The sequence below is a fragment of the Tasmannia lanceolata genome, unplaced genomic scaffold (assembly GCF_043159265.1).
Source record: "Tasmannia lanceolata isolate RefF3 unplaced genomic scaffold, GAP_Taslan_0.1 ptg000008l, whole genome shotgun sequence".
NCBI lineage: Eukaryota > Viridiplantae > Streptophyta > Magnoliopsida > Canellales > Winteraceae > Tasmannia > Tasmannia lanceolata.
This window is the reverse complement of record NW_027518685.1, coordinates 1,042,280-1,106,265: the sequence shown is the minus strand read 5'-3', so window position 1 is coordinate 1,106,265 and position 63,986 is coordinate 1,042,280. Positions and strand designations below refer to the sequence as shown.

The 63,986-nt window shown below is 41.3% G+C and overlaps 4 protein-coding genes across 7 annotated transcripts; 1 reads left to right on the top strand and 3 right to left on the bottom strand.

Annotated features, from left to right (window-relative positions):
* Window positions 1–12,051: 12,051 nt before the first annotated feature.
* Window positions 12,052–30,172, top strand: LOC143883855 (B3 domain-containing protein Os07g0563300-like). The gene is made up of 12 exons (XM_077387176.1): window positions 12,052–12,549; window positions 18,164–18,245; window positions 18,416–18,514; window positions 19,792–20,612; window positions 20,847–20,943; window positions 22,422–22,596; window positions 23,234–23,310; window positions 24,652–25,056; window positions 25,866–25,915; window positions 26,083–26,196; window positions 27,794–27,861; window positions 28,801–30,172. Exons 1-12 carry the CDS (start codon window positions 12,425–12,427, stop codon window positions 29,562–29,564), a joined length of 2,877 nt encoding a protein of 958 aa, XP_077243291.1. The 5' UTR covers window positions 12,052–12,424; the 3' UTR covers window positions 29,565–30,172.
* Window positions 30,173–31,758: 1,586 nt separating this feature from the next.
* On the bottom strand, window positions 31,759–40,505 carry LOC143883853 (vacuolar protein sorting-associated protein 28 homolog 2). Of its 3 annotated transcripts, none has more exons than XM_077387174.1 (3): window positions 40,307–40,505; window positions 34,502–34,582; window positions 31,759–32,621 (listed from the first exon to the last, which is right to left on the bottom strand). In XM_077387174.1, exon 3 carries the CDS (start codon window positions 32,553–32,555, stop codon window positions 31,926–31,928), a length of 630 nt encoding a protein of 209 aa, XP_077243289.1. In that variant the 5' UTR covers window positions 32,556–32,621; window positions 34,502–34,582; window positions 40,307–40,505; the 3' UTR covers window positions 31,759–31,925. The 3 variants fall into 3 exon arrangements, with proteins under 3 accessions (XP_077243289.1, XP_077243288.1, XP_077243290.1); XM_077387173.1 differs by lacking the exon at window positions 40,307–40,505 and adding an exon at window positions 35,867–36,022; XM_077387175.1 differs by lacking the exon at window positions 40,307–40,505 and adding an exon at window positions 35,526–35,798.
* Window positions 40,506–42,814: 2,309 nt separating this feature from the next.
* On the bottom strand, window positions 42,815–44,741 carry LOC143883852 (uncharacterized). Of its 2 annotated transcripts, none has more exons than XM_077387171.1 (2): window positions 43,940–44,741; window positions 42,815–43,438 (listed from the first exon to the last, which is right to left on the bottom strand). In XM_077387171.1, the coding sequence occupies exons 1-2, from the start codon at window positions 44,544–44,546 to the stop codon at window positions 43,044–43,046; spliced, it is 1,002 nt and encodes a 333-aa protein (XP_077243286.1). In that variant the 5' UTR covers window positions 44,547–44,741; the 3' UTR covers window positions 42,815–43,043. The 2 variants fall into 2 exon arrangements, with proteins under 2 accessions (XP_077243286.1, XP_077243287.1); XM_077387172.1 differs by having other exon boundaries at window positions 42,815–43,435; window positions 43,940–44,724.
* A 3,386-nt stretch (window positions 44,742–48,127) lies between these two features.
* On the bottom strand, window positions 48,128–60,319 carry LOC143883851 (ADP-ribosylation factor GTPase-activating protein AGD5-like). Its single transcript, XM_077387170.1, has 11 exons — window positions 60,080–60,319; window positions 58,711–58,769; window positions 58,045–58,135; window positions 52,822–52,876; window positions 52,222–52,312; window positions 51,866–52,076; window positions 51,355–51,592; window positions 50,952–51,121; window positions 49,975–50,238; window positions 49,830–49,888; window positions 48,128–48,498 (listed from the first exon to the last, which is right to left on the bottom strand). The coding sequence occupies exons 1-11, from the start codon at window positions 60,128–60,130 to the stop codon at window positions 48,339–48,341; spliced, it is 1,449 nt and encodes a 482-aa protein (XP_077243285.1). The 5' UTR covers window positions 60,131–60,319; the 3' UTR covers window positions 48,128–48,338.
* Window positions 60,320–63,986: the final 3,667 nt, after the last annotated feature.

Here is a 63,986-nt window from a genome sequence, read left to right as displayed (position 1 = left end):
CGGTTCAACAGGGAGGCCCTTCAGGTACCCAACCTGGATCCCTTCGCGGCAACGAATGCTCTTCTGGCCGGAGCCCGGTCCACCGACTTCCGAAGAGCAGTCGCCCGGCGAAATCCGCAGTCCTTGGCAGATCTGATGACCGGGGCGGAAGAGTACATCTCCGTCGAGGAGACTCTCGCTGCCCTGGATTCCGTCAGCAAGAGAAGACCAGAGGAGAAGAACTCCGCCAAGCAGCGTAGGGATGACAGACCCCAGAGGAAGGAGAGCAGCCCGTCCCGGAAGGAAAGGAGCTCCCCCCGGCCTCGAAAGGAGAGGAGCCCCCCGACGAGGGAGCGCTACACGCCCCTCACCGCATCTAGGGCTCAAATTTTGGCAGCCATCCGGAAAGAAGACTTCATCCGGTGGCCGAAGAAGCAGACGCCGGAGGCAGGCACCCAAGACATGTCCAGGTATTGCCGGTTCCATAAGAGCCACGGCCACGACACCAACGCCTGCATTCATCTCAAGGAGGAGATCGAGCAGCTGATAAGCAGAGGGTACCTCGGGAGGTACTTAAAAAATAACGACAACAGAAGGGAGCGCCAGGACAACCCGAGACCCAGAGACAGAAGTCCTCGAGACGCCCAACCCCTGGGCGACCGCATCCAGGCTCCTGCCCCGGCCGTTCTCCCTCCTCAGGTACCTCAACCCCAACTCCAACCTCATGGTGTTATTGGTACCATTTCAGGAGGGCCGACCGCGGGAGGGACCTCTTCATCGGCCCGCAGGACTTATGCCCGGTAGGTCAACGCCGTCCACGCCTGCAGCAAGAGGGCCGAGCCAGAAAATGAGATATCCTTTTCGGAGGCAGATCTTGACGGTCTGATCCTCCCGCACGATGATGCCCTGGTCATCACAATGCTAGTGGCGAACTGGGAAATGAAGAAGATCCTGGTCGACAACGGGAGCTCCGCCGACATCCTCTACTATCACGCCTTCGAACAGATGATGATCGGAGCTGACCGTCTGAAGCCGGCCAACTCAGATCTGTTCGGGTTCTCAGGAGAAGTTGTCAAGGTCGAAGGGCAGATTGAGCTTCCAGTTCTTATCGGGGAGCCGCCCTGCCAGTCCTTCGCAATGGTGACCTTCCTGGTGGTTAAGGCCAAGTCGGCCTATAACGCCATTCTAGGACGCCCCGGCCAGAACCTCCTCCGAGCGATTCCCTCCGCTTATCATCAGAAGATGAAGTTCATTACGCCAGGAGGCGTAGGTGAAGTCAGAGGGGATCAGCCCCAATCAAGACAATGCTATGCGGCAGCGTTGAGAGGGAAGAATGCGTCTGAGTCCCTCCCAATCGAGCTGTACGATCTGAGAGACGAAGCGCAGGTCACAGTCAACGAGCCCGTAGAGGACCTCATCTCCATTCAATTGAACATCGATGATGAACAGAGGGTTGTCCAGATCGGCTCTGCCCTGCCAGAGGCCGCGCAGCAAGATCTCGCTCAGTTCCTCAGGGCCAATGCAGATGTCTTTGCCTGGGCTCCTTCAGACATGCCCGGCATTGACCCGTCGATTAGCACCCACGAGCTCGGTGTCGATCAGACCTGCAAGCCCGTGAAGCAGAAGCGTAGACACTTTGCACCGGAGAGGCGGAGAGCCATCAGAGAAGAGGTGGAGAGGCTTTTGAAGGCCGATTTCATTCGTGAGATCCAGTATCCGGACTGGCTCGCGAATGTGGTAATGGTAAAAAAGTCCAACGGAAAGTGGAGGACCTGTATAGACTTCACAGACCTGAACAAGGCCTGCCCAAAGGACAGCTACCCACTCCCAAAAATAGACCAGCTCATTGACGCCACGGCAGGTCACGAGCTGCTCAGTTTCATGGATGCTTTCTCAGGATACAATCAAATCAGAATGTACGAGTCTGACATCCCGAAGACATCATTCGTTACCGACCAAGGGACTTATTGCTATCGGGTGATGCCTTTCGGACTGAAGAATGCAGGAGCCACTTACCAGTGTCTCGTCAACAAGCTGTTCAGAAATCAGATCGGTCGGAACATGGAGGTCTACGTTGACGATATGCTAGTGAAGAGCAGAAGTGCTTCCAACCACATCTCCGACCTCGAAGAAGCCTTCCAAGTCTTGAGGGAACACAACATGAAGCTTAATCCGACCAAATGTACGTTTGGCGTCGGAGCAGGCAAATTCCTGGGCTTCATGGTAAGCCAGAGAGGAATAGAGGCGAATCCGGAGAAGATCAAGGCGGTAATGGAGCTGACTCCTCCCAGCACCATCAGAGAAGTACAGCGGCTGACCGGGCTGGTGGCAGCTCTGGGGCGGTTTATTTCAAAATCCGCCGAGAGATGCCTCCCGTTCTTCAATGCGATCAAAGGTATAAAAACCGCGCCCTGGACTCCGGAATGTCAAGCAGCGTTCGAGGAGCTGAAGCAGTACTTGTCCTCCCCTCCCTTGTTGTCCACGCCGGAGCCAGGAGAAGAGCTGATTCTGTACCTCTCAGCGGGACCCTTGGCAGTTGCAGCAGTACTGATTAAAGAAGAGTCTAACCAGCAAAAGCCGATCTACTATGTGAGCAAGGTCCTCCACGATGCAGAGACCAGATATCAGCGAGTAGAAAAGCTCGTGTGCGCCCTTATCATGGCAGCCCGGAAGCTAAGGCCGTACTTCCAGGCGCACACAATCAAGGTCTTGACAGGGCAACCTCTCAGACAGATTCTCCACCGGCCAGACACTTCGGGCCGACTTGTCAAGTGGGCCGTGGAGCTCAGTGAGTTTGATATCAAGTATCTCCCCAGGCCGGCGATCAAAGCTCAGATTCTCGCTGACTTCATAGCCGAGTGCACAGTTCCGGACCCAGACCCCGGGCTGGTAGCAGTTCCATCTCCAGAGGCAGAGTCGGCTGTACCAGAGCCTCGAGTCGTTTTCAGAGCATCACCGCCCCCCGGAACTGAGTCTGTCATCGCGCACCCAGTTTCTGATGAAGAGCCGCTCTGGGAAGTATATGTGGACGGGTCATCGAACAAGACAGGGTGTGGTGCAGGACTAGTCCTCACTGGACCAGAGGACTTCGTCCTGAACTACGCCCTGAGGTTTGGTTTCCGTGCGTCCAACAATGAAGCAGAATATGAAGCGCTCATAGCCGGGATGAATCTCGCTGTGCAGACCCGTGCTCAGAGGTTGAGGGCGTACTGCGATTCACAGCTGGTCGTCTGTCAGATCCAGGGAGTATATGAAGCCCGTGAAGAGCGAATGATCAAGTACCTGGGAAGGGTTCGCAGTCTTGCCGTTCATTTCAAGAGCTTTGAGGTCGTCAGAATCCCCCGAGCAGAGAATGTAAAGGCAGATGTGCTATCAAAGCTTGCAGCCTCAGGTTATACCGCTCTCAGAGAAATTCGCATGGAGTTTCTGAAGAGGTCCAGTATCGACGCCCAGTCCGTCGTGGTGATGCAGATTGACGACGAGCCGTGCTGGATGGATGAGATAATCAGGTATCTACGCAGCGGAGAGCTCCCTGGAGAGAGAAAGGAGGCCCGTAAGGTCACGCAGAGGGCAGCGAGGTTTTCACTGGATGGCGAGACTCTATACAAGAGGTCGTATACCCTCCCGTATCTGAAGTGTCTTCGCCCCAGTGATGCCTTGTTAGCCCTGCAGGAAACCCATGAAGGAATCTGCGGAGAGCACCTCGGGGGCAAGGCCCTCGCCATTAAAATCCTCCTGAGAGGTCTGTACTGGCCTACATTGAGGAAGGACGCGCTGAGCCTTGTGAAAAAGTGCGAGAAGTGCCAGAAGTTCTCTCCGACGGTCCACCAGCCACCCGTTCCGATGGCCCCGATCATCAGTCCTCTTCCCTTCGCAGTATGGGGAATGGATATTCTGGGCCCCTTTCCGCCGGCCTCCGGAGGCCGCGAGTTCGTCGTTGTCGCTATTGATTATTTCACCAAGTGGGTAGAAGCAGAGCCTCTGGCCAAGATCACAGAGCAGAATGTACAGAACTTCTTCTGGAAATCAGTGGTGTGCAGGTTCGGAATCCCCCGGGTCCTCATAACGGACAATGGCAAGCAGTTCGACTCGAGGAACTTCCGAAAGTTTTGTTCTGACCTGCACATAGAGCAGAGATTCACATCTGTGGCACATCCTCAGACGAATGGGCAAACAGAGGTGACGAACAGGACCCTCTTGCAGGGGATAAAGAAGAGACTGGATGGCAAGGCCGGGCGTTGGGCAGACGAACTGTATCATGTGCTCTGGGCGTATCGGACTACTCCGCGTACGGCCACAGGCGAGTCGCCCTTCAATCTCTCCTTCGGAACAGAAGCAGTGATCCCGGTTGACATCGGCGTTCCCTCCCCAAGGATCGTCCATTTCAGTGAGCAGCTCAACGGGGACGGACTCCGTGCCAACCTTGACTTGCTTGAAGAAGTCCGTGAGGAATCTCAGATCAGGTCGGCGGCCTATAAGCAGAAAGTATCCAGATATCATGACGTCAAGATCCGACCAAGAGAATTCCGTGCAGGCCACCTAGTCCTGAGGAAAGCCTCCGTTTCCCAGCCAAGAAGCGTGGGCAAGCTCTCTCCGACCTGGGAAGGACCGTACCGAATCAAAGAAGTCATCCGCCCAGGAAGCTATCGGTTAGAGTCCCTCGACGAACAGATGCTACCACACGCCTGGAATTCTAGAAATCTCCGGATCTACTATCAGTAATTTTGTTTGCCTTCATAGGCTTGTAAAGAACTGCTGTAATTATACAAATTCCGGAATGAATAAAATAAGTTTCCCGAACAATTGTCCCTCTTTGAGTAACTTATTTAGACATCAGCGTATAGCAGCAGTGGTGCACTCCGGCTCATCCTAGTGGCTTGGAGATCAGTTCCAGCCAGGACGCCCGCAGTGGAAACCACCTTCAAATATTTCCTAAGTGTTTGAGTACCAAGCTTCCAGCTCGGTTCTCGCAGACTTAGGACGAGCAGCAGTGGTGCACTCCGGCTCATCCTAGTGGCTTGGAGATCAGTTCCAGCCAGGACGCCCGCAGTGGAAACCAACTTCAAATATTTACTAAGTGTTTGAGTACCAAGCTTCCAGCTCGGTTCTCGCAGACTTAGGACGAGCAGCAGTGGTGCACTCCGGCTCATCCTAGTGGCTTGGAGATCAGTTCCAGCCAGGACGCCCGCAGTGGAAACCACCTTCAAATATTTCCTAAGTGTTTGAGTACCAAGCTTCCAGCTCGGTTCTCGCAGACTTAGGACGAGCAGCAGTGGTGCACTCCGGCTCATCCTAGTGGCTTGGAGATCAGTTCCAGCCAGGACGCCCGCAGTGGAAACCACCTTCAAATATTTCCTAAGTGTTTGAGTACCAAGCTTCCAGCTCGGTTCTCGCAGACTTAGGACGAGCAGCAGTGGTGCACTCCGGCTCATCCTAGTGGCTTGGAGATCAGTTCCAGCCAGGACGCCCGCAGTGGAAACCACCTTCAAATATTTCCTAAGTGTTTGAGTACCAAGCTTCCAGCTCGGTTCTCGCAGACTTAGGACGAGCAGCAGTGGTGCATTCCGGCTCATCCTAGTGGCTTGGAGATCAGTTCCAGCCAGGACGCCCGCAGTGGAAACCACCTTCAAATATTTCCTAAGTGTTTGAGTACCAAGCTTCCAGCTCGGTTCTCGCAGACTTAGGACGAGCAGCAGTGGTGCACTCCGGCTCATCCTAGTGGCTTGGAGATCAGTTCCAGCCAGGACGCCCGCAGTGGAAACCAACTTCAAATATTTCCTAAGTGTTTGAGTACCAAGCTTCCAGCTCGGTTCTCGCAGACTTAGGACGAGCAGCAGTGGTGCACTCCGGCTCATCCTAGCGGCTTGGAGATCAGTTCCAGCCAGGACGCCCGCAGTGGAAACCACCTTCAAATATTTCCTAAGTGTTTGAGTACCAAGCTTCCAGCTCGGTTCTCGCAGACTTAGGACGAGCAGCAGTGGTGCACTCCGGCTCATCCTAGTGGCTTGGAGATCAGTTCCAGCCAGGACGCCCGCAGTGGAAACCACCTTCAAATATTTCCTAAGTGTTTGAGTACCAAGCTTCCAGCTCGGTTCTCGCAGACTTAGGACGAGCAGCAGTGGTGCATTCCGGCTCATCCTAGTGGCTTGGAGATCAGTTCCAGCCAGGACGCCCGCAGTGGAAACCACCTTCAAATATTTCCTAAGTGTTTGAGTACCAAGCTTCCAGTTCGGTTCTCGCAGACTTAGGATGAGCAGCAGTGGTGCACTCCGGCTCATCCTAGTGGCTTGGAGATCAGTTCCAGCCAGGACGCCCGCAGTGGAAACCACCTTCAAATATTTCCTAAGTGTTTGAGTACCAAGCTTCCAGCTCGGTTCTCGCAGACTTAGGACGAGCAGCAGTGGTGCACTCCGGCTCATCCTAGTGGCTTGGAGATCAGTTCCAGCCAGGACGCCCGCAGTGGAAACCACCTTCAAATATTTCCTAAGTGTTTGAGTACCAAGCTTCCAGCTCGGTTCTCGCAGACTTAGGACGAGCAGCAGTGGTGCACTCCGGCTCTTCCTAGTGGCTTGGAGATCAGTTCCAGCCAGGACGCCCGCAGTGGAAACCAACTTCAAATAATCCCAGCTCGGTTCTCGATGCAGCACAGAAATAATACGTACAAAAAATAAGAATGCTGTACAGACAGTTGAACAAAAATGTATTTGTATTCAGTATTCGTATTCGTATTACAAAATTGCTCTCTTCGCCGAGCTGGCTTACAAAGAATAGGCGTTACCAACTGTGCAAACAAAAAACGTATCATCAAAAAAGAAAGAAGGCTGCTGCTCAGGCCTCCTCGTCGGCCACCACCTCGGTGACGACCTCTGCGGGAGTGAGGGCTGCAAGCTCGCCACCCTCCACCGAGGAGACGGCGGCCACAGTCACCTCCGCATCTACCTCAATAGGCCGGGAGGAGTCCGGTTCGTCTTCCTCCTCATCTTCCTCATCCTCTGGAGGTGCATACGGGACGGTTAGCCCGTCCAAGGAGATGTCGGGGTGAATCTTCTTCACCTGCTCGGAGCAGAGAAGGAAACCCGCCCTGTAGGCCTGGAGGCCTAAGTCGAAGTGCTGGGCCTCCTTCCTCTCCTCAGTTTCCTTCACGGCCTTCTCCACGGCCGCCTTCTCCTTCCTTCCGGCCCTCTCAGCCGCACTTAGGAGATCCTGCACGGCCTGGTTTTTGACCCTCTGCAGTTCGTCCTGTAAGCTGTTGAGCTCGGCCTCTTTGATCTGGACGGCTTCATTGAGCTCGCCGTTCTCCTTCTGGAGCTGGGCCTTTTCGGACTCGATCCTTGTGATTGTCTCAGAGAAGAGATATCGCTTCTTGGCCATATCCCTTGAGTAGACCTGGAGTTGATAGAGGGCGGAGCTGATTGCCGCTTCGCAGGTCTCCGGCACCTCTTTTTCGACTGCTAGCCGGTCGCGTGCGAGGACGCCCTTGTACATCAACTCTGTGGCCACCCGGGTATCCCCCAGGCCGGTGTCCGTTTTCTGCACGGCCCAGTTCGGGCGGAAGACGTTGTCGCCTCCAACCGATGCAGTAGCCGGCATACCCAGTACTGCCCCGCCGTGCTTTGACCCTGTCGCCGCTCCGGACTTGGAGCTCTGACCCGTGGTGTCTGCCCGGCTCGATAGGGCAAGCTTATGCGTCGCCCGGCTGCTTTTAAGAGGCTTAGCCAGCGCGACCATCGGCGGGGTCGACTCCGGCACCTTCCTCTTCTTGCCCTTTGTTTGGGGCTGCTCCTGCGCTGGGGACGCGCCCGAGGACTGCTTGATTCTGTCCAAAAGGGACATCTGCTTCACCATTTCTGCAAAAGAGAACGGAGCGCAGTCAGAAACATGAAAGTTGAAAAACACTTCAGAAAAATAAATGTTATCCTATAGTATCTACGTACGTGCCGGCGTCGCACGACTGACCCCGAGTGCGACCAGCTCGGCCTCTTCTTCGAACTCTGAGCAGTGTACTGGACCTCGCTTGAGCTCTTCTTTGATCAGAGCGAAGGTCATATGGTCATAGTCCTCGAGAGCTGGTTTTTTACTAAGGCGGCGAGTGTCCGGCGTTCTCCATTGTAATGAGAACGGCCACTGCGAGCCCGGCGCGGTGTCCCTTACATAGAAGAACCTGTTCTTCCATGTGTGAATGGAAGAAGGTATCCCAGTGATCATTTTCATTTCAGGCCTCTGGCTAATGTAGATCCAGCCGCCGTCCTTATGCCTCTTCAGGTGCGCACACATCCTGAAGACGGGCACGGTGGGGTTCCTACGGAGCCGGACTTCAAGAAGGTACAAGAAGCCGATCAGTGTTCTCCAAGAGTTCGGGACGACCTGTGTAACTGCCAGCCCGTAGTAATTCAGTGCATCCGCAAAGAAGGGGTGGAAGGGGAGCCTAAGCCCGGCCCGAAAGGCCTCCTCATACACGCAGAGGTCTGCGCTATCGTTGCTGGCCCGATCCCCTTCGACAGCCGCCCTCAGAATGTACCGGCTAGGAATACAGTATTTGTCCCTGACGATCTGAAGCCTGTTCGGCCACAGATGGTTCACCTCGTATAGGGCCCCGATGTTATACTGCGGGTTGGCTTCCATCTGTGCCTCCGCTATCACCTCGACTGGCATGCGCGACGATTGAGGGACTGCCGCTTCGACGTCCTCATCATCGTCGCTGGTTTCTACCCGGTCCGGTCCGTCCCCACAGGCCGGGATTGTGTCTAAGTCCACACTCATTTCCTCACCGCTCTCCTCGTCTATTATGATCACTAGCTCTTCGCCCTCAACACCGGCCTCCTCTATAGGTGAGGCCGGAACCGCCCTCTCCGATGCCTCGGACCCCGATGCGGTACTGGTCGAGCCGGACTCCTTTGAACTGGAGTCCGTCTCCGAACTAGTGCTAGACATAAAAAGGAAAAAAAGAAAAGAAAGGCTAAAAGCTAAAAAAGATTACCGAACTGGAGTGTTGGACGAGGACCTCCGGGCTCACTGATCCGAAGCGGGCAGAAAACTTGAGCAGCCGAACAGAAGAGGAGGAGAGTAAAAGATGAAAAGTAAGAAATGAAGAGTAAACTTCTGTATTTATAGAGAAGCTGGGAAGAGCGGGAAAAATCCCGCCCATTTCCGCCAGCCGGAGTGCTCCACGTCGCCTTCCGCATTAAATGCGCCGCTCGCATTAAATGCGCCGCCTGCATTAAATACAAGGCACAGGTCCCAAAGCGCTAGACGACAAAAGACCTGTCCGGCTGTCCGGACAGGATATGGCGCATTCAAAAGACAAAGGACCTGTCCGGCTGTCCGGACAGCATAATAAGAGGATAAAGACCTGTCCGGCTGTCCGGACAGGATAATTCAAGAGACGAAAGACCTGTCCGGCTGTCCGGACAGGATATGGCGCGTTCGCTAGACGACAAAAGCGCTAGACGACAAAAGACCTGTCCGGCTGTCCGGACAGGATATGGCGCATTCAAAAGACAAAGGACCTGTCCGGCTGTCCGGACAGGATATGGCGCGTTCGCTAGACGACAAAAGCGCTAGACGACAAAAGACCTGTCCGGCTGTCCGGACAGGATATGGCGCGTTCGCTAGACGACAAAAGCGCTAGACGACAAAAGACCTGTCCGGCTGTCCGGACAGGATATGGCGCGTTCGCTAGACGACAAAAGCGCTAGACGACAAAAGACCTGTCCGGCTGTCCGGACAGGATATGGCGCATTCGAGAGACAAAAGACCTGTCCGGCTGTCCGGACAGGATATGGCGCGTTCGCTAGACGACAAAAGCGCTAGACGACAAAAGACCTGTCCGGCTGTCCGGACAGGATATGGCACGTTCGCTAGACGACAAAAGCGCTAGGCGACAAAAAGTTTCACCGGCAAAGGCCTGCCCGGCTGGCCGTTCACAGCCTTAGCCGAGCAGGACCACATGACTTCCTGAACCAAGGACGTCTAGGACCCCTGGCCGCCCAGGCCTCTGGTCAAAAATTCAGCCGTGCTGGATAGTCGAATGCCTTCTGCCCGGCCGTACTCCTTCAGGCCAAACGCCAAGGCCAGGCCAGGGCGCCAGGAGTCTCCTGTCCAGCCACTATTTCTCCTAGCTGGGTCTGAGCCCGGCCTCAGCTGCCTGGAGGTCTTAAGGCTGGCCCGACGCTGTCTTTACCTTCTCTTTGCTTCTTCTAGCCACTTTCATGGCTTGAAGAACCAGGGGGCAACTGATAGGGTCCGGACTCAGCACTGAGGGAATCCGGACTCAGCAATCCGGACTCAGCACTGAGGGAATCCGGACTCAGCAATCCGGACTCAGCACTGAGGGGTCCGAACTCAGCATCCAATTAGCTTCTGGCACGTGGCCCTCACAAGGACCGTTGGAAGGCCAACACCTGTCTCCACTAGGTGTGACACCTGGACCAATCAGGGACTTCCACCTGCCCTCCTTAGGTATGAAACCTGGTCCATACAGAGGCCACCACCTGGCTCAGAACTACCACCTGTCCTAGACAGGTGGCTCAGAATCACTATAAATAGCCTTCACTTGTGCTAAGGTGAGGTCCTGGAAAATCTGAGAACCAAAACTCTAAGCTTTTGCTCTGACATTGCTCTACACTCCTGCTCATACTGACTTGAGTGTCGAAGCGCCCGTCCGGAGTATCACTCCGGGTTGGTCCTCTGACCCTTTTCTTTCTTGTCTGTACTCTTGTGCAGTGCAGGACTCAACCAGCACCTCAGTCGTGGCTCGTTAGCTCGGACCACCCAGCCCTACCATAACCTGTTACCGATTTTAGGCCTAACAGTTACAAAGTTAAAAAATTCTGCATTTATTTCCGTACATCCAAATTCTTAAGTAGGCGAGTTCATGGCAATATAATGAGGCAAACCTAACATCAACATGGAGGTCCCTACCTAACTACCTTGAGTGTTCTCATTGGATGAATCCTAAAAAAGAAGTATAAAATAAATGAAAGGGAATATGATAAAGGTGGGTGTGTAATGTTACTTCCCCCTTTTGTTTTCATGACGTCTCACATTTATTTGCTTTACCTCTTGTTTTGTTTCTCTTCATTTTCCAAGGCAAGTATCTAGTCTCACGCGCGCTCTTTCCTTTTTTATGATAACAGGACCAATTTGGCACACTTCTTAATGGCTGAGCCTTTATAGAAGTCGACCTCCATCCCTAAACGAGTCTTTATAGATGAATGGCCTTCTCAATAGCATTTGGTCAGACTTATGGTTGCCATTTGGATCAACGGATGGGATAAAATAAACAAAACATCAGTGGGGCCCAATAAGTGTCTTTTAGGAATTAGGAAGGAGCATAAAAGTGACTCCAATTCAGTTGCCTTCCTATCACTCTCATAGCCTCACTTTTCAACAGATTTTGTCTTATTCATCTAATTCATCTGACGTGGCTGCTCTCAAACGCAACCATTAGCTGCGAAATGCCTTTTTGCATTATTCCCCAGCAAATCCCCTCTTTGAAATTAAAAAAAAAAGTATTAAAAGATGAGTTTTTATACTGCGTAAGCTCAGATAGTCCAGTATTTTTTAAGAAGTTCTATATGATCCACACCATAGGACGATCTAAACCGTTCATTTGATTGGTGACAATGGGTTATGCCCAAACAATCATTTCCATATGATGATCCTAGCCGTTCGATCTATAAAAATGCAAATAGGTTATGCCCCCAAAATAATTTCCATAGGATGATACCAACCCTCTGACCTATAGAGGTTTCCATTATATGAACGTCAACTGTACAATACGGTCTTAGAAAATATAAATTAGGCATTTTGGACATGAGGCCACATGGGATGAATTAAATGAATAAGACAAAATCTGTTGAAAAGTGAGCCTATGTGGCTGTTCTCTCATCCAACAGCCAGCCCCTAGGAAATCCCTATAAATTATGTTAAAAGATACGTGCCATGTGTGTATAAGATAGAGTGAAGTGAGACGCGCGAGTAACGGTAGGAAAAATTTCAATTGAGGAAAGTGCAACCTAATTAACTTCTAAGCATGTCTAAGTCTAACTATACTCCTCCTCAAACGAGAAAAGCGTCCAAAGGAAGCAAACCAAACCTAAAAAAGTCCAAAAGGGGGTGGTGTGGAATGCGTGGACGGAGCATTACATGCCATGCAGATTTGATATGAGAAATCGACAAAAGCAGGCAAGAAAGAAAGAGAGGAGAGACAGACCAAATTCATTCATTTCGCACTCACAACGACTAAAACAAAGGCATCAACCCACGTCCTGTTTTAAAGCCTCCTTTCTTTTATTTCTCCTCCAAAACCACCAAACCCGCCCCCCCTCTTTCATGATTACAAATCCCCGCACGTTCCCCTTTTCTCTTACCCTTTCTCTCTTTCGAGATCTATTCTAGGGTTTCTTTTTTTGTTTTGTTTTCTTCTTCTTCTTCGAGAAAGGGTATGTCTTCGTCTTCTTCTTCTAAGATCTGTTTCAATCCGGACTGCAAAGTGACGAAATCGGAGTGTTGGAGGAAGGGATGGAGGCTTCGGACTGGAGAGTTTGCTGAGCTCTGCGATCTCTGCGGGTATCAGATTTTTCTCTTACTTTTTCATTTTTTTTTAAAAAAATTTGTTTCGTGATCGTGATTTGTTTTGAATCTTTTTTTGTAGTTCGTGTAATTGGAAGTGTTTTGAGGTGTTGGGATCTGTTTCTGTGAAATTTGGCTGGTTGGAGCTATGCGTAGTGTTTTTTTTTTTTTTTATGTGTAATTTTCTTTAGTGATCATTATTTCTGTAGAATTATTTTTTTTTCGGTTTATTTGAAGTTCCAGGTGTTAGTTCCTGAGGTGTGCTTGTGGATTAGGAGTCCTGAATAGGCACTTAGTTATTTCATGGTTCTTTTTATTCTGTTGCTTTGTGATTGTTGAGCCCTAACTATATGCTAGAAGTTGATGTCGTTGTAGTCAGTATATGTGTTCTTAGCTTTTATGGATTTTAACCAATTTTCGTGCTCTTGTATGAGGGACTGGTTCTCCCAAACAAACCACTTTTCGTCTCTCTTTTTTTTGGGTTCTCCTTGCATTTACTTATCTATTGATATCAGAGCGGGTTCGATCTTGTTATGACAAAAAATATGCATATGAAATCAAAATGGAAGAAAGTAGAAAAATTAGAAGCATCTGTTAGGGACTAGATAGAGATGGTTTTCATGGTGGTGGAAGATGAAACCTGGGGCAGCAAAGAGGCTTTTCCACCGTAGGTTCGGATGGCAACGAGGCTCTATATCAATTTCTTCCGGCAGATCTGTCTAAACAAAGTTTACTTAGTTGCAAGTTTCCAAATATGGTGGATCAAGAGAACTGAGTGGATGGACTTACTGCGCCAAGTTTTTTTCCTGGCTCCATCAAAATTATAAAGAAATGAAGGTTCCTCTTATCTTTATTCCAAATGGAAGGAGAACCCCTCTGGTGGTTCCAATGGAATGCAAACCCTCATAAGGCCGATCGGTTCCAATTCTCAGTGCTGCAGAGCAGGCCCTGCTATCAAATACTGACGGGGCTCGGGTTTTCCACACTATAACCAATAAAGTTTAGCTTAAAGAACGCATAGGAGACTACCTAAGAGAAGGGTTATCCATCTCCGACCAGCTCAACATGACCTCGGCCCAGAAGTGCCTAATAGATGACTTAGAAATATTGCGCAAGTCAGGGATGCCATCTGGTGGAGAATTGAGAAATTAACAATGAGGGCTCTAGAAGAGCCCTTGAAGATTCGGCACATGTCCAAGGGTAGCTTGCCCTCTACCCAACGGTCATGTTAAGCAAGTCATCTTCTGCATCAAGAAAATGAAAGATGATCAGATACATGAACTGAGGCATAAAATGCACTGAGTATTTACTATAATTTTATTACGACTTCGAAAGTGGTCGATCATCGAGATCTTATCCAGTCTGGCTGTCCATTAGAAAGCACAAAGCCAAGGAGGAATTGGAACTCTCCATATCCTTTTATTCGGGTAGAGAGAAGCAGTCGGGGCCAAGTGATAGAGAGAAGGGTCTGAAAACTTCCCATCAGTTGGCCAAATCCAAATCCTTTTGTCTGCACCATTTCTTATGATAAAGATTTAGCCCAGCTTAAACATGAAGGCACATAACCAAACCAACCTTATTTTCAAAGAAGTCCATGCGGAACTGTGCTTTCCAAACCACCTCATTTTCAAATCTCCACAATTACTTTCCAAGTATTGCTTAATTCACACTTTTGAGATTCCTAAAACCAAGCCCCCCTCCCTTTGGGCTATAAACCTCAGCCCAGCTAACTAAGTGAACTTCTTGCAATCCTTTTTATTGTTCCACAAGAAATTCCTTTGAAGCTAATTGGGTCGATTGATCACACCATGCGGCATCGAAAGAGAGACATCTAGTACAGAAGAAGATCAGTGAGAATCAAACTTGTCAGTGTTAAACTGCATCCTAAAGAAATGAGACTTCTTCCACAAAGAAAGCTGCCTCTTCACTTTTTATATGGCCGGGCCCCAAATGTTTTCGCAAGGTCGATGGACACAAATCGAAAGATCAAGATAAGAGTTACGAATAGAATCCATCCTACAACCAAGCAATCTGTCAAACCCTATGTCACAAATATCTCCAATATTTTGAAAATATAGCGTTTTTTTCACAAGATTTTGATAAAACGACAAAATCCCGAACTAATCCCGTGATTTTAAAAATATAGCGATATTTTCGTCCTTATCATAAAATATCCCGATAATATCGCAATACTATCCCGATATTTTTACGATATTTTTATTTTATATTTTTTCTTAAATTTAATATTTTTATATATTTTTTAAATAATTTAATTTAACCGTTAATTTCCCAATATAAACCCGAAAAAATTAATAAAAATTAATATATCCCGAGATTTTTCCTTGTCGAGAAATTCCCGAGAACGACATTTGTGACATGGTCAAACCTAGCGTTTTCCTCCTCACTTAGGAGGACCCAATCAATACAGATTTAGAAAAGTTTCATACTTTGGCATGATATCTCTTCACAACAATGAAGAACAATCTCAAGATTTTTTGACTTCCTCCTCTTCCGCTCAGCTATAATAGGGTGTCGCCAACGTACTGTAATTAGTTGACTCCAACCTGGGGAGCCCACGCTAAAACCCTATATGTGGCCGCCCGTCCTAGCCTTGTTAATCATCCTACTAAGTAACTCAGCCATGATTTTGAAGACCATGGGAGACATGGGGTTCCTTTCCCGGAGGCACCGGTAGTCTTGAAGAAGCCACATGGAGAACCATTGACCAAAATTGCACACCAATTTGACGACACAAAATGAGGCATCCGGGAGCGGCAACGGTCACCAAACCCTACCACCTAAACTTAGCGTTAATAAATTTGAGTTTTTGCTCAATCTAACATCAATTGACCTATGAACATCGGTCTCTGCCCACCAACCAACTAATTTCACAATCATTTTTGGTTCTTCAAGCCAAGCAAGATCAAAGTAAAACGATGGAGGTCTCCATGATCTTGATCTTGGGTCCAAAAGAATGGACAAATGGTCTAAAATATGTTTGGACTCAACATTCTTTATAACACTAGGAAACTGAGAAATCCATCGAGGGCAGATTAGAAATATGTCAAGTTTACTTTTGCTTTTATTCCTTTCCCAAGTAAATCATGCACCCGATGAAGGAAAATCCACTAAGGCATTTCTGCCCACAAACTTGGAAAATGCAAACATGCATGAGAAATCCAAAAATTACCATTTCGTTCACCAATAAAGTGAGTACCGTTGAAGTCGCCTCTGACACACCAAGGAATCTGCCATCTCCATCAAATCTAATCTTGCTCTTCCCATAAGGAACTGTGAAGGGATGCAAGATTTGGCCCATAGACTGGCTAAAAGGCCCAATGCTAATTCCCACAAGCCTCCTAAGCCACACCAAATCCGAAACGACCAATGACCTTTTCAACCAGAACAAACTGCGCCTCATCTCTAGCTACTAAAGTCCCTTCTGCTGCCCCAATCGAATCAATCGAGGAACATCTGAAGGTCAACTTACAACCCAAGTCTCTCAGAACCGCATAAGGCCTGCCAGCTTCATTTCCTGAATGCTGAAGACTGAGGGTTTATGTTGAAATAACATATCCTTGACATGGACTTTTGTCTTGCGGTTACCCAAAACCTGGGCATTCTAGCTGAGAATCTTCATGGAATAACCGCAAGCTGAAGATCCCACCCTCACTTCCTCTACTGCTGGTCTGCTGCTTCTGGGTCTACCACACACCAATTGACAACTTGAGGAGGAGCCATCATAGTTAACATTGGAATGGACTTGCGCTAGTTTTCTCACTAATTTACTAGATTTAGTACCGTTGATTGTTCTGGGATTGAGATTCGGCTGTTTGTCCCAAAATTTTGCCATCAGGAGAATGTCCTTGGCCTTCCCTTCCAGGCCAACGAAGGAGAGGCCCAATACCTTACTAGCTTCAAGGATGTTATTCTCAACCAAGTCATGAATCTCGATGGGAGCTGAGTTCCATCTGGTGGATCTGTTCCATCTAAGGAGGCAAGGGTCAACACCAACAACCCTGCACCTGACCGGGCAACACTCGACCTCTCCTCTGTCCTTGACACTTTTTCCTGATTTAAAGTTTTGAACTAGTTGCAGAATGATCCTCACTCGAGGAAAAACAATGTCATGATCGGTGGATTCGTTTATCAGTTCAAAACTTGAGGCCCTTCTACCATAATCGGTGGCCTGCCTCTACTTCACTGTGACAAGAAGTTGAGATTGTTCTCTTGCTTTTGCTTCCTTGTCATCCAAAATCCTTCTTTATTGTAATACAAAAATGATCATGTGTACCTGTAGTTAAAGATTGCTTGTATTTGTACATGAAAACCCGAATCCCAAACTAAATGGATACAAGACCCACCACCCAAGGTGGCGAAGAACAAATAGAATTGCTACCCGAACATAGCTGTCGAGGTCTGACTCCCTTGATTCTCTTTCTCAGAGAAGTTACCTCCTATAGGCATAGGAAGAGAAGACTAGCTAGGAATTGAGAATCAAGAGGCACTACCACAAAAATAGTCAGGTAGCTGTGGCTGATGGGGGAGATGTGACAAAGGCAGGGGAGCCTATCAAACAAGGCAGCTGTGCACTTTTTTCATAGAAGCTGCTGCCGCAACCTCGGTGGGGCCTAAGACACCCTTGTCAAATAGCAAATAGGGCAATGAGAGGCTTACCAAGCAATGGGATGAAGGCGGGTTTGCTATCCATCCAAATATACCACCGAAGTGCAGCATCAAGGAGATAGTGCAACTTTCTTTGTTCTCATGGTAGAGTGAGGGGCAATATCCATCCATCAATAGAGCCGGTTTCTAATGAAGATTCACTCATGCAGCATGAAGGGCGGTAAAATGTGGCTTTGCTCATGAGTTAGCTGTCAAGCAGAATAACAAGCAACGAGCGACCTTACCATACTAACAAGGGGTGAGGGCTACTATTTGTTGGAGGCTGTTTCGTTGCATAGTTTGTTTATTTTAAGCTCAGTTAACATATTTCTAGGAGCTCCAATGAGATGGTGGGTGGCTTGCTAGGGAAGGAAATGGGACAAACTTTTTGTTTTGGATCTTTGATGGTGTGTTGTCCGTTCCCTACTCTCTTGCTTTTCTGTTTTGTTTCTCTATCATGGATCTTTTTATTCTTGTATCACTCTTATTGTTAATAATATAAAAAAGAAGAATAACAAGAAGAGGTGGAAGAAGAAGCTAGGGGATTAGTTGCTGTGGATTTACTGCATAAAGGAGGTTTTCCTCCTTTTTTTGCCTTTTTCTGCTGTTACTTATTCTTGGAAATAACTTTTATTTTCTTACGTTATGTATTGAAGCTTTAGAACTTCTAGATCAATGGCTTTTTTATATTTGGGAAAGGATCCTCATAAACTTCAGGAATTCAGGAGAATAACTAATTTATGCACTCATATTCTTGTATGTAAAATGTTATGATTTTATTAGGAAGACTCTTGGTATCTGAATTTTTTTTGAATTGCCAGTAGCTGGATTTTACTTTGGGCTTCTTTTTTGGCCAATATTCTTGTTCTATTCCAGGCAGCAGTTATGTTGTCAAGGTTGGGGTGTGTCTAATTGATCTCTGCATTTCTTTTGTATGTGACCATAGTTCTGCATATGAGGACGTGAGGTATTGTGAGAATTTTCACTCAAATGCACCTGGCTGGAGGAATTGTGAATCATGTGCCAAGGTGAGAAAATTTGAAATCAACTTTCAACAAATTTTTGTTTTTCTCAAGCTATTTGCGTTGTTGCATTAGCTCTTCATCTAATCAAAGTATTACTAGGGAATAGTGCCTCCTTACCTTTCAAAATTTAATTAAAAGCTTTGGAACTTCTGATGTGAAATCTCATTCTGCAGCGTGTGCACTGTGGATGTATTGTGTCAGTCCACACGTTTGTGCTTCTGGATGCTGGAGGAATTGAGTGCATGGCATGTGCTAGGAAAAGTTTTGTTATGGTAAGGATATTTTATGATGCACATTGACTGTCTTTTTCTTCCGTGTACATGCATAGAATGTGATTCTTATTCAACTGTTGCCTTTTTAGTGCTCGTAGTGTAAAACCAGACATCGCCGTCTGTAAAAAAAAATGTCCAACCTGAGAAAAATAATGTTTTTTTCTCAGGAAACTTACAAGTATGGCTTGATAATCTGTACTGTTAAACGAGCAGGCCTCACTGTGTATGGATCATGTCCTAAAACGTTCCTCATTATATGATCCTATCCATCTGATGCATGCGCTACTTCCCATTGAATGTGGATCGCCAGCTAAATTTTCCTAATTGTCCGTTTCTACGCCCCAGTTGGATGGTTGGGACTGTTTGATGGGCATGGCCCATCAATGGTAGGGCCAAGAAAATGCACAATCTATACTAGAAAATGATGAGGCTGGGTGGTTCCGTTTGATTGCCTGAGCAAAAAATGGCATTTTGCTTGGGCTTCATGTTTTATAATTCCCCATCTATTTATAGTGTATTGAGAAGATGAGTAGAGACGATATTCCAGAAGCTATTAACAAATCAATGTAGTTGATTGACGCACATTGGCATACTTATATAGTGTTTGAATTTTTAGTGTAGTCATAGTTAAGTAGGTAGCCTTATTTAAAAAAAAAACAGTTAACTGTCTCATATTTTATATTTGATAGACTTTTAATATAAAATATGACACAGTCTCATATCTTATATTTGATTTACCAAAATTTACACAATTTTACATTTCTTAATATTGCTATATAACTGGTATCGTTGAATATTACAAAATACAGTGCAGAAAATAGGTAGGAGAAGAAGAAATTTACAGCAAAATTTCCGTGTTTACTCCCCATTTTGAAACTCTCTCTCTCTCTCTCTCTCTCTCTCTCTCTCTCTCTCTCTCTCTCTCTCTCTCTCTCACACACACACACACACACACACACACACACACACACACATTATTGCCATATTTCTTGCACCATTTTAGTGTTTTTTTCTTCCCAAGCATGTAAAATCATGATGTTGGAGATCATTTTTCAAAGCTTTTCTTAAGAATTTGTTTGCTCTACACCCTTCAAGCAGTTACTCTTTTAGCATAAATTTTCTATTCTCATGGTACAATTTTTCATCTAAATCGTCATAAGCTTTTCCATCAAATCAATTTATTTCATTGGAAATCACCTTTTTTTTTTCTTGTCCCAGACTGATTGTTTTACAATGTTTTGTTCGTCACCATAATGCTGGCTGGTTGTTGTTTTCAGGCATCAAACCAAAAATGGCCATCTTCTTTATTCCTTCCAGTGCCTCTACCTGAGAGGCTGAAAGACATCTCTGTCAAAAGTTGGAGTCAGATTACTGGATCAAATCCGGTTCCTGGACAGTGGCGACAGTCCTCCAATTTATGGAATAGTTCTACTGCTCATTCTGAACTGTATCCACGGATGCCTTACGAAATTGACAAACCAATTAGCATTGACAGACTAATTTCTGGTGAACGCCCATCTGCCTCTTCCCAGGAGGGGAAGAGAAGTGAAGATCCAGCACCTTCTGGAAGCCTAAAGTTTGCTAATGGGAATATTGGTATTGATGCCATAACTACTTTAAGTACATTTCATAGAGAAGGGAATGGAGATGTCAAGCAAAATTCAGCCAACCTCACCGGTGAAAATGATTCTTCTGATATTAGAAAATCAGCGGCTGCTGAGCCTGGTTTGAACAACTCTGTCCCTGGTATTAACTTTGAGACACATTTGAGTCCGGGTTTACATATTTCACGGAAGCAATCTACTCCAAAGGATGATTCTTCATATCCACTCTTTGGCCCCGCCACATCCTTTACATCGCTGAATGAGACCAAAGATAAATTGAGGGTTTCTGGAGCTCTGGCAAAGCAACAAATGCCTCTACCTCCTTTGGCAAAGCAATTCTTTGCTAACCCTAACAATGGAACAGACTCTTCCGGAGAATTTCAAACTCAAATTCGCAATGGAAGACCACGAGGGGAGGCTCGGGGTCGAAATCAGTTACTCCCTCGGTACTGGCCAAGAATCACTGATCAAGAGCTACAGCAAATATCTGGAGAGTATCCGTATATATTGCTATTTATTTAATCTTTTGATATTATGGAATTTAAATACAAAATGATCTTATAATAATAATCATAATCAAAGTAAGAAAGATTTTTGTGGTTCTGAACTCAGTTTCTTGTATTTAATTGTTTTTATGTGATATGCTTCGAACTGATTTATTTTTCTGTTTGTAGTAATAGTTCATCAGTTATCACATATTTATAATATAAGCCTTGACCATATCTAAGCTCGAATTCTGTCATCACTCCTTTATTTGAGAAAATGCTGAGTGCAAGTGATGCAGGCCGGATAGGTCGTTTGGTACTGCCCAAGAAATGTGCAGAGGTGAGCCTTATGGTTTGAACTTCAGATTTGCCGAAAGTAGATCTTATTTATTGTTGGACACTTGGACTTTTCGGTCAAGTGGTGTGAGTTCTGTTAAATTTGGTATTTTGTTTATTATAGAAGGCATTGCATTGAACTATATCAGATGGTGTTTTCGCAGAGTATCAAGTGTGCATTCTGACACTCAATAGGTGTTGTGACCTCATTAGCCATGCTTTTCTATGTCTGATTCTCTCTTCTTTTTTTATTTTGTCGCTCCTATTATTGTTCATTCAAATGTCAGATGCTTCTGTAATATATGATCTACTGCTTAAGCCACAAATTTTAATCACCGAATGTCCTAAGATGCCCTTGGATGTAGTGCCATCATTGTAGATTAACCGTTAATTTTTGTACCCTTTCAATTCCATGTTTTTATAGTCCCTATTTAAGATTTTTGACAGTATATGCGTATTTTGATCATTTTCAGTGGGGAAAAGGGTATTTTGGTTATTTTTGATGAAACAAGGATATTTTGGTCATTTGCTAAGAGGTTAGGGTAGTTTGGTCATTTTCTATGAGTTATGGGCATTTTTGCCATTTACTATGAAATAGGGGTATTCTAGGATTTTTTTTCTTTATATGATTATTTTAAAAATTTTCTTATTTTTATTTTTTGTCATTTTTTCTCAAACTTAACGTGGATACGCAAACTTTGTGTAAGGGTATTTTGATCATTTCCATGGTGTGTGGGGATGCGTGGGTGGGTGGGTGTGTATGTGTGTGTGTGTGGGGGGGGGGGGGGAAGGAAGGGAGGGAGGAGCTAGTCATTTTTCTATCAGATGAGGGTATTTTGGTTATTTTCTAAAATAGGCATATTTTGGTTATTTTTTATGACATAGGAGCTATTTTGGCTATTTTTATGAGATGAGGGTATTTTGGTTAGTTCTTATGAAATATGGCTGTTTTAGGATTTGTTTTAAGATTTTTAATTTTTTAATTTTTACCCCGGGTAAGTGAAATTTCACTCTCATCCAGAGTTTCAGATGCCCTCATTTCGTCGTTAAGGTCATAAGTTAGGATTGTTCTATTGGAGACCGTTCAACAAATGCTAAATAAGCACTTGTTCTGGAATAAGTTCTGCTCACGGAAAATTATCCAGCAATCAAGCAGGCCCCTAGTCCTTAAACTTAAGATCTTTTGTATAGATTGGGAGCTAGAATCACATAAAATCTAAATAAAATGAATCACATAAATCTCTAAATAACATGGGTCTATAACCAGTCCTGGTGGTAAGGCTGTTTACTCGTCATGCCTCAGTCTTGCATGAGATCTCTTTGGGGAGTGTCACCCAGCTTTGTATGTTTTTTAGTTGTACTCTTCTATATAAAAACATACTTGTCTATATGCAGAAGTGATAGGAGATTCCTATGATGATAAGTTTTATTTTAGAATTCAGAAGAAGTGATTGTAGTGATGTGTATATCCTTCTTGTATAGGCCTACTTCCCTACAATTTCACAGCCCGAAGGGCTACCTTTAAGAGTTCAGGATGCAAGAGGCAAGGAATGGGTATTTCAATTTCGTTTTTGGCCCAACAATAACAGCAGGATGTATGTTTTAGAGGGTGTTACACCTTGCATTCAGTCAATGCAGTTGCAAGCTGGTGACACAGGTAATATTCCAGCTTCCTTAGGAAGTGTTATTATTTATTTTATACTTCTTTTAAGTTGATGAGATTATTTACTTTGTAACTGGTATAGGGTTGCTTATTTACCCATTCTTCAGTTCATTTGGTGGGTAGTTTTTATAATTATATTTTTATTTTTAATGATTCATTTGGTGGGTAGTATAGATGGATCATGGTTTAGAGTGGTATCTTTCATAATGGACTCTTTTCCATATCATCCCTGTTTAGACAAATCAACTTCTGCATTGATTATGTTTGACCCGTCTTTCCACTCGGAATCTTCTTGTAGACATGTTTTTACTGTAGTTAAGTCCTCTCTTTCTCATCCTTTTTTTTATTAACAATTTCTTCATTTTAAAAAAAAGAAAAAAGATTCGACTCTTTTTCTTCTAGAATCATCTACATGGAACAACCATGACTATAGATGAGTGCTGATAATAAAATTTTCTTTGTCAATTAGGTGAACCCAAAAACGTAACCCTGACCTGAATTGATTGTTATTTTCCTTTATTGTTTTTTCTAGTGTTTTTTTGCTGCCCGTTATCATGCACGTGGTTGCTATGTATGAATGCATTATGGATTTCTCTTTAATTGGGACTCAGAGTTAGCTGTGTTTCTTCAGTAACGTTTAGTCGGATAGATCCGGAGGGAAAGTTGGTCATGGGATTCAGAAAGGCTTCAAGCATTTCATCTGAACAGGTGAGTATTGTCTCATTTTATCTGTTAAAAAACTTGCAGTTATGGAGTATGGATATGAGGAGAATTACTGTGACGTATTCGCTGCGTTTCTTAGTCAAAATTACATACTCGCATTTGATGTGGATTGTTAGCCATTATTTTAGATATTTCTTGCTAGTTTAATTTTCTATAGCACAACTCAATTACCTAAAGGCTAAAGTACATGCTTATTTGGAAACAGAATAGCAGACACAGTGCATGGAATCTTGGGTATTATAAAGAGAACTTCGGAAAATCTACATTTGAATGCTTTGAAACATGAGTTGTACCACTGTGATACCTATGTATTATGGGAAATGGGACTTTTCATGATATTTTGCTACTAATTGATCTTTATTTTCTGCAAACATGGATTTGTTTCATATCTTTTCGACTTAAAATATAAACTTACAGTTGAATATGCATCAACTGCGTATGGAAGCATCTAATATGCTCCAAATCTGCAGTGGAATACCCGTATGGCCTGTGCTAGGGAAGCTATTTAGCTTGATATGGTATTTCTTTATGAAGGAGTGTCATATTCAAGCGAACAGAAAAATAATGATTAGGCAAATGATTATATATGTCTATCACTAATTAGTGAAGCTATTTTCTTGTGATTTGACATTGCAAGAACAAAATCACGCTCTGTAGGATTTGAACCTACGACATCAAGTTTTGGAGACCCATGTTCTACCGAGCCCCACCCCAGCAGTAATGGTGTGATACAGTTCACTCAATGATTGCCTTTGGGTCCCGAACTCCATATGGGGAAGGAACATTGTTGTTTGCAATTTAATGTAAGAAGTATTTAATTATTGAAAAAAGAAATAAAAGTGTATCATTAATAAAAGAAAGAAAAAGTGTATACTAAATGAACTGATGTTATGAGTGGCTTACGTGCTTCCATTGCACATAAATTGTTCACCGAGACTGTACTTATACTGCTCAGCACAGTCTTGACTCTTGAAGGACCTAAATTAGTATTAACCCTAAAGACACGGTTTACATCATAATCTAAACCATAAGTTTGACATACTGCTAAACTTAAAGTTTATTAGCATACTATCAAATCGGTCTACTATTTCTGCCACTTAAACTCTTTTTGTGGCAGTAGAGGTAACACCCTCATTGGCTTGCATGCTTAGCATCTAGTTTGTTCTGGGTGGCCCCTTTTTGCATTGTTGCGTATTGCCGTCAAGGCTTAACTGTTGGGATGCAATACTTCTGCGGTTTATGCATTTTTTAAAAATGAGAACAACTTATTGTTGAGTGATTTTTATAGTTTGGTTGTTTTATTGAATTTCTCATTTCATTTTACAGGACATCCATGCCCATAAAACTGGGAATGATTTATCTACAAGTGGAGAGTTTAAACCTAGTGAAGCTGCTTCAACTCCCCCTATTCGTTCTTATAAGGGTGGTACGGAATCAACTAGTCATTCATCAAAGAACCAGGTTCATCCAACGGATCAAATTCATACTTGGTCTAAATTTGATAAGACTGGATGTATTCCAAAAGAAGGGGCTGGATCAAAGACTTCCCCACTTCCTACTAAAAGAAAAGGCAGCACCCTTGGTTCCAAGAGTAAACGCCTACGGATTGATAATGAGGATTCCTTAGAGCTCAAGCTGACATGGGAAGAAGCTCAAGCTCTGCTCCGCCCTCCTCCTAACCATGTTCCTACTATTGTGGTGATTGAAGGCCATGAATTTGAAGAATATGAGGTATGGAAAGTTAATACATTATTGTTAGAATCAAAATATTTTGAAGGATAAACTTGCCTGTCTTTCAATGTTTTACTTTTTCCCCCTGTTGTAGCCCTCATGACAAACATTTCTAGTTCTTTGTGTATGTAGAAAGTTTTTGTCCAGATGTACTTGTTTACTGGATAAATTTTGCTTTAGTTTGGAGCACATCTTGAAACCAAAAGAAAATGAAAGTAATGATAACTCCAATAACTGGCTGAAATCCTTTTAAAAAATAACTACATATTGTATCTTTACATACTATAGAAATTCTTCTTGGTGTATGCAGTGAAAAATAATTGTGTTAATTAAAAGATCAAAGAATGTTTCGAACATATTCTTGATTCGTCATAACTTATGGCTATTGGGTGTTATTGTTGATTGCTCGTATTCTCATGCCATTTTTAGTCCGCAATGAGTCATCAAATCTTGCAACCAAGACCATTTAAATCAGCGAATGGGGTTGAAGAACCCTGTTAGTTTTTGATAGCCTATATTTATGGAGGTTGTTGTGGCATGTTCGGGAATAAGGGCATGCCAGAACTCATTTCATAACCTGTCACGATCACTCATCTGCTGTAAAGTTCCAATGCCATGTTAGTTGCTTAGTGAGTTCAGATATTATCTAATCAACCTTGACATTGCTATTTCAAAAATAAATTTTTTATTCTATTTATTAGAATTTTATTTTCTAAGTATGCTTAGTCAAGTGAGGAAATCCCTTATGCCTGCTACAACATAGTAGATGGTACCGTCTTATGTACTACCAATGTGACTATCTTTTACAGGAAGCACCAGTTTTGGGGAAACCCACCATTTTCATGACGGACCATGCAGGGTAATCTCTTAAGTTTGAGATCTCAGGTTTCTTCTTTCATGCCATGTGTTTATTGATTTTCCAATGTAAAAATGTAAATGCATTTAAATATTTATTTAATCACTAAGTGTAATACTCCCGCAAACAGCGATATATACTCATGCCAACATTGTGTTTGTCACTGTCAGTGAAAGGAGTCAATGGGCTCAGTGTGAGGACTGTTTTAAGTGGCGCAAACTGCCTGTGGATGCTCTTCTGCCCTTGAGATGGACCTGTTCGGATAACTCTGGGGACCCCAAAAGGTGAAATGACCCGCACTCTAGCATTAAAATTCGACTTGAGACCACAATGTATTTACCTTTCTAGGATTTGAAATCCAGATTCATTACCTTTTTTTTTTTGAATGGTGAAATACATATTCATTGTTGAACTATATACAAGACACCTAAAGAAATTTTGAAGCTTATTGGACATTCTTGTTGGGTGTTAGCATGTCAATCCTTTTTATTTTCTTAAGGGCCAATCAGTCTGTTTATATTCTTTCATATTGTTTTGTAATTAAGGAGTCGTTCAGTCTTTTAGTCATGTATATATGCAATCCTTTTTGGGAGATTTAGCCTAAATTTCTAATTAATGAGATTAAGAGAGTTCCATCACCATTTTTTTCCTAATGTTAACATTGGACTTATGATACTGTTATTAAGGAAAAACCTTGGTTTAGCGCTTTTTTTTCATAATTCTTGTGTTTCTTTCCAGTGTTATATAATAGTTATAGGGAATGGTTGCCGTTTCTGATGTTGGCACACGTCCCTGTCTAAGCTGTTGAAATTAAGAGAGTTCCACCGCCATTTTGTTCCTAACGTTAACATTGGACTCATTATACTGTTATTAAGGAAAAACCTTGGTTTAGCTCTTTTTTTTCATATTTCTTGTGTTTCTTTCCAGTGTTATATAATAGTTATAGGGACATCTCAACATTTTGTGTTTAACGGTTGCCGTTTCTGATGTTGGCACATGTCTCTGTCTAAGCTATGGTATCTGAAGTCTTATGCTTGTCATTTGTATAGATATATCTTGCAATACGAGAAAGCTTGACTTGATCCACAATTTTGGAGAGTGGATACCAACCTGAATCTAGATTTCAGAGGCAATTGCTCCAAATTTTAAAAAGAGAGACAAGAAAAAAAAAACAGTTCAGAGTTGGCCTTTGGCTTTCTTGGAACAAGGAGCCGACTGTCACAGTTTGGATTTGGATTCCTAGTCTTATTCTTGTAGTGGTGGATTGTAGATTGTAGCTTGTTATCCACTCTCCAAAATTATTCTTGCCTTTTATGGAACTGTAAAACACGACCAGTGTCTCAAACATTGGGTAGATTGTAGCTTGTTATCATTTTGAAGGAGGTATATATTTGCCATTGCAGGAAGGTACATGCACTTATTGGTCTTCCTCCATCACTTTTGTAATCCAAGATACAGTTCGAAAATTTTTCGTGAATTAGATATTGAAGGCCATGTAAATTGGCTTTTCGAATTAACGTTTCTGTCTCTCTTGGGAATTTTACATTGTCCTGCCCATTTAGCTTTATTCTCAATGGTTTGCCTCTAATTAAAAATCAATTAATCTTGTACTGCATCATTTTGACTCATTAGTTTGTGCAGGGTTTCTTGACATCTTGTAATTGAGGATCTTTCATTTACTATTTTTTTTTCTTTCATTTACTAAATGTGCAGGGTTTCTTTCATTTACTATTAGTAGCATTTGCATGAGTTTTAAAGTACACTCTTTTTATTTAATCTGAAATGTATATAATCACTGTTAACAATGTTCTGCACAGAATCAATGTATCAGGCAGCAATTGGAGTTTTAATTATGTCTTTCCATCTCTATTATGTTTTCAGTTCTTCGTGTTCATCGGCGCAGGAAATAACAGCAGAACAGCTTCAAAATCTACTATCCCCTAATACTGGTATGAAACAACTTGAATCGCCACTGAAACCATATTTTGTTTATGTTGCTTGTTTGTGATGCGCGGAGAACATGAAGAAATATATGTTTTTGAAAAAGAACATAGTCTGATAGTGAATGCATTTGGTAATTCATTCATCAAGTGACACAATTTCTGAACAACTTGATTGGCAAAGTTATGCATGCTTAGCAAGTTAGCAATAGCAACTTGCCCTCGTGCATGAGAAAACTTTTTGTGAATTAGATGGTAGAAAACTTTTGTGAATTAGATGGTAGAAAACTTTTTGTGAATTATATGGGAGAAAACTTATCCCTCGAAATGGTGAGTATACCTTTTAGAGTCTATAATATAAATGTAAAGCCTCCACATTTTAACGGTACCTTCTCCATTCATAGCTAAGTAAAAGAATGGAGAAAGTAGAAACTGAATGGTTGGACGAATTGCCAAGTAAAGGTGCATATGTGAACCTTATTGACACCTCATGAGACTAGAATCATCAATTTTCTAATGGAACAAGGCTTTATTGCACAGTTCGTTTCAAAACAACCCTACCTATTTAACGGGTGGGACTTTTCCATCCTTGACCGTGTGGTTCTAAAATTGTAACATAGAAAACATGACTCGACAAGAGAACCTTTACCAGCTATACATATATGCATATCTATTATCAAGTATGCCAATGCTCTAATTTGTGAAATCTATAAAGTTATAATGTCTACTTTGTTATATTTTTTTAATCTGAAACAATAACTGAGATATTATACATGGAAAAAAGAAGAGTTTCATTGGGGCTGATATTGCCCTCACATAAAGATCATCCCCATGGCACTACCCTTGAATATTTTGCCCTCAATCTCATTGGCACAACGAAGGATATGAGAAAAGGTAATCCCCTCCTACACAAATTTAAAATCCTTTGTCATGATGACATTGTGGCAGCTTCTTCGAAGAGAATAAAGATCAAAAAAGAAAAGGGCATCGTTGACCCATCGGAAGGTCTTGACACACTCGCCAACCTTGCAATTCTTGGTGAGGGTGAGCCCCTTTCTCCTTCAACTCAAACGACAACAAAGCATCCTCGCCACCGGCCTGGTTGCACGTGCATTGTTTGTATACAGCCCCCGAGTGGCAAAGGCCCCAAACACAAGCAGACGTGCACATGCAATGTTTGCCTGACTGTCAAGCGCCGCTTCCGCACTCTCATGTTGCGGCGTGAGAAGCGCCAGTCGGAAAAGGAGGCCGAGTCTGCACGGAAGAATCAGCAGCCCCAATCACCAGAGAAGCTGGGGCAAGAAGAAGAAAAGCTGGAGAATAATGAGAGTAATGGCATTCTGAGCGAGAAAATGGTGTCCGTGGAGGGGGTCGATGAAGAGTTCATCAGGAAGAAATCGTCTTCTCCTTTCAAAGGCAACATTGATCTAAACATCCAGCCGGAAAGGGAGGAAGAACCATCGCCAGTAGCAGATTCCGGCAGCATGTTGATGAAGATCCAAGAGGCCACGGAACAGTATCTCAAGCAGCAGGGTTTTGCGAATCAGACCGGCAACAGAGAGTCAGTCATTAATCAGGTAGAGCCAGTTGGCAGCACTGGAGTGGAAGATCACAACGGCGGACCCCATGATGGAAGTTGTATGGATGCTGACATGGACCACAATGTCACTGTACCGCTTTCCATGTCAGCCTCCACATCAGCAACTGGCTAGACCTTGGTCCTATCCAATATACATTCCATGTCAGCATAACTGTCTTCTTGGGGCCCTATGGCGTCCACCATCCGGTCTGCATGGGCACCTTCTCAGCTTTCTTTGCCAGTTGGGCAAATGCGGCTTCCCCTTGTATATAAAAGCAAAGCGGCAGGAGTTCAGAGAATGGTTGGAGAGCAAGTACTTTGTGCTGGTTTTCTCTCTTCTGAGTCTCTCAGTTCCAAGAGAGATTAGGCAGGGATTGAAGCTATATTTTTTGGACGCTGATATAACTGCCTTCTTTAGTATATTACCTATGTTTTGGTACCAGTAGAAGGCTAAGGTATTCCAGTGAATTTAAGTGTATGATATTACAAGGAAACGCAACAGCAGCAAGGAAAAAAGAATTGAAAAGGGTGTGGGAATGAGTAGGATCTGTATTTCGTAAGGTCTGATAAATCAACTTGTATTCTGGTTTTGATGGGGAATGAGTGAGTTTATAGTGCATACAGTGAACATTTGGTGTATGTGCTCATCATCTCTTATTTTGCACTGGTAGAGAAATGTGGGATCCCACTGCTTGCTTGTTGTGCCTGTCATGATTATATTATGATGATTGAGTGTTTACATTTCCATGATCCCACTCCTTGCTTGTTGTACCTCAGAATACTATACCCCTAATTGGCATCCAATTTCTTGAGTTTGGGAAATTTAGGGTCTGTTCTTAGGCATTGCATATCATTCTGACCTAAAGAAACTGGTGAAAAGAGTAGAATCAGAATCTACAGAAACAACCAACTCCGATTCCTTTTTTCTTTCTTCATTCTCCCCAGCGGAAAATCTGCAGAAAATGAAAAGCACAGCCCCCAGCTGCTAATCTAGTTACAATGTAATTTAGTATCCAATTGGGCTGTAGATTAATTGGCACCCATTGATCATATTCTAATTAAATCAGCTTATTTTGAGGGCATTTAGGTAAAATTAAAATCAAAGTCACTGATGTGTTAAATGCTCTTTCTTTGAAACAAATTCTCCAAAGCATCTTCGCCTTTTGTTTATAAACTACAGCGATGATCATGTGACATGGCTTGCTCTCCTTATTCATCCTCGACCACTAGCCTATATATGGCTCACTTCTGGCAGATTTTGTCTTATTTATTTAATTGGTGGCTGTTCTCTCGTGCAAGAGTCAGTAGTAAAATCGTCTAACAATTTCACTTCCAGTAATAGAAACAGGCCGCCCGACATTTGATACCATAGTTTTGCTCCATACTTCACAATGAAAGATTATGTTAGATCTGGGTCTTATGTTTCTCTTCTGTACTTCAATAATAAATTCTTCGTTGTCATCATTCATAAAAGAAAAGAGAACTGCTCCTGTTTGAAAACCCTTTTTCTTTTCCCAACTTTGGCTACTCCTCTTTGGGCTGTTTGAAACCAAAAAGGCGAAAAATCTCCCTATAAAGAGAACTTACCCAAGATTATCAGATTGTAAAATAAAATGGCTCCAGAAAAATAAATTGATTGAATTTAATTTGACTTAATTTTCATTAAGGTTGCAAGTGAAAACCCAGGCTTTCAATGGTTCCCACTAACAAAATACCAAGAAAGTCGTGGAAAATTTCTGGAACAAATGCTTTCTTGAATATTTTCTATAAAAGAAACTTTGCTAAAAGTCCAGGAAAAGACGGGGTTTGCAAAGCCAACCTAAGTAGAAGTAAAATGACATCATTTTCCAAGTAAAAACAAAGGAATCCAGTTTACTTTCCCTTCTAATTTGGGAGGAAATTCGAAAGTAGATTATTTGGAAAATAACTTGCAGACAAGAAAAGTAGAATGGACCATGCATGGCAACAAAATGTCCCTGAGAAAGGGAAAATGATGCCATTATACTTCCCTTTCCATTCAGGATTGGAATCAAACATTCTCAATAAAGGGAAAGACATACATCCTGCTACAATGCCCATATACCCATGGGACCAAAAGCAGAGATCAAATTGATGCTAATTTGAGCACTGAAACAAACAGCTAGAGGAACAAAAGCCTCAAATTAAGATAAAATGCAATGAGATAAAGCGCAATGTCATTCTCTAATCATCTATTTAAAAAATAAACTCGACTTTCAGCATAGAAATTGACAATCTATCTTCAGTTCAACAACCAGTATCAAGCTTCTGCTAATTTACAAAAGAAATCGTCAACAGTAGCCTCAATATAGAAGAAATCGACAATCCATAACTATACCAAAATATAAGTGGTAACAAATCAATAATCAGTGCAACAACTGGCAACAAGGTTGTTCTGCTAATTTACAAAAGAAATACCATAACGACATGATATTGATTAAACTAAGCAAACGCATTCATTCACAAACTCCCGTGATCAGTTACCATCGTTAGGCAATGCAGCCATGAATGAATTGTACGAAGACTCGAGATCGAAATGCAACTGCCTTGACTGCTGCTCTGTCAGCTCATCCGCAGCTCCCATCTTTGACAGACGAGCAATCCATTCCTTCATCTTTGTCCTTCCCTCAAAGTCAGCCGGCAATATGCTGAGTTTATTTAACGAGGCCGAAAGATCCGAAAGTAACGGATGAACCTGGTCAACTGCCACCATATTCAACTTCAATGAGTCCATTGCCGTAATGAAATTTTGTACGCACTCCGCGACAGTGGCGGCTGATGTGGTAGTAGAAGCAGCCGCAGCAGACCGGTGCTCAATTGTGGCGGGGACGCCGGAGGTGACGAGGCGGTTGAGGGCCGCAGGGCAATCCATCCTGTAGGTATCAACAAAGCGCTCAATGCTAGGAATGGTGTCTTTGAGGGAGGATGTTAAGGTTTTGAATTGGGCGATGAGTTTGAGGCATTCAGGCTCGTAATCAGTGGAAGAAATAATGTCACGAACATAGGCCTTCTCGAGCTTTTCTGTTGCTTTGATGATGGCAAAGAGATCAGCAAAATTGTCGTACATTTCACGCTCACGCTTGTCATTCCAGAGCTTCACTTCCATGTCTCCTTTGATTCAGTAGCTAGGGATTTTTCCTCTTGCTTGTTCGTTTATAATGGAATGAGATAACTGCAAATCAGAAGAAGATCAGATAAAGGTAAGTTTTCCTAACACTCTGATAAGTGGCGAACAAACGAAGGAAAATGATTGTTACAAATAAGAAAGTGATTTGAGGTGGAAAGTGGTAGATTGTAATAAATATCTAGCATATCAGAAAATTTTCTAACCAACCAATAAGGATTTTTTTCTCAATTAGACTTGAGGTAAAAAACTGACCTTCCAACCAAAGGTTTGTTAGAAGTTAAAACATTAGACTTGAGATTAAAAAAAATGACCTTTCAACCAGAGATTTGTTATAACTGGCCTAATAAACCATTTCCACATTCTTTATTGAAAAAAAAGTGGATAGGAATTCTAGAAGGTATAAACATCATATTCAATTGTATGAAAATTATACACGACCTATTGGGTCTTGCTATTGAAAATATCCTCCATAGTCCATATGTCAGTCCTAACCATCTGATAAATGACTTTTACTAGTTTAACATGAACAGTGCAAATTGGTTGATCATTATAGTTATCAAGCCCATGGAGACACACAAGATATATCGATAAGAACAGCGATATGGCTAGCATATCAGCATAATATCATACAAACTCTATGGCATATGAATGACCTGCCAAGACACTACTAATAGAAATCCAAAGCCATGATTTCCTGATGTGCATATGTCAGGCTTCAATTCGTTGTTCAGAGTACATAATAATGTAGCAGAACCCGTACCCTAAGAAACAGATATGGACCATATCACTAGTTTTTTTTTTCCGAATGGTGAAGCTTTATTAATAAAGAAAACATCATTAGGTTGTGTTTAGGATAATAATTGAGTTACTGTTTCTTTTTCATGTATAACAAAAATAAGAGCAAGGGAACCATATCAGTTAGAAAATTATGCCCCAAGCCTTCTTTCCCTGGCATTTTGGACAAATGGAGCAATTCTAGCTGCAATCAACTGGCAGCATAACACCAGCACCTGCAAAGAACTTCGAAAATCTAAATCCTTCGGCAAAATTGAACACATAAGCACACGCCATCCATAATAAAACTATAATTTTGTATTATAGTCATAGTCAATCAAATTAAAAAAAAAAAAAAAATATCAATTGTTGTGCAGATGGAGGATCGATCTTACTAATTTCACACAAAAAACCCAGAACAATCGCTTTCCAAACAAAATCTCATGAACTAGTAGGTCTGAGCATTGATGGTTATCAAAGATTCATCCAACGAACTCCATACCTTAAAATTTAACCTTCTTGCTACAAAATGCATTTTCCAAACCTAATGTGACCATTCAACTCAATTCCACTGAGCACGAAAATTGAATATGTCAAGAACACAATGAAACTAATAACTCCTTGAGATCATTGGCAAAAAGCTAGTCGTCTAGGGTTCCACAAGTAGAGGGGTGTCAGCAAAGCCTTGCTTGGTAAGTGGATGTAGAGTTTGGGGAGGAAAGGAATCAGCTTTGGACTAGAGTTATTAAGAGTAAGTATGATGCAATAGAAGATATGCACCAATCAAAGAGCATGGAAGGGATTTGCAAATACAGAACATCAAGGATTTGCAGGTGCAGAACATCAATAGAAGATATGTGCCCTCGCATGTGCTATTCAGAGAAATAAAAGTTAAACATGGGTCTTCTTTCTCAGCCCCAAACTATTCATTTTCTGATCTATTCTTCTAAATATTAAATAGGTACATAGTAATGGGCTATCTATTTCAAGTGAACATTAATAAACTGAAACAGAGATGTGAAATTTTGTAAAATTCAGAAAAAGGAGAACAAACGAATAACAAATCCAAGTAAATAATAACAATCAACATTAGGGGGGTAAAATGTTATGAGTACATTCAGACAAAAACAATAACCATTTAAGGGAATTACCTCCGAGCGCTAAGGCAGATTTTGGCTTTATTCGTTTCACCCTTTAATAGAGAAAGTCTCCAGCAAGCCTGAGAAAAGTTCCTACACAATCAAGGCAGCCATGGACTTTAGAAAACAGAGATGTGAAAAGGGGAACAAACTACAATAGCAACCATTTGATTAATTATGTGTTTGTCATTGTGACCCACTATCATGTAAGAAACCTGTCAGTTTGAAACAACAGATTTCAGCCCTGTAACAAGGGGAGACTAGGAAAAAGAGATCCAATGTAAGCATCATATATAAGTGAGTATAATATTAGTATCCTTGCAATATACATTTCATAAAAGCAAAAATGATCGAAAAAAACAAATGCATGAAATATCTAAGATCTAACATTAAAAACCAATAAGAAGCAAGTATAAAGCAGTATCACCTAAATTGAAAAACAGAACAAAAACTGAAAAATTCTCCTCGCTTGCATGTATACTGACTTCACACTTTAGAATTCAACGAGCAAAAACGATTAAACAAAGAAGACACTCAATGGACAATTAACAAATAAACAATCTAACCAATTCTAGAGAACATAATCAGCAGATTCAGGAAATCTTTAAATTCAAATTATGAAACAGCAGTAGGAACCAAAAAAGTGAATTTTGCAATTGAATTAAACATTACAAATTCTGTTTTCTTAGAGAACAGCTTCAATCGATTCTGATTTTTTTTGTTGTGAAGAGATTTCATGGGATACCAATTCTCGAAGCTACAATCTAAAGGTCTAAAGACAAGACCTTTTTACCAACAAGGAAGCCAAGCGGTTATTAGATTCCGATTCTTTTGTTTTTCAAACTCTAAGCAGTATCAATTAAAACTAAAAATCAGAAAAGTTTGTGATTGAAACTGATCACCAACCATAAATTAATAGAATTGGATTATCTATTTCCCCAAAGAGAATTTATCACGTTAGATGTTAAAAGCACCACCGTAGAGCTACATAGGGTAATCATCAGCCCAAAATTAATAGAGTTAGGGATCTCTTTACCGAGAGAATTTATCAGAGCTATCAAATATTAGCATCTGCAATATGCTGTGCCGCAATTGGAATTGAGGAGGTGAGGTTTTGAAACTTGAAAGTGCGGCCTAGGTTTAAACAGATCAGATCTAGGTTTAAACAAATCTGAAACAGATCTATCTAGGTTTAAATAGATATAGGTTTAAACCGAACTGAAACAAAAGTAGGTTTAAACAGATCTAAAGAGAACTTAAAACAGATCTAGGTCTCAGGATCTGTATAAATAGATCTGTAAAGAAGAAAGAGAAAAGAACGTCCAGGTTAGAAACATAGGGAAGAAAAAGAAGAAGAAGAAGAAGAAGAAGACATACCTGGTGTTGCGTCGAGCGAGAATAGGAATAGGGATGGATTTGTGCTTTTCTTGGGTTTGTCCTGTTTGGTTCGGGGAGAAACTATGAACAGGAAAAAGGCAAATAGAAGGAGAAATTTTTTTTAAAAAAGAGACGAATGATAGAATGAAGGGCACCCTTTCGAAAATCAGCTCTTATTGGTTGATTTTTGCAAAGCCAACACGTTTTCCACTTTTTTAAGCCCATTCCACTTTTTTTTTTTGGGGGGGGGGGGGGGGGGGGGCTTCACTTTATAAAAATCCACCAATAGGGGAGCCCTTGAGCTAATTTTTGCAAGGACGCCCTTCGGCAGTGATAAATGGACCCCCTAGTTAGGTAAAATGGATGTCTTTGAACCTTCACAAATTAGTCCATTTTTTGCCTCCACAGTTCGAATGGTTAGGATGATCCTATGGATCTGATTTTTTGTGGACACCCTATCTATGTGAGGGCCTTAAAAATAAATGGTTTGGATCACCCAATTAATGTGGCCCCCACTGTATTTTAAGCGAGTTATGTGTAGGAACCGTTCTCTCTCTCTCTCTCTCTCTCTCTCTCTCTCTCTCTCTCTCTCTCTCTCTCTCTCTCTCTCTCTACATACATATATATATATATCTATCTCAGCACTGCCTTATATGGAGTCGGTTTAAGATATATGGGGGTCCATTTATCACTGCCCATAATTGTATTTCTTATCCCCTTAAAAATAAATTATAAAATGATCCTTCTTCGTAGGGGTGCAACTTGGATCGGGCTCAACCCAATTTTGGCTCGGGTTGGGTTGGCATTTCTTGAGGATTGATTGGGTTAAGGTTGAGAAAAGCCAATCCGTCATCCTTTAATTTTATCATGATTTCTTAGGGTTTTTTTTTCTTATATTTTTCTTTTTGGCCCAAGGTTAGGATTGAGAGATTTAGAAGTGGGTTGGGTTAGGGTTAACCATCCTCAACCCAAGGCTCGGGTTGGGTCGGGTTAGGGTTAAGGGAATGCTATGTCCGGTTGGGCTAGGGTTGCCCTCGGCCTAATCCAACCTGACCTAAGTTGCACCCCTACTTCTTCTTCTTTCTCTTCTCTTCTTTCCTTCTTCTGTTTTTTTGATTGATAAGCTGGGGATGAGTAGCCAAAAAACTCGAGATCGCCATTGCCTAGCTTCTTCTTTGTTCTGGCAAGGTCTGGAGTGAGAAAAATATCTCAACAATTTTTTAAGATGAGATCGCCATTTTGAGCTGTGGTCGAGGTGGGCTTCCACCTCGACCACAGCTCACCCCCGGGAGTCCTCTAAGCTTTCTCTTTCAAATTTGTAACCAAGTGAAATGTTTCAAGGAAAACCATAGAGAACCCCGTTAACACCCAGGATTTTGGCAACAGACCGACCATAAAGTTGTAAAATCCAAGATTTTAGCTATCCAAACACCACTTTAAACTAAATCTTGGATTTTATAATGTAGGATTATAAAATCCCCACAACTAAAGGCCATTCTAGGCCCGTATTATGATTGAGAACCCATTTTAGTGGAGTCAGATGTTCATGTGAATTTGATCACTGATTCTTGAAAAATATTTCAACCATATGTCAATATGTAATTTCTACTGACTAGTCTACACTAATCCTAGTTAGCATTTGTTAACAATCTTATGTGATAGAAGACATAGGTTGGGATGAATTTGTGTTATTTGTGAGAAACTTCTTCACATCAGAAGAGGTTAAAAAGAAGGATAAGTTAAAGTTTCTTCCCTAATATCTTTATAATAATTAGAGATCCTAAGAACTTGGTTCAAAGGAAAAAGAAAATACGCAATTCAAGTAATTTATTGAAAGCATTATAAATTTTGAATGTGCATAAAAAAAATATTACAAGTAAAGATGAGGTATTCAGCTTGGGTTTAATCTGTCTATAGCTTTTGTAAGGGGGATGCATGCCCAGAGGATATCCTTGATAAACACTCGTGTATGAGCGGAGAGGTGGGACTGCTTCCTATAAGAATGAAGGCTTATTCTCTAGAGTGCTCATAAAATCGAGTTATAGATCATAGCTGAAATGTGCTATCCCAATAGAATAATAACTTGTTGTGGAAGATATTGTGTGTGGTATACTTCAACTTCTTCATAAAAATGCTTATTTCAAGACTTCAGTTCACTGAGATACTTTGATAAACTTTAACTTATTTCTGCTTAGCTCATGGTTTTAATTTTTAAAATTTGAATCAATTGGGTGATTGTTACAAAGTTTATCAATTTTAAAGTTTTGATTGAGAATTTATTTACTAATATTTTGCCCCACATAAATTCTAGGGATTTGCTAGGCAATTTCGCAGAAAGCCATTTCGTGGCTGGATTTTGCATGATAGAACAACCATCTCACATGAATTAGATGAATAGGACAAAATCTGCTAAAAAGTCAACCTGTGTGGCTGCTCTTATGTGCAAAAGCCGGCCGCGAAATGGCTTTCCCCAAAATTGCCTAGAAAATCCCTAACTTCTATGTAATCATTGGACTAAGTATAACTGTTTCATGCCGACTTGATGGGCAAGTCGCAATCATGTTGGCCAGATCCACAGTCGGTGAGTATACACTGCCAGATACCCAATCTAACAAAGGGTTGCTTTCACAGATTTATGCGTGAGCGATTTTAAAAATCTTTTTATATCTTTCATTTGGTTGCCGGGTTTTTTTTGGTTCCTGGGATTTATGTGGGAGAAAAAAATCCCAGGAGATTGGTGGGGAAAAAAAAAAGTCCTAGAACTATCCTGGTAAAATAAAAATATCATGTTTGGCTGACCGGATTATGGTGGGAAAAAAAAAAACTTTGTTTGGTTGCTTGAACTGTTGGGTAGAAAAAAATTCTTCTCAAGCTTAATTTTGGTTCCTGAGTTTATTTTTGTTCCTAGGGTTATTTTGGGATGGGATGAAAAGGCAATCATTACAAAAGTGGGATTAAAAAAATTCACCATACAAGCAATCATTACAAGAGTGGGATTAAAAAAAAACCTAATGCTAAAAGGCAACCAAACATGGGATGGGACCAAAATTTTACTAAATCTTCTTGGGACCGAAATGATTTCAGCGCTCCAATGTTTTGATAAACATGCACTCACTTGTTTGTTGTGTAGTATTTAAAGGGCTTTAAGAGCTTTTTGAGAACCGTAATATCCTCTGACATGCCTTCAAATACTAAACGACAAATAAGTGGAGCGCATGTTTATCAAAACACTGGAGCGCATACATCATTTCCCCTCATTTATCATACAGTTTTTGCTTAGATTTCCAATTACAGTCATATCAAAGAAGCTTTCGGAGGAAATCGAACAATTATAGAGGGTTTTGATGGAAGTCGAAAAATTTCTTCTTCCAAAGACGAGTTTTTATATGGTGGCCGACCGTCGTTGATATTTGATCCAACAGTAGGCCACTTTTAAGAGGCTGCTATTGTATCAAATATCAAAGATGGTACTTTCATCGTACCACCTTCACGGGACTTGACGGTCGGCCACCATATAATTTCTCTCCAAAGATGCGCTTCATATTTTTGACAAGTCTTGAATCACACCTCTTCTTTAACCATTCACCTAAAGTCCCTAACCCACTACGTGTTTTCACTTCCCGCTCACCCTCGCCATTGCTCTCTCTTCTGAGATTTTGGGTTTCTCATTTGAGGGCCAGATGCGCGCCATTGTTTTCTCGCAGTTTATTTTATTTTTTGGTTACGGAGCAGCTGGTATAATGACTTGCTGACTTCTTTTCATCAGCGCTCTATAGTTTAAATGATCAAATGGCCTTCACACCTTATCTTTCATCTCTCGTGGAAAAAAAATCACTCAACCCTCTCATTTTTAGGCCAAGTTTTTAATTCACTGCCAAGTAGACCTGGCAAACGGGTGGGTCGGGCTGGGTCAACCCGCGGGTGCGGGTCACACGGGTCGGGTCAGGAGATGACCCGCTTTTTTGCAGGTCAGAATTTAGGTGACCTGCGCTGCCCGCGGGTGGGCCGGGTCAACCCGCGGGTCACCCGCAAATTCAAACAGTTTTTTATTTTTGAAAACGTTATCACTGGATTTTGATGAGGGGGGTATGGCCGGCACCGTGGGATGATCCAAACCGTCCATTAGATGGCCCACAGCCTAAATAGGTTGTGCCCCAAAAATCATTTCAATAGGTTGATCCTAACCCTCCGATCAATAGAGGGTTAGGATCAAGTGATCAACCCTCTAACATTCAAATCGGAGGGTTGGGATCAATCGGAGGGTTAGGATTGATCAGAACAAATCTCAAAAGAAAATAGAAAAAAAAAATAAAAAATTTAAAACCCTATACGGCATTTCTGATAAGAATCTGATAAAAAAAACACCTCAAAAGCAATTTATCAAACCCTAGCCCGGATCCGGTGGGATCTAAACGGAAATTAGGATGAAGAAAACCTAACCTTGGATGATCTGCTACTGCTCCTGGAAAACATAGTCTCCGACAAAGAAGCAGTCGGCGTCCTCCACAAAACCACCATATCAACAAAAAAAGAACACAAGAGAACAAATACCTCTACCAAAATAATAAAGACTTAAAACTCAGATAAGAAAACCACCATATCCCAAAAAGAAAATCTCTCCACATGAAATTCTCACCTCAAAACCACCATTTCAGCAGCAAAAGTAGCTACTGAAAAAGCAATATGTGAAGAGAACATACAACCAAACAAGCAAAGAGGCCAATACAAAAGGCCAAAAAGATACGGATACAGATAGAGAGGAAAAAAAGGAATCAAATTTTTCAAGAAAAGGTCAAAAAAATTTTCTTTTTCGATCTCTGTGTTTGAGTGATTGACTGATTGGACTGAAAGATGTGGGGATGGTTTGAGTGATTTGAGTGATTGGACTGAAAGATGTGGGGATGATCAGAAAGAACAAGACTCTTCTTGCCTTATCATTTTATTTTTATTTTAAATTTCCTTTTTGTCGTTTTTTGCTTATGAGACAGTGAGGGAGAGCATTGGAAACGGGCGAAAAAGGGCTAGGTTTCTAAAGATGTGGGCAGTTAACGACCGGGTGCCCGCCGGTTGACCCGACCCGACCCGTGTTTTTGCGGGTTGGGTCACCCGCGTGTTAGTTTTGACGGGTCACTAAAACTCAGACCCGTGCCCGCAAATTTGCTGGTGGGTCGGGTCGACCCGCGGGTCGCTTTTGCTAGGTCTACTACTAAGCACCCATCCAAAAATATAAGTGCCTACAAAACTCACTTCCAAGTTTCATTTAGGCCCCATTTGGATTGCAGGAAAAATATTTTTGGCAGAAATTTTTATCCAAGGTTTTTGTTTTTGTTTTGCATTGCACGATTTAAAGGGAAATGATATGGTTATCCCTTATTTAGAGGGATAATATAAATTTAGGGAAATGATAAATGCGATCCTTTTCATTACTTGGGATACCCAGCTACAGTGTTTTTATGACTGCAAAGGGGTTGATGTACTTCACATTTAAAGGAATGAACGGACTTGATTGCCACGTAAAATGCAGCTGAGTGTCCCAAGTGATGAAAAGGGGGCATTTATCATTTTCCTAAATTTAAGGTCCCTCTATTTGATAAAACTCAAACCCCACCGGATCAAGTTTTTTTTTTTTCTCGTGTTTAATCAAATAAATAGACACACAAATAATAGACTGAACATTCTAACTTCTTTTTAAAATTATAGCGGTGTACAATGTAAGTTGGAGCTACTAGGACTCTCCGATGGACTGTGGGAATAGAAATGAATCGTGACTAAGACATAGGTGGATCGATCTGATCCGAAGGGGATCCATTGACACCTTGAATGTAACAGAGAAGAAAGAACTGATATAGCTACACGTAACTAAAGCTTCCCTCTCCTTCACTAAATTTGTCAAACACCACCGACCCAATTTGGCAGCATGGCCAAATCCGTGCCAGCTTTTACCTAACCAACAAAAGAGGCGTTTCCTCTGCTTTTGGGGTGGAAGCATACTTGAATGTCACCATCTACAAAGTGGGCGGCAAAGAAAACATATGGCCCTCGTTGTGTTGTGTGTTGTATTTGTACCATCAACAAAGAAGAACGATAAGGTAAGGAAGCTTAGGTTATTTCTAAGGAATTCTGATCTATCGAATAGTCAATCCCGTGGAAGAAGATAGACAAGATACGTGTCTAATTATTTCAAGGTGTTGGGTTTTTTGTCTTAATTTACAGCCATTAGGTTGAAACTACAACAATCAACTACTTAGCTTTTCTTAATGGAACCCTAATGCTCTGTTTGGTTGATGGGTTTTTTTTTTACCCAGGATTTATGTGGGTAAAGGTTTAGTGGTCACATCTGCTTTTTCTTGCTGACATCAACAAAATCTTATCTTGAAAATGGTGTTCTCTCTTTCTCTCTCTACTCTCTCTCTCCACTCATCATAATATCTTTCTCTAATTAATGCTTGTCCCCTCTTTTGTCTCCTACCTTTACCCACATAAATCCCAGGTAAAAAAAAAAACCCAGCAACCAAACAGAGCATAAATGGTTGCCATTTGGATAAATGTCTTTCAGGAAGGAGCAACTGACTTTCTTTTTACCATATTTTCCTTGTTTCCTGGACTATCCCAGTCTCCTTAGGTGAAGAAATCTGTGTTTTGCCTTATAAAGTGAATCAAAACTCCTTTTAACATGGTACTTAATGAACCCATCAACTGAGAACTAACTACATAGTCTGTCCGCTAGGAATAGGATTTCCACCTAGGCTTGTTACTTTATGGAAAGCAAGTGAACTCCAGAATTCTGTCTTGTCAAGGGAAAAAAAGAGGCGGTTTTCCAGGGATTTCCTTTCACGGGAACGCAAGTGAACAGATCCTAAAGAAAAATTTACTTTATAAGTAAGGGATTGCTCAGTTTTGATAATGGCACTACTCCGTAAAGCAGCTAATAAATCAGAATCCAAGGAATTAAAGAAACGTTCCTTATTTTCCAATCATTTTTTTACAGATCTTACTCTAGTTATCAACTTATCATCTGTATAAGTAAATGAAAAACAAAACAAAAAAAGCCCAAATCAGAAATTCAAGCAAACCACCATTTCCTAGCATGGCTAAAATCTGAAGAAAAATAAATACGTTTTTTTCTTCAGATAAAAACAAAAAACGAGAGAGAACAAAAAGAAACAGCTTCAACCGTTTAATGGCTTCCACGATTGACCATATCCATATAATGCTTAAACGATTCTTGCCTCTGCAGTCTTATTTCTTCATTGAATTTTTTTATGAACGCTTCGACTCGCCGATTCAACTCGTCCTGACTCGGAGACGGCTCCTTCCGGAGTCTCCCTGAAACCGGCGACGGCGACGGTGACGGAGACGATCTCCGGTCATTCATCGTCTCCGATTTCTTCATAACAGGGGAAGATGCCGCCTCAAGCGTGTCGGTTCTAGGGCGACCGTGCGTTTCCCAAGTGTCAGATTTCTTCAGGTGCCTTGCCAGCGGGATCGGACGGCCGTCCGTTATCGTCTTCCACGTGCTCTCTAACGTTTCGTTTCGTTTCGATTTCGAAACTCCCAGAGCCTTGAACCCTGCTGGAAAATGAAAAGAAACTGAAATACTGAAAAGATTTGTCTTTTTAAATATTTTCAAAAGAGAAGGGTATTTTTGTATTTACACACACAACAATTTTCAAACGCTTAGTCAGAGACGGGACTATTTCTAACGGCGTTAACATCTAGTCGGTATGTCTAACGGCAGCTAGAACTAGAGAAAACATTTCTCGACTGCAGGAATTTTCTGAAAATATGTACGGAAATGAAAAATATTTCTAAAATTTCTTACTTTTTTAGCCTTCAATTTTTAGCCTAGTCAATTTTTAGCCTTCAATTTACACACAGGAAATAAAACGTTATGCCTAACATGCGCCGGGAGATCAACAGCGCATGTTAGAATCATCACGGTCTACCTGTCAACCGCCGCGATTCCCCTTTTTCCGACCAAAAGACACAAAAAAAAATAATCAGTTCCGCTAACGTGAGCAAAAGCACTGACAGCGCACGTTAGACTGAATAGACGAAAAGAAGAGAGATTACCTTCAGGACTCGCTTTCACGCTTTTCCGGTGACCGAACCTTTTGGAAACCAGAGGTTTCTCCGTCCCAAACGAATATTCCGACGGAATCTCCGTCGAATCTGTCCTCGTCAGCTGCCAATCCGATCTGGAAATGACGAAATCATCCTCTTCATCCCTTCTCTCCACATCACCAATCGCCTTCATATCCGAAACCCTAGCAACCGGCTCATCGTACGCCGGCACCGGTGAAACCTCATAATCCGGCCGGATCTGAGCCGGACTTTTCAAAACAGCACCCTCGTAACCGGCATGAATCGGAAAATCCGACCGGATCTCGGCCGGATTTTTCATCGGCACGGATTCAAGATTCTCCTCATCAGCCTTATGCTGAAATCTCGATGAGGCGGCGATGGTGATAATGATGCCATTAATGACGAAGTAGAGATAGGGAGGGGTTAGCCATGAAAGCAGAGTATTCCACAACAGAGGGATTTCATAAACCAGAAAATCAAATACCAAAGGAACAGAGAGCTTCAAAACCAGAGCCATGGATAGAACAGCGGTGGAGAGGAGAAAAACTTTCAGAGAGAAAATCCAGCTACTTGAACTCCGAGAAAAGATGGCCATTTTTTTCTGATCTAGAGAGCTTTGAATTCGCCTGAAAAATGTAGAAAAGCGAGAGAAAGGTGAGAAAAGGCGTAATTTTGAACTGTAAAGAGAGAAGTGGAGCGACAGGGATGATATATAGGGGGAGGAGTTTTGTACTTTTGTCTACGAGTTGGGCGATTAAATCTCAACCGTTTATTCCAAATCGTGGTGATCGTTGTTTATGTAGTGGGAGATGTGGGTTCGGTTACTCGAGTTCTGCTGCTGCAGTAGAGGTAGGCCCCACCCCACCTCCTGATAGTCTCTCTGTACCAACCTCTTTACAGGGTCCGTTTTACATGGTCATTTAGGATTCACAAGTAACTAGTATAAGAATTAGGAACACCTATTTTTTGAATTTTAAAATGGCACTTTTCTGCAACGGTCATATAATCGACCGTTACCGGCGGAGGTGGTAGCAGGAAATCTCAAGTGTCGGTCCCATAAGGACCGGGCTTTCCATGTGAGGAAACCGGAATCTTTTTGCACCACCGAGTCTCATGATTTTTTTAAGGAAAATAAAATGTAACAACACCTCACCTGTGTTTTGCTCTTTCCTAAAAGACACAGTCTGGATGCTGTTCTTGATCTAATCCGTTGATCTGATCATTTATTCTAGCATGAATGTGCGTTCGGGATGGGACCAAAGCCATGGCATTTGCCTCATGCCCTCATGATGCTCTAACTAAGAGGTCAATAGTCTTGATCTCACATGCACACACTCTCTATGCGCCCTTGATCTCACGTGCACACACACCCTCTAGGACCCAAAAATTGCTTTTCACCATTGATCGTAAAAATTATTTAAGGTCATGAAAAATCATTCCATGGAATAATTGTGGGCCCACCAAGTGTATAAGAGGAGAGGAGGGATAGACTTGAGTTGGTACTTGGTGAGAATGGAGATAGTATCAGCAATCCTTAAAAAATAGGGAAAAAATAATACCTACTTAGCTTTTCTGATTTTTATGAGTTTTTCATACTTCTCTCACTCCCACAGTCCCACCCTCTCCTGGCTATCTCTTGGCCCCTCGATTATTCCATGGAATATTTTTTCAATGTTGCCAAACATGACCTTAATCTCACCACATAAATGGCTTGTCCTTCGTAACAAGGCAAATGATAAGTCCTAACTCCTAACCAACATTCTCTGGACCCTGCCAAAGTAACGTCTACGTGATGAGATTTGTTGGGAACAACAAGTATGGCAAAAATGAGGTTGAGAACACCTTGATTTGTTAATCCTAGGACCATGATCCGTCTGGCCTCTTCTGGGTTCTGTAAATTATAAAAGCTAAACCGTTGATCTTAGTAGTCCTTTATCTTACACATGGGATGTCCGTTCGCTGTGAGACCAAGATCATACGGGTTGCCACATGACCAATGGTCTCTATTACTTGTACATAAACTCAAGGTACATGGCCCTCCACAAATCATTTTAATTAAATTATTTACTATGTAATGTTTTATTATAAAGAGTTTAAGTTTATAAAGGAATGAACGTGTGAAAGCATCAATGGAGACGTGGAAGAGAGAAGAAAAGCGTGTGTGGATGGATGATGGGCAGCCATGTCTTGTAAATATGATTGTAAATACTTAACTGAATTCACCAATTTTTTTGTCTTATCTTTAGCAACCCATTCTTTTTTTCTTTGTCAGCAGGTCAAGCACCACGCGTCCCTTGTCCACGTGGCAATCTTCTATTTGTTAGAAACTGGTAATTTATGGTATCTCATCTTTTGAAGTTAAGACGAGAGAGACGAGTTTTATCTTCGTAAGGAAGGAAATGGGTTCGAAAGTACGTCACTGAAAAGTCCTTGCGGTGACCACCGTCAGAACCCCTAACTGCCTGACACGTGTCCCTGAAGGACACGTATTCAGGGACACGTGTCAGGCAGTTAGGGGTTCTGACGGTGGTGACCCCAGAAAGAAGAAAATAAAGGGTGCCATGACTGCTGCGCCCGATCATCTGGCTTCAAACAAAATGGCTAAAAAATGAAGACGTAACGCGCACGAGTTTCTGTTGAGGGGTTTTGACTATTGAGTCTATGTTAGTCAGGAGGTTGGTTTTGAACTTTTGATTGAGAGAGAGAGAGAGAGAGAGAGGTTTGTAGAAACGTTCTTAGGAGAAGATAGTTGGGAGAGTGTTTTAGGAGAAGATTGTTAGGTACCTCCATAAAGCCCCATGAATGAAGGAATGTGTTATAGGCTTGGGCTTTAAGTGCATGTTGTAACTTGTACCAGGTTGGATCCCACCTAGTCCCATGTCTAGGAGGCCTCCACTTTGGACTCTAATATTTTATTGTGCTTCTGCATCTGCTGTCATTGGCGTCTCACTCTGTGAGGGCTCTTACAGACTTTTGGACTCAAAATCCAAAACAAATAATAGGGCATAGTAGTCGAACTCATTAACTGTGATTTTGAGTCTGAAACTGATTATTTAACTCGAAACTGTGTTGAATTTGTGAGTACAATAATCAGTTTTGAACTCAATCAATTCTCAAAGTGCAAAACAAATGAGACCAAACACCATTTTTTGAGTCCAACAACCCAGTTTCAGACTCGAAATCCAAAACAAACAGGGCCTAAAAGTCATACTCATTAATCATTATTACAGTCTAATCAGTCCTACAAATTAGATGGCTAAAGATAACTTTGATCAACAATCTCAATCAAGTAGGCTGATACGATGTTTTGAATTTATTTTACTCGGTTCATTGATTCCGGTTCATGTTTGTGGTTTCCAACTTTTATGGCCATTTTTGGCCTTTTTTTTCCACAAGGCTCTGTTCACAAAACAAATTTTACGTCTATTTTTACGTCGAAAGGAAGACAAAACAAATTTTACGTCTATTTTTACGTCGAAAGGAACGGAGCCTAAGAGTAGTAGTTTATGCAGTGTTGGGAGAGAGGCAAGAGTGTGTTAGAGGACGAGAATTGCCAAGAGAATGAGTGAGGAAGGTGAGAAGTGGCAGGAAAACAGAAAAGAAAAACTCTACTTAGAATAGAGTTATTTTTATGTATTTTTTACCCACTTCACAGCGTCTCCTGACTCTAGCCCTCTCAAATTGTCTCCCTCTCCCACTCTTTCTCCCCTCTCTCACCACTAGGCAAGCTAATATTCCCTAAAAAAAAATTACGGTTCCCAAACATGGCCGATATGAATGGGCTTCTTTAGTTCACTTTTATTCATCAGTCTGGTAACCTCTTGCACCATTTATGATTATATTTAGGAAATCATTCCAATCCTGCTCAAATCCCTAATTTGGTAGATGAGAAGTGGTTACCAAAAGCAGTGAGGAAAAATATGAAATCTGAAAATATTGAAAATACAAGGACGAAATTTTAGAGTGAGTGCACTTCTATAAGTTTGTTTTCTCAAAAGAATACAGGTGATTTAGGGCCACTACAGGTGCAAACATGCAAGTAATGTCCTTGTTTAATTTCCCAAAACATGAAATCTCAATTCCTCAATAAGAAATATCACTCGTGAGTTGTGACATCCAGCTTCATCCAAACCAGCTGGTTCTTATAAGAAGTGCTTCCAACCTCTGAACAATGTATTAGCAATTTAAATTTTATAGCCATTTTCTTACTACAATGCATCTGCTCATACAAATGGAGCTACCCCCCAAAAAAGAAGAGAAAACAAGGAAACAGAAGTGCCTCTACAGAGAACTTACAACCCAACAAGAGAAACTCAAGTGTTATATTTCTTGTAAATGCCTACTCAGATGAGGGGAGGCAAATTCAGCATTCTAACTCCCTCATCGCCTAGTGTTTTGAGAACATCCCTTGCATTAAAGATGAGAAATCATGATCATTGCTTGATTGGTTAGGGGTGATGGAAGAGATGGGGGATGCCGAGGAAGTCCTACTCACTCCAGCAGTTGTTACTCCATTGATTGGTGCAGGTGTCCCCATAGCATACAGGCTGCATGAGAAAGAGAAAAGAAGATGATTACAAAAGATAACCAGAGCATAAGATATATCAACTTGGCTGCACAAGTTCTAATCATTCATTAACAAAACCGCCAACACAATTTCTTAAAAGAATACATGTATACCAAGCATCTTGGATGGCATGGCTATATATGCCTGTACAGATGGTATACATCCTTCAGGTATCACTATACAGACCAAAAGTTTAGCCATAAATGGTAACAATAATGACATTATCACTCATAAGTCATAACACAAGTTATAAACAAAAAGTTCTACCCCTTTAAGCCTATACCCAGCCTATAAGGCTATAACAAAAGTTATTCTACAAGGTAGGTGAAAGTTTAATGCCATATTTAAAAAACTAAATGGGGTCAAGTTGAGTAAAAGTTGACGACACTGGTTGAGGAAAACACAAAAATTGCACTCTGAGTACCCAAGTCAGCTTCTAGTCAATTTGGATTCTAGCCTCATTGAGTCCGACTCAACTTTCTCAACTTTCAAGTTTTTACACCCTGTGTTCAAGTAATTGAGCCTGTTGCTAACCAAAATACGACCTTCACATTTGGTAACAATCAAAAAATAGAAGGCAAGAATATGAAGAAGGCCTGTAAAATCACAATCCCAACTTTCAACTTAGCCAATGGTAACAAACAAAGAATATAAAAAGGCAACCAAGATGAAAAAGACCTTTCCCAACTTTCAACTACAGCCATTAACCCCCAGCAGGAAGCTAGTTCTTTACTCTAAAAATTTGTGAATTGAAGTAGCAAACAAAAACCAAGATACTAATTCCATTCCCAGACCTTATTCAATTCCTTATAAGAAAGGCAAAACAAACCCTGTCATTAACCAAACATTCTAACAAACCCTTTATGCTTCAAAGCTCAAACCAAAAAATGTGATCCCCACAACATTTTCCAAGATCTAGGATGGGTAGATACCTATAACTCGTCCCTAACAAGCTATTTGTATTTTGCTTTTATGAATTTTATCAGAAAGAGTTGCAATTAATTTAATTTTCGATAAATTGATTATTTTTTAGGACTCTACAGCATACTAACAAAATTATTAATGTTCAAAAATATTTGCAATAGCATTCATTATAATAATCCTGTAATTTCATTTGTATGATAATTGGTTCAATAAAACTAGCCTAGTGCATAGGACATCTGAGAACCATACGCATCTCCCATATTAATATCAATACCATATTGCGTCGATATTATCTGCTAATCATATTAAAGTGCCCAGGCATCCTAGCCAGAAATGGCAACCCTGACATCAAAATAACCAACAGAAATTTGTACTGAGAGATGATACCTGGATGTTTGAAATGAACCTGAATTCCCTGATGGATGTGAGGGTCTGATGTTCCCTACCTGTCGAAAGAGAAGGGAACAAATAAGGTACAAATTCAGTGAATGAATGAGGATAAAGGAGGATGTTAAGCTTTTGAGAGCATTACCTGCACAAGTTTCTGTAGGTCATTTTGTCCAGCTATTGGCATCATCATTCCTGGAATCTGAAACCCAAGATTTGGCCAATTCTGTGCCGGCAATGTGCCGTTAAGAACATGGGCATCATTAGAGCTAGGGTGACGGGGTTTTCCTGGAAATGTTGAGGGAGGAGCACCACCAGATTTAGCTGCAGCAGCCATGAGAAGAGACTGCTGCTGGGCCAGGACTGCAAGTTGCTGTTGATGGATGGAAAATGGTGACACCATATTGGACTGCGACAACAATAGATAATGCACTGTCGTCAGCAACTGAGAGTAATAACTAATAACATCCACGGTAACACTAACCAGTGTTCAAAAACTTAGATTCAACTTAGAAGTCAGTTTCTGAGTTCAACTAGACCAAGGCAATGAGTAACCAGCCAACTCCATAGAAGATCATGTGGACTTGGTACTCAGGTCCAGGCCTAAGTAAGCTGGTTCAACTGAGTTTCAGAGTCATTTGGTTCATAGTCACAAATATTTGTCGAGGGAATTTCTCGGAATGGGTGTATATCGTGATATTTTAATTTTTTTTGTTAATTTTGGGTTAATTTCAAAGAAATTGGAAAATGAAATATTTAAAATAAATAAAAATATAACATTTAAGAACAAAATTAGGACAAAAATAATATCATGAATTCCTCATGATATTTTCATGGTAAAAAATAAAATATGAAGATATCTCAATGATTTATCAAATTTTTGGGGAATTTTCTGGATTATGTTATTTTATCAAAAAATAACAAAATATCACAATATTTTCAACAAATGACGAGAGATATTTGTGACTACGATTTGGTAAGCTTTTGGCATTGTCACTCATGAAACAACAAGGATACTCTATCCTTATTCATTGAAGTCGATTCTTATTCGATAGCACCCGTAAATTGTTTGCACTTTGCAGTTAGTAGCATTAAATTCACAAACCCAACAACCAATATAACCTTTTCAAATAGGCTCATAATGTCATTCTTTACATCCTTCCGGTGTTCTGGAGTATGAGTGACAGGTGTTGTGTCTTTAAAGAGATCCTCGATTCCAGACATAGACTGTGTCTTACTTTCAACTGGGTTTGCAGAACTAATTTTCTCCGTGGCGGCGATTGCTTCTGCAGCTGCAAGTTTAAGGTTCAAATAGTGTGTAATCACTGGAAAAGGAATGAAGTAAACCATCATGGAGCACCAGCCATTACCAATAACTGGTTGGGCATTAAAAATTCATCAGATAGAAGAAAAAAGGTTTCAGTGATTGCTTGGATGTTGTCCTTCAGTATTTGCAATTATATATCCCGTAATCAAAAGAGATACGCACAGTGAAAACCTTGGTTGTTGATGCAAAGTAACTTACACTGGAATCCTGCCCATGCGTTATCATCGATAGAAGATGACTCTAGCCCACTTTCACTTGGCCCCTCCATGGAAAGCATATTGAAAAGATCAGTAGCAAAATCAACCTTTGGAAGTGAGATATCTGGTGTAGCTTGAGCTTTGTGTGTGGAATCAGCATGGGTTCCTGACGTGGCTTGAACTTTCTGTGTTGAATCAGCCTGGGCCAAGACTGGTTCGGGTTTTGGATCAGAAGAGACCTGCTTTTATCAGCCAAGTCAGGCCATTTAACAAATTCTTGAAATCCCATTTTTTCCAGCTAGTTTGAGGAAAATAAAAGGGATAAGCTAATACCAAAGAAATCTCAATTTGCAAAGTGAGACATCCAATAAAAATCTAATATTTGACTAGACCATCGAATATACAAGAAAGACTGAGCAAAATAATACAACAAGTCCTTCACAAACTACTAAAAATGAGTGGCAGCAAACTATTAGTTGTTCATCAAAAGCCAATCTACGCATTAAGTTTACCTGATTGGATAGTTTGGGAACCATTGAAATTCGAATTTTTGCAGATTGTGGTGGAACGTTTTTCCGCTCCTCAGATGAATGCCCTGCATTAGCGTAGACATGACCACCCGTATCCCCAGTTTTCTGCTTAGATATGGAAGCCTTTCCTTCCGATGCTCTTGAAGATGATTTTGATGTACCATCCCTTGGAATCCATCTTTTCTCTTCATATCTGGATATTCAACATATATTACTTGATATGAACTTATGGACTGTGCCTTTACGCCTGCACTTGGCTAACAAGGCGAATGAATCAAGGAAACATTGAACCCCATAAAGCAAAGGGTACAAAGGAAAATTATCCCTGAAGAACCTACTTTGCACGAATGAAGTTCTCAATTCCAACTCTGTCATAATTTGGAGGTAGTTCTTCTTCCCAGTAGCTATTAGACTTTTCATTTCCCATTGCTGCGTGCATCGCCGAACCAAAATGAATTGCATTACAGTTCAAAATTTAACACCTGCTGCTGTCCATGGTACAGCTGATTGGAGTTCAAGGTTTTAAATTCGGTTTCAGCCACCGAAACTGAAATATTTTGGTTTCGGCCGAAATCATGTAGAAAATATGATAATGATTTTCTTTAAAAAAAAAAAATTTGACTGAAATGTCTAAAATTTCGGCGATTTCGGTGGAAATTTCGTAAAAAAAAAAGGCTAAAATGAAATTTCAACAGGCATTTCGGCGAAATTTCGGAATTTCAGTGAAATTTCGGAATTTCAGTGAAATTTCGGAATTTCAGTGAAATTTCGCTGAAATCTTGTAAAGAAACGACTTCATGTAAATTTCATTTCGGCCCTGGCCAAAACAAAAATATTTCGGCCATTTCGTTTCATTTCGGCCGAAATTTAAAACCATGTTGGAGTTAATTAGAAAACTCAAAACCAATGCAAGCCTAGGAAATGGTCCATGGGTTTACTTTGAATAAATGCCACCTGCTCCGGAAGCCATGTATCTAACGTAGCGGATCGCACCTGCAGCATTTATCCAGTACTAATCATCAACTGGAGAAGAGTATACTAAAGAAAAATGGTATATACTAAGTGAAACCTATACACATAATCCATATACTGTGCAGCTATGGTAAATTGATCCCAACTACTGTAATACACCTTGGCAAACGCCAACTCTCTGGCCAAGAAAACCAAAGAGTTTAGTGTTTTTTTCTTTTCTTTTTTTTTTTGGTGGAATGATGAGCAACTAAACCAAACAGTTAATGTCAAATGGTGGAGCAAGTTTCACCAAAGGTTGCTAATGTTCCAAGGAAATGAGAAGCACATTCAACCCTCCAATATCAGTGAAGTTTCCAGGGTAATGCACTGCTGTTATAATCATCAACTCGGACAATAAAATAATTAGCTTGAAGAGAAAACGGTTCCTACACACATGTGTAGATAAGTTATCTACACACTAGCTTAAAATAGAGTGGGGGCCACATTATTTGGGTGATCCAAACCATTCATTTTTAAGGCCCTCACATAGATAGGGTGTCCACAAAAAATCAAATCCATTGGATCATCCTAACCATTCGAACTGTGGAGGCAAAAAATGGACTAATTTGTGAAGGTTTAAAGACATCCATTTTACCTCCACAAATCGTAGGGTTGGGATGATCCTATGGATCTGATTTTTTGTAGACACCCTATCTATGTGAGGGCCTTTAAAATGGATGGCTTGGATCACCCAAACAATGTGCGCCCCCACTGTATTTTAAGCTAGTGTGTAGAGAACTCTCTACACATATGTGTAGGAACCGTTTTCTCTTAGCTTGAATGGACCGAAAAATTAAGTTTTCACAAGAGAAATAATAATGTTGTGCTAGGTTATAAAGCTCCCTTAGACCTATTTAATTGGAATAGCCAGTGCCAGTCACTGTTGGCCTAGTCTGAGGCAAGATAAAGTGGCATAGCGCCAACTAAAGGCTACATCTGGTGGAGATTATATGTGGAAGCAACCTTACAGTCAATTTGGAAGGTGTGTAATAAGATTTTCAGGGACAAGCTGATAAAGTGGGTTGTATCTACAAGCTAAGAGAGAAAAACGAAGCACATCATCATGTGGGAGACTTTGAGCAAGGAGTTCCAAGGACTTAGAGGATGATTTTTTTCTTTTTTCTGCCAAGACAAGAGGTTCCCAACTTTCCAAAAGGTTAGAGAGCGTGGAAGGAAATACCAATGTCATCCGCTACTGAGGATTCTACTCCACACATATCTAGCCAATCTGCAATGGAGAAACATATGGTTTATTGATTCCTATGCTTCCACACAGAGCACAGTGATCAATTACTGGCATGTGACGGTCATGAAGATGGTCACAGTGATCAATTACCGGCATGTGACGGTCATGAAGATGATACACTGCGCGGATTTTGTCTAGCAAGGTCATCCATCCAAAATCACATACTATGGGCAAAACCATAATGCTCCACACTTTGGCTAAAGGCGAGGGTGTGGGGCTTGATACAATCTAATGGTAGAATAACTTGATGTTAAAAAACCTTGGAGAGCACTAGATCCAAACCCTTTTGTCATCACCAGAGTTCTTAACGTAGCAGGCCTCTGCCATCTCCAATAGGAAGTCACCCTATACAACTCTCTATCAAAGAAATTCCTTCTAAAATTGATCTTCCAAGATATTTTGTTCTCCTCTCTCACCCAACAATCTTTCACAAATGCTTGTTTATCCACTACCACTGCAAACAAGTCAGGAAAAACATCTTTTAGAGTAGTCTTTCCACACCAATTGTGATACCAGAATTTTATTCTATCCCCTGAATAAACTATGAATCTTATTCTTATCAAACTTGTGCTTTTTTCATTATGTTGGTATCTGTCATCTGACACCCATTGTCCTAGTAATGTTCTATACTTGCTTTCAATAACTCTAACCCATAAGTGTTGATTCTCCTCTCCCAATCTCCAAAGCCACTTTCCTAAGAGTGCATTGTTCACACCTTTCAATCTTCTAATATCCCCCACCCCCCCCCCCACCCCACCACCACGACCACAACCGCATGAACGAACGAACGCGCTCACGCACACACAAACAAAAAAAACTTATTTGAATCTACTAAATTCGCTCGAGAGATTTGAAGATGGATAGCTGATATAGCGGAATGTTAGTAAGTGAGCACCGCCTTAATAAGAGTGATTCTTCCTCCCAAAGATACCAAATTCTACTTCCAGCTGTAACCTCTTTTCCACCCTCTCCACAATCAGGTCTCACCCTCTCTTCCTTCCTAGGCCTTCCCACACCCAGTGGCAAACCCAGATAAGAGGAGGGGAAGTGGTTCACACTCCACACTGTAACCCAGAAGCCTTGCCAATCCTTCAGCCTCTTCATTGGATGTATGAATACCAAGGATTCTAGATTTCCGAAGGTTCGATCTCTGACCTGTCACTATCTCATATCACCGCAGAATAATTTTTAGCTTTATAACCCTATCTTCGGGTACACTAAATATCAACATACCATCTGCAAATTGAAGATGAGAGACCTCCACCCCTTGGTTTCCAATCTTGAATCCTTCGGCAAGGCTTAGTGTTCTTCCTTTGTCAATCATTTTGCTAAGCGTCTTTGCAACAACCACAAATTAAACGGGGATAGTAGATCTCCGACCCGTCACTATTTAGAGCTTGATCTACGTTTCAATGGATCTAGCCCCCCCCCCCCCCCCCCACTCTCTCTCTCTCTCTCTCTCTCTCTCTCTCTCTCTCACACACACACACACACACACACATTTTACATCTAAGCCTTCCCACCCCTAGTGGCAAAACCCAGATAAGAGGTGGGGAAGTGGTCCTCGCAGCAATTAGGAAGTTCAATCGCTGACCCGTCACTATCTCAACACCGCATAATGGCTTTTAGCTTTATCATCTTATCTACTTATGGGACACTAAATATGAACGTACATATGCAAACCTTAAGAAGGACCTCCATCCCTTGGTTTCCAATCTTGAATCCATCGATTAGGCTCGGTGCTATTCCTTTGTCGATCATTTTGCAAAGCGTCTTTGCAACAATCACGAATAAAAACGGGGATAGTGGATCTTTGACCCGTCACTGTCTTTGAGCTTGATCAGCATTTCTATGGATCTAGTGCCCCTTTTTATCTACATCTATTTATGACTTTCATTTATATCTTTCTTTTATTTTTTATGTCTAATATTTTTTTTTTGAATGGCTATATGTATTCATTGATAAAAAGGGGGACCGAGATGGTCATACATCCATATAATGACAAATAAGGAAAAGAAAATAGGAAGAAAGAGGGACACGATGAGAAAGAGAAGCCACAGGCGATAGAGGGGGTAAATAATCATATAGCTCTAACTCCTCCAAAGAAACCCCGCCATTTAGGCGGACCTCTTCACATGCCGAAACGAGAGTTCCATTACGCCCTTCCAATCATGGATCTCGTCGAAAAGATAGTCAAACCTCAAGGGCAGCCCCGAGAACCACTTAGCCATTTAATCACATTAATGGAATCCCCCTCTATCACTATTTTGTCCCAACAGCCCTCTGACAACAATTTAAGACCATGGTGCCCAGCTCACACCTCCATCTCAGTAGCATCAGTGGTACCAATAGGGCCTGCAAAAGCCCATATCACGGCTCCATCATGATCTCTCAAAATACCCTCCATTATGATCTCTCAAAATCCCAGCAATGCCAGCCAGGCCGGGGTTACCGAAACTCGACCCGTCAAAGTTAAATTTTAGGAATCCCACTGATGGCGATTCCCAAGCCACCAAGACATTGTGGCAACGATCAAGACTGGCACAAATCCCTCTCCATCCATACCAGAGATCAAAGCCCGATATAAACTTGAAACTAGGGAGAATCCTCACCCAAAAGATAATGAGGGCAACCACTTTATAGTATAGAGAGGTGGCATTTCTAGAGAAACCTTCGAAAATTCTTGTGTTTCTCTCTTTCCATAAACCCACCTCTATTTGATGTCTAATATTCTTATATGTTTTTATTAATAACAACTTATTTATAAAAAACAGAGAGAATAAAGGGATTTTACCTTGAAGCAAAAATCTCAAAATTTTGTGAATATGACTCTGTTCCAACGATTTGAGCTTCATAGTCGTTTTTCATGGTTGAATCTAGTGGATCTATAATTATATAGGTCATAAAACCTCTTAATCAAGCAAAAGTCCTTTAAAAACAGAAAAAGAAATTATGAAGTTTGGGCATTCGCGTGAATATAACACGATACAGATCTCCCACTAGCCCCGTATTGGGTATATCAGCAATACACCTTGCATATCGACTGATACACTTATATTTTTTGTGAGCCCTCGTAAGGGAGTCCATATCATGTCGAACCTTGCTGGTATGTATGTGTATTGGATGATACTATCTATATTGGCAAATATTTGGAAGCATGTTCTCAATAGGTCCCGCTTGGAGGTTTAACCCAAGTAAAACCCGTTTCAGCTTTCTACAGGAAAAGGAAGTAAGCCATGGATGCTGCCAAGAGGAGGAAGGTTAGCAAGAACAAGAGGAAAACTGTTTACCATGTGTTGTTCAAAAAAACCGGTCATTGAAATGGATCAGCCGATACATATGAAAATTTGAGGGATTCGATATGATTTGAGCCCCTTCATCACCACGTATGAGAAATCACAAGTGTAACGGTCAACTCAACTCAACTCAACTCAACTCAACTCAACAAAGCCTTTGTCCCAAAAACTCGGCAGTCAAACATTGACTCGACCTATTCATACGAGTCATTGACTCGACCTATTCCTACAAGTCATAAAAGCCTCAAAAGAAACACAGAAAAAAATAGTTGAAGGGTATTATAATTATTAAGGAATTATGTTTGTAATTACAATTGTAAGTTATTGGTGTTCTACGAGTAGGTTGTGCCGCTTATAATTAGCTTAGGTGGAGACAAGTTTAGTTAAATTGTTAATCACCCTGATAAAGTTGCTGATGTCAAAATGTAAAGACAAGAAAACTTTCCAGCTAGCAGAACAAATAAAGCAATCTCAATACAACTACGTTAGCTGGAGAAAATTGAACTAGCACAACCATTACAAGTTTGCAACTATATTTGCAGAAGATCCCCATCATATCTAATAATGATCTTAAATGTAAACCATATTCTATAGAAACATAATATGACCTTTGATATGTGTACCCCAAGACTGCGATGGATTCCAGAACACTGCATACATATGAAGATTCCAAGATTAACACTGGCCCATCGTGGGCCTCTGCATGAAAGACAAGTAAACATTACGTCAAATAAATAGCTCTAGATGATAAACTCAAAATAGGTTCTGATCAGGCATCTGTCAATAGACAACACATTTTGCTAAAAACCTCCATGGCAGGTCAGATAAATAGATCTAGAAAATAAACTCGAAATAGGTTCTAATCAGGCATCTGTCAATAGATGACACATTTTGCTATAAACCTCCATGGCATAAGAAATTAACAGAATGATGGTTGAGAAAATTAACAGTGACTAGATAATTTTTTTCCCTGTTAACAGTGCGTTGGGTGAATACGGAAACTAAATAAATTATATGCTACAAGCAACATGTACACACTCAAATATGAGTAGAAAATGTCTCCTATATCAAATGGCCATGAATTCAATTAAACTTCTGATGAAGAAAAAATTGAATGTCTGATACAGTTATAACTTATAAGCATCCATTCCACAACTACTTAAGAAACATTCTGAGTTTCGGAAAAGTTCAATGCAGTAATTGTATAGACACAAAAGTGGCAACCACTCGATGAAACAATTGTATTGCCATCCGCATTGCTCCCAGATACATACTTGCTTTTGCAGTCCGCACACTCCCTGTTCTCAGGCAATTTAAGAAGTCCCTCCAGTATCTGCAAATGAAACTCAACGAATGAAATGAGATCTACACGCGATAAAAAGTAGTAATTTCAATCAGCTAGTTGCTTTGAACCAAACAAAGAAAATAAGGAGAACCAGCTCAAAAGTAGTAGTCCATAAGTGGATTTGCAGATTAGTGAAAAGGGAAAACAAAGGTTCCTAGGAATTACTTTAGAACAACTTTTGCTAGTAAGCTAATGTAAAAGATTAAAATAGCGAAAATTATCCCAATATATTGCATGCACTGCTTTTACATTAAGGCCCTGTTTGGATTGCAAGAAAAAAAAATCTAAAAGAAAATTATTTCTTGGGAAAAATTTTCTTTCCACAATATATAGAGGAAAATGATATGATTATGGATAATTTAGAGGGTTGTCATCGTAAATGGAAAATTCCTCTAAATAAAAATTGAATAGGGTTGGTTCAAGTTTATCTCTTTTTAGAAAAAGAAGAAGCTTTTAGAAATATTTTGATTTACAAACTTTTTAAGAAAATTCCTGCAATCCAAACAGAGCCTAAGTTGATGTATCAAAAGTGAAACGACATGGTATCCTTGATAGAAAGCCCATTTATCAGTTGAATAACAGATTCTTTTATGACGGGGCTTACTAGAGACTGCGATAATACAACATATGAGACAAAAATGAATTTATATCTTCCAAAGAGAAAGCACTGTACAGTGCTACAGTAATGGACTAAGAAAATCAAATACTCTTATGTGGGAGCAAGTGAATTGGAATTTTTTAATTTTTTTGTTTTGAATGGTGTGAATTGGAAATTTTATTCGGAAAACCACGATCGTCGGCAAATACAAAAGGAAGTTCACAATTCATGAACAACGGAAAATAAATAAACAGAGATCAGCAAGAGCTCCTATTTACCTTCATCAACGGGATAGCGAATGAATTTTACAAATGAAAAAAATAAAGATATATAAAAATAGATCCAGAACCAGTGATCACATAGCAAGGAGACTAAAAAAGACCGAAGAACCATTCTACTTAACCCTAAATTCATGCTCGAAGATTAGACACCAAATTCATAATCCAGACACAAGGAAAAAAGGAATCTCGTAAAAGGAACCAAAACAAGGATCTTTAAGAACCCTAAGATAATCAAACCGAGAGAGAGAGAGAGAGAGATAAATTCTACATCGTAGATGGAATGAATTTCCATTCATGTGGAATACTGAGGCTCGTCTAATTAATCATATATCAAACATTAGGGTTTTCAGATACTCATGAAATGCAATAAAATCAAACGATAGATCGAATTCGGATACAGAAATTGGGAAAAAGAGTACCTTTTTGTGTCTAGCATTGAGCTCTTTGGTGACCGAAGCCTTCTCATTCATGTTGCTTCTGAAATTCGAAGGAAATTTGAGAGTCTGATATAAAAAAGAGAGAAAGCGAAAGAAAGAAGGGAAGGCCCTCTTTCTATCTCTCTCCCTCTCCCGTCCAAAGAATCAGAGAAAGAGAAAGAGAAAGAGAAATTGAGAACTGCACTAGTGTTTCCTGACGTTTTGTTTCGAAAAGCATTTTAAGATGAAAAACACAGCAACATCATTCTAGTACAATGTGGCTCCTCCACCATAGATCGATCCTAACCGTTCATTTTATACCTTTGCTTTCCATCTCTTATGACCCAAAAATATGCAGGATCGGATTAATGTTCTGATTTCGTTCTGTAGTAGATTCAAAGCAATGCCTATCAAGCGATAGGTTCTGGTCCAGGTGCACCTATGCTGGTCATAGGCTGAGCATATCAAATTAATGATCGAATCATTTCAAACCGTCGGATTAAGAAACGGATCAATCTTGAGACAACAGACGCCACTAAAATCAATGATCCTTATTTCAGCAAGATCTAGCGTTAATTTGTTTTTATTTATTTTATTGAGGAATTCTAACTGAAGGGAGCCCTTGCAAAAAAGAGGTGAAAGGGCTCTCGTATTGGCTACACATCACCACCATGCATTAACAACAGGTGAAAAGTCAAACATAATGGTGATGTGCAGCTAATCGGAGAGCCCTTTCACCTCTTTTAGCAAGGGCTTCCTTCAGTCTAGAATTCCTCTATTTTATTTGTTAACGTAAATTCTAGCATTTATTTTGGTTTGATTAGGAAGTTTGATTTTAGGTTGGAGTGTAGTGATTTAAGGTCATTTTAAGGGAATTGTAAGTTTGCAACAAGAATCGAAATAGGAGGTCCATTCTGATCGGTGATTCGACCAATCCATATTATTCATATGATGTAATGAAAAATAGTTTTAAATTGGCATGAGAGCATTCCAGCTTTCATATTTGATTGGATACTGTGAAGGTGATGGAAATAAAAAGATGATTCGAGATTGGGTGATCCCACCCCGGTAATCACCAATAGTCGGTGGAGATGCGCCCCACCACTATCCAATTTGGGGCCCATGCATTACGGGGTGGACCCCAATAAGATGACCAGGTAAGTCAATGGTGAGAGCCGTGTGGCATATTGCCGACCTCTTACCATAAAAAGAAGGTGTAAGGTTGACAATAAAGTTGCAATTAGAAGATACCATTAAAGCCATAAAGAAGTTCATTTCGGTAAAATAAAAAAGAGTATGATGCATCATCACTTTTTGTGGTCCCGCCTTAATAACTTAGGCCACACGTATTTCATCCTTCACACCTAACGCATAGGTTGCGTGTGAGACATGTTTTTACCGTTTTATAACTTCCTAGTGGTCCACACTGTTGGATGATCTGAACCATCCATTTGTCATTTTGGGCCTCATGTTTTGATGGGGTAAGGCCTACCATTTTAACATCCATGTATAGCCTGGGCCGGGATTGCCAGTACATTTTGAAGGACCAGCGTTGTTTTTATGGGCAATAGTATTGATCGATGGAAATCTACTCATAGTTCAACCTATGGAAATAATTCTGGGGCATAACCTATTTAGGCTATGGCCCATCTAATGGACGGTTTGGATAATCCTATGGTGAGGGTTATACCGTACTTTTGATAAAGTGAGGAGTGCCCTCATAAAAAACAGTAGTGCTGATAACATTTCTCAAAAAAATCTTAAAAAATACGGTAAAAAAGCTCATGCACATTTCCTACCCCCAACCAAACAACGTCGAGGAGATTTGCTCACAGTCTCCCCGTTGACTGATTTCCTTTTGATTTCCCTTTGACTTTTTCTTCTCTATATCCCCCCCCCCCAACATCTACCAGCATCCAAACAGAGCATTAGTGTTTGACCTTAAAGCCAATTTGAGGGTTTCCACTGTTATCGTTTACCCGTTAAAAGATTTGGGATTGATTCTGCAATACAACTTCACATGAGAAAAAAAAAATTAAAAATCAACAGGCCATGTAATATTTTAATCAAGAGCGATGAATAAATATAATCACATATACTGAATATTTTTATTTGAGCAATTATGAACAGATGTATGATCTAGAGGGCATGCCAAATGTGGGGCCCGCCACTGAAGGTGAGTAGCACAAACCTAGTAAACTGGGGCCCATTGGAGGTAATCATCCAATCAGGATCCAGTGGATGTCAATTGTCTTTACACTTAAAAAATCGTGTATAGAATTACAGATAATAATTTAATAAGTAAATCAAATGGAGATATACACGAATCTTATGCAATAATTGTTGGAAAGTGGAGAGGCCGTTAGTTCTGCGATTAGCTGTCCAACTAAACACTTAGAAAAGACCCCATTTGTTAAAGTGCATTAAGGAGTAACAGCATAACTACCATTGATTATATTATTAATATATTGCTAAATGGATGTTATGCTATTTCATAAGAATCATGATTACCACTTTTTGGCCCTTGTGTATGACGTGGACGCTTTCATATCCGTTGATTTGACTCAAGATCACAACTTTGGCAAGTTTCCGTTCCCCCCGCCTGGATCGGATGATCCTAGCCCATTATCCATAAAGTTTTTGTAATCCGTTATCTTATGGATGAGATACTCATTTGGCATGGGGCCATGATTATGTGAGGGTTTGATAGAGGGGCAATAAGTCCAACTCAAGGTGGAAAACAGTATTCATAGACCCAATAACTATACACATGGCGGTGGGTCTACGCCATTTTTTTTAATGGGCAGTGGGTCTACGCCATTTTCTTCTTCCCAGAGAATATTTTCGTAATAAAAAATAGGGAATAAAGCTCAGCATCGCATCATGCAGTCGCAACTCGCAGCTCAGGGCGTAACTAGGGTCGATTTTTGGGAATTCGGGTTAAGCTTTTATCGTAAATTCAGGTTGGGTTTGAATTGATTACATTCAATACATTTTTTTTAGCAATAGCTCAACTAGCGGTGCAACTCGGGTCGGGTTGAGGCCAATCCAAACCCGACCCGAACAAACATTTCTTCAACCCAACCCAACCCGACGAGGTTCAAACCGACCCGACCCGACCCGACCCGACTTGAGATTTTAAGCTTAGAAAATAAAAAAATTATTAAAAATGTTTGGTTTCTCTCGGGTCGGGTTGCCCAAGCCCTCAACCTGAAGCCGACCAAACTCATCCCAGGTTGAGAAAACTTAACTCGAACTCGAACCCGAACCCGACCGAACTCAACCCGTGTTGAGAAAACTCAACTTGAACCCGAACCCGAACTCAACCCAAACCGGCGTTTTTTCGGGTTGAACCAGGCCCGATGGCCCGATTTGCACCCATATCAACCGTGGACCTAAATTGCACCCCGAGTTGCAACTCCAAATATGTGATTTTCCTGAAATTAATAGAAATATAAAAAAAAATCTTGTAATGTATTTAGGGAAATGCTATCACACTACTCACTTTATTAAAAGTATTGTTATGGCCCACACCATAAGATGATCCAAACCGTCTATTAGATGGGCCGTAGCCTAAATTAGTAGTGTCCCAAAAATTATTTCCATAGGTTGGTCCTAGCCCTCCGATCTATAGGGTTAGGATCAACTCACTAACATTCAGAACGGAGGGTTAGGATCAACCTATGGAAATGATTTTTCGGGCACAACATATTTAGGTTGTTGACCATCTAATGGACGGTTTGGATCATCCTATGGTGCAGGCCATACCGTACTTTTAATAAAGTGAGTAGTGCCGGTAACATTTCCCTAAATCAGGTTATAAGGGGAGGCATGCCTAATGCACGGGGAGTGAAAATATCATCACCCTTTATTTTTTACTTGTTAGAGACTCATCCGTGCCCTTTGAAAA

Bases quoted from the DNA above. Each gene is read 5' to 3' on its own strand.
- LOC143883855 (XM_077387176.1), top strand. From the start codon at position 12,425: ATGTCTTCGTCTTCTTCTTCTAAGATCTGTTTCAATCCGGACTGCAAA. The intron at 23,311-24,651 runs GTGAGTATTGTC...TTCATTTTACAG, and splicing joins CAAGCATTTCATCTGAACAG to GACATCCATGCCCATAAAAC. The intron at 25,057-25,865 runs GTATGGAAAGTT...TATCTTTTACAG, and splicing joins ATGAATTTGAAGAATATGAG to GAAGCACCAGTTTTGGGGAA.
- LOC143883853 (XM_077387174.1), bottom strand. From the start codon at position 32,555: ATGGAAGTGAAGCTCTGGAATGACAAGCGTGAGCGTGAAATGTACGAC.
- LOC143883852 (XM_077387171.1), bottom strand. From the start codon at position 44,546: ATGGCCATCTTTTCTCGGAGTTCAAGTAGCTGGATTTTCTCTCTGAAA. The intron at 43,439-43,939 runs GTAATCTCTCTT...TTCATTTTCCAG, and splicing joins CGTGAAAGCGAGTCCTGAAG to CAGGGTTCAAGGCTCTGGGA.
- LOC143883851 (XM_077387170.1), bottom strand. From the start codon at position 60,130: ATGAATGAGAAGGCTTCGGTCACCAAAGAGCTCAATGCTAGACACAAA. The intron at 51,593-51,865 runs GTAAACTTAATG...TGATAAAAGCAG, and splicing joins TTCCCAAACTATCCAATCAG to GTCTCTTCTGATCCAAAACC. The intron at 51,122-51,354 runs GTAAGTTACTTT...TTAAACTTGCAG, and splicing joins CGCATGGGCAGGATTCCAGT to CTGCAGAAGCAATCGCCGCC.